The following is a 72,089-nucleotide window of genomic DNA, read 5'->3' on the forward strand; positions in this document are numbered from 1 at the left end:
CTATGGAGAGTGATTGATAGTGAGTACAAAGTTTCTTTTAAGGGTGAAAAAATGTTCTAAAATTTATTTTAATGTGTTGCATAGCTCTGTGAGCATTCTAAAAAATTACTGAATTACATATTTTGAGTGGCTAAATTTTACAATGGTAACCTGTATCTCAAAGTCATTAGGTTCAAAATATTTATTGGGTTAAAGATGAAAGAGAACTGAGATACCTTGGAATTAATGTGGCTATGATACTTGATACTAAACAAAAGTTCTAATTTTAATGTATAATTATTTGTAAATAATACAAGAAAAACATATAAACAGTATACATATTATACATGATATATATGATGTCTATAACATATCTTTGTCACAAAATCTACTCAGATTCAAGGTGAAGGAGTTAGGTTAGTCTCTTGATGGGAACAGATGGAAAGTTACACTGTAAAGGGGATGAAGAAGAAGAGGAACAGATAATTGTGACCATTTTTTTGAAATATAATTGATGGGAACAAGAGAAAGAAAATACCAATAATGACACTCCTTGGTTTCTTGCCTAAGAAATTATGCTATTTACAGAAATGGATCCAGAAGGGCACCTCACTGGTTTTCCCAAGAAATAAATTAAGATATTTGTGCCAGTGGTCCAAAAGATAAATCTAAACAAATAACACAACAATAACAACTGCAGCGGGAGAATATTCAATGTAAGACTCAATTTAACAAAAAGTTATTGAAAACTGTATACTGAATGATATGACAGCAGAAGGTACTGAAAGTTTATAGCAAACACTGACAGATGTGTGAAAATAAGCCATGATTTCCTTTGAGGTCTGAAGCCATATAAAGTCCACTCACATCTGTCAAATCAACCATCTTGTGGGAATTCACTGAAATAAAACCATTGTCAGGAATGCTGTATAAATAGGCTTTATATTCATACTGATCTCTGCTATGTTTAAATAAAATTAAAGGCCATCTAGAAAATAGGAAAACTTGATATGGACTATTACAGAAGTGTGGGTATGAGAGAGAATATCTTTGGTGTGGGTATGAGAGAGAATATCTTTGGGATAAGGGCATTGTCACAAACAAGGACACACTACAGATAACAGAAAGGAAATCAAAGTAGGTGTCACAATTCAATACGCATTGTTTACTTAGCGCACAAATGATTATTGGACAATCAACTGGTATCGCAAACGAGGTACATTTTTTAAATTTAATGTGCTTCTAATTTCTAACTCTTACGTTAATACAATTTTCCACGAGCAAATGAAATAAACTCAATTCTTTCTCCCTGAAATTTAATGTTTTTACCCAATTTTTACCAACTCAAGTCTTGATCCATATTTTTAAATCCTCTCTCAATTTAGTTAATGTTATTGTCCACGTTATGTCCACAAACGTACCCTGTCCTCCTTTGTTTCTCGGCCCTCGTGTAGTTCTTTGCTTTTTGTTTTGCTGCTTTCTTATTATTTTGATTCATCCAAAATTTTAGTTTGTCCTTCAAAATGCAACTCTACTACCAATGGATTCCAGCAGAGTTTAGTGAATTTTCTATTTCCTGAACTTGAACTCTACCTCACTCTTGTCACTTATCCACTGTTTATTCTACTAAAGGTTTTATTTGTTTCCAGGGACAGAGGAACAGAGAGTGGAAAAAGTAGGAGAACATGGTCAAAGAGTAGAACTTCCAGTTTTAAGATGAGTAAGTTCTGGTATGTAACGTTGAACAGAGTGAGTGTCTGTAGATAAAGAATTCTGTGTTGTGTTTTTGAAGTTGCTCAGGAAATAGATTTTAAAAGTTCTCTCTACAAGAAAAAAATATTGTAACTATGTGAGGTGATGAATTAACGAAGCTTATTGTGGTAATCAGTTTGCCATATATATATATATATATATAAAGTTACATCTTTTTTTAAATAAATTTTATTTTTATATTCCCCATACAATTGCAACCCCCTTATTTTGACCCCAATCCCTCCCCTCCCTGCCCCTCATCCCCCATAGAGTATCTCCGGTTCATAGTTGTTTGTTGATTTTGATTTTGATTTTCTTATAGTTATTCATTTTCCTGGTCCCTTATTTAAGTTTTCTAGATTCCTGCTATGAGTGAGACCATCCGGTATTTTTCTTTTTCTTTCTGGCTTATTTCGCTGAGCATGATCCCTTCCAGCGCCATCCATGTTGCTGCAAATTGCATGTGCTTATCTGTTTTGAATGCTGAGTAATATTCCATGGTGTATATGTACCACATCTTCTTGATCCAGTCATCTATTTTTGGGCATTTGGGTTGTTTCCAAAGCTTAGCTATTGTAAACAGTGCTGCTATACACATAGGGGTGCAGGTGCTCGTTGGAATTGATGTTTCTGTGTCCTTTGGGTAAATACCTAGGAGTGGAATTGCTGGATCATTTGGAAGCTCTATGTTTAGTAGGTCCAGAAATCTCCACACAGCTCTCCATAGTGGTTGGACCAGTTTGCACTCCCACCAACAGTGCAGGAGAGTTCCTTTTTCTCCACAACCTTGCCAACATTTGTTGTTGCTAGTTTTTTTAATATGTGCCATTCTCACTGGTGTAAGATGGTATCTCATGGTAGTTTTGATTTGCATTTCCCTGATTACAAGTGATGCTGAACATTTTTTCATATGCCTGTTGGCCATTTGCATTTCTATTCAGAGAAGTTTCTTTGTAGCTCTTCTGCCCATTTTTTGACAGGATTATTTTCTTTGTTGTTGTTGAGTCTCATCAGCTCTGTAGATTTTTGTGATCAGTCCTTTATCATTAGTGTTGTGTGCAAAAATGTTCTCCCAGTTGGTGGGGTTTCTCTTTGTTTTGTTATTGTCTCTTTTGCTGTGCAGAAGCTCTTTAATTTGATGTAGTCCCAGCTGTTTGTCTTTGCCTTCACTATCACTGCTTTGGGTGATGTGTCTGTAAAGATGTCTTTGATGTGCATAACACGTAGTGTTTCGCCTATATTTCCTTCTATGTATTTTATGGTTTCAGGTCTTATGTCTAGTTCTTTAATCCATTTGGAGTTGATTTTTGTGTATGGTGTGAGGTAGTGGTCAAGCTTCATTCTTTTGCATGTAGCGACCCAGTTTTCCCAGCACCATTTATTGAACAAACTTTCTTTGCTCCAATGCATAGTCTTTGCTCCTTTGTCAAAGATTAGTTGACCATAAATCTGTGGATTTATTTCTGGATTTTCTATTTGATTCCATTGGTCTGTGTGTCTGTTCTTGTTCCAATACCATGCAGTTTTGATGATTATGGCTTTGTAGTATAGTTTGAAGTCTGGGAGTGTGATGCCTCCATTCCCTTTTTTTTTTTTTTTTTTTTTTTTTCAGGAGCGCTTTGGCTACTCAGGGTTTTTTGTGATTCCATATGAATTTCATCAATAGTTGTTCTATTTCTTTGAAGAATGACATTGAAATTTTTATTGGAATAGCATTGAATCTGTAGATTGCTTTTGGTAGGATGGCCATTTTAATAATGTTTATCCTTCCAATCCATGAGCAGGGGATGTCTTTCCATTTCTTTGTGTCTTCTTCTATTTCTTTTAACAGTGCTTTATAGTTTTCTTTGTATAGGTCCTTTACCTCTTTTGTTAGATTTATTCCCAAGTATTTGATTTTTTTTTTGTTTCAATAATAAAAGGGATGGTTTTTTGATTTCTTCTTCTTCAGATTTATTGCTTGTGTATAGGAAGGCTACTGACTTTTGCATGTTGATTTTGTATCCTGCCACTTTACTGAACTGATTGATGAGTTGAATTAGTTTTTCTGTGGAGTGTTTGGGGTTCTCTATGTATATTATCATATCATCTGCAAATAGTGATAGATTGACTTCTTCTTTTCCTATTTGGATTCCTTGTATGTCTTTCTCTTGTCTTATTGCTCTGGCTAGGACTTCCAGTATTATATTGAAAAGCAGTGGTGAGAGTGGACATCCTTGTCTTTTCCCGATCTTAATGGAAATGCTTTCAGCTTTTCACCATTGAGAATGATACTGGCTGTTGGCTTGTCATAGATGGCCTTTATGATGTTGAGGTATGTTCCTTGTATCCCAAGAATTTCAAGGGCTTTTATCATGAATGGGTGTTGCACTTTGTCAGTTACATCTTGACTTACACAATGTTATATTCAATTATATCTCACTTAATATAAATTTTTTGATAAAAAATAAAATTTTCATTTTTTTTATCTCTACTTCCTTGTACAATTCCTAATGGCTCCTGAATTCTTTTTTTTTTTTTTTTTTTTTAGGGAAAAGGACAAGGACTGATATTAGTTTTCTCTTTGCCAAAAAAAAGTTCTATTTTCATGTGTTTACATAATGTCCTATAGCCTTCCATGAAAGGCATCATTTGAAGAAAAAGCTCTGTAGGCTTTTTGTTTGTTTAATTTTACATCCTTTGCTATTCCAAACACAATCACTTTCACCTGGTGGTGGTTAATAATAAATACGAGCTGAAATTAGAATAATGAATAAGCTTGCCCTCTATCCTCCAGAAAGCAGCCATAAAAGGAACTGAAGTATGAGAAAATTCATATTCAATCATCTAACATATATTACTGACAGTCAGAAAGTCATTTGCTAAAACAATGGAAGCGGCAGGTGGGCAGAAAAATAAGTCACAGTAACTGAGGTTAATTGCTAGTGATGGACTCAAAAATGGATCAAATAGCCATAGAAAGGCATAATTAGAACTTCTTAAAGAGACCAAAACTTAAAATAGAGAACTGAGATGAGATGTGAAATAGTATTAAACTATAATGTATATTCATACCTCACTCCTGACCTAAACAAACGCCATAACTATACTATCTTACACCATCGTAGGCCTCTATCTTTGCTATATCTACTACGGTAGGTGAAATAACATACCTCCAAAGATCCACACAGCCCCATCCCTGGGATATACAGATGGCAAGAGAAAATTACAGATGCATATAAAATTAAAGTGGCTTATCAGATGGATTTTCCAGGTTGACTCAACTGAATCATAAACACCCTAAATGAGCAAGAGGGAAGCAGTAGAGTCAGAACATGTAATATAGCATTATTAGAAAGACTAATGGTTTTGAAGACTGAAAGAGATCATGAGCCAAGGAATCTAGGAAACTATTTGCTAGAAATAAAAAATAAAATGGATTCTGTCTTGGAACCTCCATGAAGGAGTACAGCTCTGCCAACACCTTGATTTTAGCCCAATGGGACCCATTTCAGACATCTGAGTCCTAGAATCATAAAATAATAAATTTGCATAATTTTAAGCTAATTTGTGCTAACTTTTTACAGCAGCAATAATATACCCACAAAAATTGTTCCAATCTTCCCCCAGATGCCCAGAAACTGCTCTCTCCTTATCAAATAGCTGTCCTATTTCAATCACCTGTCATTACTCCCAAACTATCTTTATTTGTAAGATGGTAATTATAATTTGCTAAGATAGTGATGTTTTCTATAAATTGCTTTGTCAAAACAATTACTAGGAAAGATATTACCAAAGATTTAATGAATATTTAAGTGATGATTATACAGCTATTTTAATTAATGTCATTTCAGATACCAATTTAGAAGCAAAATCTATTTTTAAATTCTCAAATAGTGCATAATAACTTTTATGAGCTATTTTATTTTTGAGAAGATGACCTTGCTATTTGTGTTATGAGCTGATCTCTTCTTTAAGAACAGACTATTTACAAAAATTAGGTATTGTTTGATTGACCATCCAGTAATAGGTATATAAATGAAGTATAAGAGAATAAAGAAAATACAGGGCCCCCCTGGTGGTGCAAGTCTCAGCACTATGAAGCTATCAGCAGCCACTGCAGCAGGAATTTGATCCCCAGACAGGGAGATAACCCACATGATACAGCAGACCCCTCCTGTCTCACCAGCTGCTCCCTCAGCAGTGTATTTCAGTCAATCTGCCTGTTCTGCTCCCCACTCTATCTCCATTGAATCTTCTCACTTCCCACACCTCTGGCCTACATCCCAGCTCTTGTATGCACAAATAAATAAAATAAATCTTAAAAAAAAAAGAAAATACTGGTGATCTCTCATGTCTAATACAAGATATTGAAACTGTTTAAATGCCTGCAAAGGTCAAACACAACTGGGAATTGGAGAAATCAAATTAACATTTATTGGTATATAGATTGCTTCTGTTTCAAAAGTGCTTTTATTCTGTAACCTTTTAGAAAATATTAGACTCTTTTCATCTAAATAACAACAAAAAATCACCACCAGATTAAGATATGGCAATATATTGTGAATACCTCTGAACCTCATTTTTTTTAATCTATAAAAGAGTGACTTTTATCCTCTTTTCCACATGGTTTTATTTTGAGGATCTAATGACATAATGTATTTAGAGCCACTTGTAACTACTGAAGCCTCTTTATTTTTCTCTGTTCCTACCGTAGGCACAAACAAGCTAGGCACACAAACAAGAATTAGGTAACAACTCACAATGTGCAATATATGACACAGAAAGCTATAAATCACACTACTAACACAAATTAGAAAGAGGGGGGTGGCAAACCATTTCCACTCAGAAACCATTTCCAATCAGAGTGCCTACTGTGTGCCAGTCACAATGCATATTAAGTATTTTAGGCACATTACATTACTTAACCTTCATAATAATTTATTATTATTAGATAGTGCTACATGTTTTTTTTTCTATTTTGCTGATAAAAAAGACCATCTTAGGTTAACTGTTTGTTCAAGGCCTAAGAAAAACAAGGGGCAAAGCCAAGCTTCATTCATGCTTCCATTCATTTAATAAATGATTATTGAGCACCAACTGTGTGTGAGGCATTGCTCCAGATGGTGGCACTACCATAGTGAAGATGACAGATAAGTTACTTACTATCAAGAAACTTATATTCTAGAAGGGGAAATAGAAAAAGATAAAAAGTAAAAACATACAAAGAGTATGCTAGCTAATGATGAATGCCCACAAAAATAAATGAAACACAAAAGGGAAATAGAAATGGTTAGAGAGCGAAATTTTAAATAAGGTCAGGATAATGATTAAAGACCAAGACTGCAACAGACAAGCTTCCTTGTTTTGCTCCCAAAGGACAATTTAACAGTTAAGTAGAGAGACACTACACCCAGAGAGTTCCCTGGCTTGGGGTATAACTGGAACACCTCTTGGATGTTGGGGAGCAACACAATGAGACAGAAGACACAGAGAAGAGAGTTATGCTTCACTGAACAGGAGATGAGTGGAGAGAAATGCCTAAAGACTGTGGTTTGGGGTAGAGGGATACAGGTTACAGGTCTGCCAGCTGAGTCAGGGGCTGTGTGGAAGGGAGAGCTAAATACTGTAGGGGAAAAAACTGAGTGGCTATTTCCCACTCTGTCACTGTTGAATTCTCTCATCCCCAGCACCTCTAGCCCGTGGCCCAGTTCTTGTATTCATAAATAAATAAATCTTTTAAAAAAAAAAGAAAATGGGGATTTTATATTCTAGGATTTAAAATTTTAATAGGATCACTTTGACTGTTGAGAGCAACCTGAGGGAAAAATGCAGGGAGACTTGTTAGAACACATCTTCACTAATCAAGATAAAAGAATGTCATACCTTGTACAAGTGAGATATCAGTAAAGGAAAGGTAAGTTGTACATTTGCCAATATATTTGAAAGTAGATATACGGATGGATTGAAAAAAGGATATACAGATGGATTGAACATGGGGTATATGAGTGAGAAAAGTGGAAAAGTGTCAGCAAGGTCTGAAGCCTGAGTAACAAGAGAGATAAATTGCCATTAGTCTTTGCAGGGGAAGTACTGCGAGTTTAGCTTTGGACACAGTAGGTTTAATATTCTCATTAGCTATTCAAGTGTACTTGTCAGGTAAGAAGTTGGATATATCAGACTGGAGTTTAAAGAGTCTGGGCTGGAGAGATAGATTTGGAAGCCATTAACATATAAATTTAATTCTAGTTCTGTTTTATTCCCAAACCTACCTCTTAACTGTTGGGAGAAATTCTCCATTGCGTTTCCACATGTCTCAGATTACATTTTCAGATGTGCAAACATCCTTGAAAACTAGAAAGAATGTCTCCATTCCGGCTGAAGGGCAGATTTGTTCCCTATAAAATAATAAAGGTATTGTCTCTCTTAGAAGCAATGATTGAACAGACTGTTTTGCAGTTTGCAACCCCCTTATAAGGCTTATTTTCTAAGCAAAGGGGACAAAGAGGGGAAGACGGCAATCATAAAGCTCATGCTGCCTGAGGTCCCATGAGTAATAAATAAGCAAATTCCATATTAGCTCATTGTTTCCTTACGGGACCAAATTTATGGAAACATGGGAAGTAAGGTGATATAGGAGCTGAAGTATTAATTGCTGCTCAGGAACCATTTGGCCACTTCACAATAACTACTCCTTAAGAGAAAACATTAAACATTTTGTTAACAAGGGCCGTTTGAAATTAAAGTCAGTCCATATCAGAGAGAAAGTTGGACTGAGGAAGCTGTCATAGTAGAAGCAGATAAACTTACAGTCAGGCTATTGTTGCAATAATCCATGCAAGAAATGGCAAAGGTCTAAACAAAGGTATTAACAAAGAGGATTGAAAGGACACAGATCCAAGAGATGGGAATTAAAATCAAATGGCGTGGCATTTTATCACTTTCAATGAGAATTTCAACTGCACTTAAAGGAATAAGTTGGGGTAATTTTCTAATACAAAAATGGAGAAAGGCATAGCTGCTACATTCCTATAAGAACTATGTTTGACTTCTCCGTGCCTGTGCCATTCATGGTCTCAAGCAGTAGCCTTGAGCTTCACATTTTCAAGCAGCAATGTTCATAATAGGAAGGAAATGCAAAGGAAAAGCCCATTGCACAAACATCTCTGTTTCTCAGTAGATTTTTCTCAGAAACCTTTAATATTCTCAGATATTTGTAGAACCAGCCACTTCCTAAGAGTCCAGGAATTTTAAGTAAAGCTCTCTCTCCCAGCATATAAAACATTGGGACCACTTCCCTAATTTCACCGTTTACCATTATTTTCTACTATGAATAATACATTTTATTAAGGTTAATTCTGTTACACTAATTTGTTTCAATTCACTACTCAGAAAATTGGGGGTAGGGAGGAGGAGGTGTTAAATGTTAAGGAATGTGCTATACAAATTAAAATAGTTCCTGTGGGAGAGATCTGAGAGAAAGTCCCAGTTCATGTGTAAGCTACTATCAAAGGGAAAAAAATCCTAAAATTTTACATCACTTTTTATTTTTTATCCAGTTATTTGATAAATCTATTCTTTCTGATACATATTTTAAATATTATAAATAACACTGAATAGGAAGTTTTGTATTGTGGTAAATTTCAATTTGATAGCTTCTTAAATAGACTATATTGTTTGTTACTACTAGTCTATACTTCAGCCAGAGTAACATACTACCATAAAGAACTGCAAAAGCCAAAACCCTCAGTGTTTAGGAAAATGAAAATATTATCAGCACAACCTGTCCTATATCAGATTCAATCATGCCCTCTTGTGTATAAGTATAGCATAGCAGCTCTCATTTTAAAATGAAATAAAATAGGTGCTGAGGATACAGTTGTGGACAAGACCTACAATATCTCCAGAGATTATTTAGGATTTACTTTTATTATTATAGAAAGTTAAATCTTATTTGAAAATCTCCATTTGAAGATTAAGCAATTCATTATATGGTAAAAAAAATAGTTTTATGGGTTAAAGAAGAAACACTAGAAATCATTTCTTTAGTCTATAATCAAATTACTGATTCAGTTTGCCCCTCAAACTGTCTCCTTAACAGTCGGTGGTAAAAAAAAAAAAAACATATATAATACACTGATTTACTTCTATAGCATTACTTACAAAGAAATATTCTTCAATACAATGTATTGTGATGTTTCCTTGTAAAGCTCATATTTACTCTTAATGTGCTAGTTGTCATTGAAAAACCTCTGAGACTGTAATTTTATAGTTTATGATCACAGGAATACTTTCTTCATTAAATTACAGACAAGAGATAGAGTTTTTGTCTATGTTATTAAAATTGAAATTCCCTAAATCTCATTATATATTCTTACCATCTGCATTTTTATGATTCCTATCTAAAGAAATCTTCTAAAAATCTCAGAGCTGATATAAATTCCTCAGATTTTACTGTCTGGTTTTTGTGGCTTTCAAAAACAAAAGGTTTTTTTTTTTTTAATTTAAAGGGACAGTGATTTAATTGTGATAAGTGCATTTAAAAGACATATTTTGTTGCCTAGAATGAACCTTCCTATAATGAATGTAATTATAATATGATGTAAACCACATTGGACAGATCTGGAAGAACTTGATTTTAATAAAACACTTAAATCAATAATCATCCATTCTAGCTTTTTATTACCCAAAAACTGATATTGCAACATTGCATCCTTAACAGTAAAACCATCCTATTTATGTCAGGAGATTATTCCCTCATTCCTAAGTGTGAAGACCACTGTACATTTCTCACTTAATGAATTGCCCAATGGTTCCTACTCTTACTCTTAGTAAGAGTATATTCATATTCTACCTCAGTGTGTGGCAGGAGAGGGGTATTTGGTTATGGTTAAGGATAGTCCTATATCAGTGATAAGGACCCCCCAAAAAACAGCAATAATAACATTGAAATCCTTGTCCTTATTTTGTCCAGCTCAGAACTCTAATCTAGTGCTAAAGTCACTTCCAGGAAAAGGTGTATTTGTCAAAAACTTTACAAATGTTTAGTTGCCTTTGGCTGAAAGACATAACTGTGTCCGAGGAAAACTATGACCACATCAGGTACACTTTAGCAATTGAAGGTGTTTTTAATGTTTAAAATTCACCTGCATTTCACCAATGGGCTAAAATAGAAAACAATACCATCCATCATTTCAATAGATGGAGGGTAAGTGTTTGGTAAAATCTAATATCCATTCTTAATTACAAATGAAACAAATTAAGCCATAAGTGCAATAACTGGGGCTGGGACAAGATGAGCCTAGTCTTCCTGTGTCTGTATTTTTCCTGCCATAATACTATCTCCCCTCATTCTAATTCCTAAAACAAATTCTATTAGCCTCTATTGCTTTCACAAAATGTCATTGGTTCCCTAATGTCTACAATATAAAGTGCAACATCTATGCATAACATACAAGGTACTTTATTTCACCTCAACCTCTCTTTCCAGATTCAATTTTTGTGAGTTTTTGTAATACCGTTTCCCCTGCTAGCTGAAAATAGGGCATTCCTATTTGGTATGATTTCATAGATTATTTCTGAGGTTTGGGAATGCTCAAAAATTATCCATATAAATTAATGTAACAGGGTTTTCAGACACCCCAAACAATGTATTAAATCATACCAAATAGAAACTCTAATGATAGATAGTGGGAAAAACTCTTAGCTACACAGCAGTCGGTCAGAATTCCATGTGTATGCCTTTTAATTTTCTGCCTGCACACATTTGTGCAAGCTATTTTCTGCTTAGAGGGAGTTCCTCAGTATTCTCTTCTTTGAAAAATCCAGTTTACCCGGATCAACCCTTGACCCATTTACAATCTATTTTTTACAGGCACACAGGATGATTTTTGTTTAACATGTACACACTGCTAGAACATCTGGAAGCACATGGGAATTTCAGAAGTCATAAATTCCAATGTACCATTTGTTATTTTCCTGTAATATATCCATATGATATACAATTTTATCATAACTTTCACATAAATTTTTCCCTCCAGGTTTATTCTGTGAAAGCAAGAAACTTAAATCAATCATTTTTCATGTTCATGGTTTAGTGTTTTCTTAGTCATTTCAAGCATTAATTTAGTCATTTCTGGGTATCATTTTTGGCCCTACCTTTGACTCAGTGTGGCATCTAAGGTGGGGAGCTCACTATGGTGTCTACATCAGTAGAGGCATCTGATCTGGAGTTGATTTCTTTTCTCTGATACTTGAGTGCAACAGATAGGTATCTATTCTTGTATGGTTTTAGTCTTCAGCATATATCCCCATTGTTATCTGTTGCTGAAACATTTTTTGTCTACTGGCTGTCATGTGCATGATACATGCTGACTGAAACACTATTTCAGGTTCTATGTCAACTGTCAACTATTCAGGATCACAGGGTATGATTACTGTTTGATGCTTCTCTCTATGAAATATAGTAGACCAGGGCTATCATATTCCTGTCACCAGATAGCTCCCTGTACCTTACTGCCCCATATACTAATGTAAATCTGTTACTTCCTCTGGCAGACAGCCTGTTAAAACTTTTCTACAAAGCTCTTCAAGATTCAGGGAAACTTGCTGTTAACCTTGCCATTTCTTGAGGATTTATTTGAAGAGCAAGATGCTCAGGTCATCCCCAAACACAAAGAAGTATCTCAGAGTCTCATGTCTAGGACTACTTTACAGTATTAGGATGATGTGGGTGATTCCCATAAAACTTGTAGTTTACTAAAGGTAAGGACAGTGTGTTTTACTCATGGTTGTGCCTCATTCATTATGGTCAGGTAAATATTTATTGATTATCCAGAACCTTGTCAAAAACAATTTTTCTTAGTATTAAATATTTTGCTTTTGATGGCGACTTCTTCCTGTAACCTTGTTACAAAGAGTGTGTCATATGGGTTATAAGAAGTAGGAAGCACCAACTTAAGAGAAATGTAAAGTAAGTCATGAAATAGTACAAACAAAGCAAAATGAACCATAGTACTTACAGCATGAGCAAAAATGTTTTCAATGCCAGAAACACAGAAGGAGGCCGCAAGCCCACTTTTAAGTGCTTTCTTACCAATAACTCCCCCAGTCGTGTTTCCTTCCTCCCCTTGTCTGACCAAAACTCTGTGATACCCAGTTCAAAACCGAATCTTTTACTTACAGTCCTTTTCAGCCCAAGTCCACATCCCATTAAAATTTCCTTCTTACTCTAAAATTTCCCATGCATTACAGTTTGTGTTTTTGCAGCACGTAACAAACTTAACTTAATGAGCTTATTAAAAAAAAAAATCTTAGGGGTCATTACTACACGTGTAAAGAGCATTCAATAACTCGGGATGGAGAGAGGGATGTCTATACCCATGACGACGACTAACGTAATGCTCTAAGTAAGAGCAAGCACCCATAGTCCTAAAACCAAATCTCATTAATGACAAAAAAAAAAAAAAAAAAAAAAAAACTACCGCAATTCAATCTTCCAGAAGAAAAAAAAAAGTAGCAGGCAAGGCAATGGGCCGGGAAATGGAGACTCGCAGGAGAAGATTTCGGTTTAACCCTCCTGGAACTCTGACGTCCCCTCTACGTAGCTCATCCCTAGAGAGTGCGAGGAACGCGCATGCGCAGCGCCTCCAGGCCGCGCCGTAGTCCTTTCCACGCCCGAGTTGCATCCGGGTCCTTAGGCTTCGCGTACCGGCTGGGGTCGCACCGAGGTTGCCGGGAGTCGGTGGTTCCGTCGGCTTCAGTGCCGGAAGAGCAGGTGAGTCGGAAGATGAGTTTAGTGTGGGTGAGCCAAGAAGGGCAACTGAGTGGGGGTGACCGGCGGATCTTTGCATCCTCGGGTGGGCTTTGTGCCGAGACAAGCACACGGGGCCCAGAGCTCATTGGGGTCCCGGGATCCTTGAGGCGGGGGGGGGGGGGTGCGCGGCGTCTCTCATCTAGCGTTCCCTCCCTCAAACCTGCCCCCCCCCCCCCCCCCCGCCATCTAAGGATTCGGGCCTCCCGCGGGGGAGGCTTTCCTGTTCTCTCCTCTCTTGACGGCTCCCTCCTGACACTTGATAAAAATTCTCTTTTGCACTGGCTTTAGCTTGCAGAGTGTCGGGATCCAGTGGCCACGCAGTTGAGGTGCACTTGCACCCCTCCCTTGCTAGCAATAGCACAAGTCTCAGCTGGTCCTCACCCCTCGTGGGTTTGGGGCACCCCTGTTCTGTGCTCCTCGTTTCTGACCTGGGCTTCGGAGACCTTTTCAGGACAAGTGTAATGTGGTGTAGGGGAAAGCTCAGTGCAGAGATTCTGAAGGTCTGCACTCCAAATTTTGCATTAGTTTGTATCCTAAGTTGTGTAGAAGTTCCCATCCTGCTCTGAAGTTCTAAGATTTGTGTTTGGCAGCCCATTCTCCAAGAGATGCACATCCAAAATGAATCAGCACCAGGGGAAGAAGAGGGAAGTGGTGATGCTGTGTGCTTTTTTTGAGTACTGTCTGGTCTGGATGCCAGAGAATTAATTGTCCAGAGCTCTACATGTTTGGATCTCTGAGAACTACCAAAAGCTGGTGCAAAACAACAACAACAACAACAAAAATCTGTTCAGAGTAAATGTGCCCCAGGCATTCTGCTTTCCTCTGAGTTTTTTGATTTCATTTGAATAAACTTGGAGCACTGCAAAGCGTTTCCAAAAAACTTGCTTGTATTTTCTGGGCTAAGATACAATTTGAGCTTTCCTCTTTGAGATGAATCAGTCTCTGTATGGTGTTCTTTTCAAAATATAACCTGATTTTCAGAATTGTCTGTGATATTTGTAAAAGTGTAGATTATTTGACACTATTTCACCATTTCTGTTGAAACACTATGTCCAGTGAAATGAACCTAGGAATTTGTATTTTTAACAAGACTCCTAAGAGGTTCTGCTGATAAAGACAGCTTTGGAGCAAGGATCTTTCAGTCAACTTCTCTACCACTTAATAAACTTCATAACATTGGTAATAAACTGGGTTGTAGTTTCTGTATCTGAAAAGTGATCATTTCTACCTCAGAGACTGTTGAGTGATTCTAAACCTTCTAGTGCTTAAGTGCTTAATCATTTTTGTGTCTACAGAACCTAGCTTAGTGGTTGGCATTTGATAAACCCTCATGAATATGTTGAATTGAGGAACGAGATATAAAGATCAGAACACAGCATACACTTAGAAAGCTCCAATGTCATACCTCCTCTTTGACTTACAGTTTTTTTTCCTTCTTTAATAATAATCAGCTACTGAATATTCTTATTGGAAGTAAGTATATTTTTTGATGGTCATAACAACCCGCAAATATTTCTGTTTCTTTGGCTTAACTTTTAAATTATTTCTAGTATGAGATCATTAATGAGTTTATATGGAGACCAGGTCCATTTGTTGTACTAAATTTATAACTTACTATGTAAATTATTATCCATAAATGCTATGTATCTCCTGTTATTGTGCCAGGATTCTTGATCATGATGATTATAGGATTTTAATGGTTGTTCTGCCAGAATACTAAATCATTGTGTTATTAAAGACATCTTTTTAAATTCCATATATTTGTTGTACTAATATATACTCATTTAAAGAACTTGACATATTACTGTATATAAAGAGTATGGGTACAGAATTCAGAATGGTTGATGTCATTATAAAAAAGGATTGGTGTGGGTGATGGATCCATTAAAATATAAAATAGGAATTAAATATAAGTAAATAAAGTTAAAACTGTAAGAATTAAAATGTGAGAATTGTGGTTCTAGAACATAATGTACATGTTATAAATCTTGACAATATAAAAATAATATATCTTAAATTAGAAGGTGTGATGAAGTGTAAGAATGTAATTTTCACATCTTTCATGGTAGTGGGTAGATCCATATTTTCCAAAATGGAATTATAGTTTTCAAATGACTCTGATTACTTAATATTTGCATAATATTTTTTCTTAGACTTTCAAAAACTTAAATTTCTTTTTGTAGAGAAAATTTTTCCCCATGATACCAGCAGTTACTTTAGTGCACTTTGTTTTCCTTCTGTTGAATCAAGAAGAATTAAACATTATGCTTATCTACTATGATACCAATGCTAAAAATTATTTGTGTGCCTTCTATGTACATGTGTACATTAAGTAGATATCTGGAATGTTGTATACCTAAGAATAATGAGAATTATTTAAGTGGTAGGATTTGGGTCAGTTTCTTTTCACTTCCTGTATCTTTTTATATTGATTGAATTTTTTTAAAGTACAGATGGCATTTTATATAAAAACATTATTTAACAGAATTTTGTTTTTAAATTATTTATAGGGAGAGTTCTAAATTTTAGTACCTAACTCAAATATTGCTGAGTAATTGTTACTGCTCAGGAATTGAGCACTTTTTTTTCTCTTAAGTTTTGTTTTATGTCCCTTTATGTCGTGTCTCTGTAGAGACAGTGTAGTGCTATGTCTTACAGATAGTTTACCATGATATGAATTCTGGCTTTGTTGCTTAGCGATTGTTAACTGAGTATGACCACAGTCTAATTGTGAATCCCTCCACTCAGGTAAAATCTGGTGTTATAATTATTTCAGAAGAGTGTCACAAATACACACACACACACACACTTTAGTGATCCATCCTACTACCTGGGAACAGGGTCTATTCAAAAGAGAAAAGCTGTTGTTATTACTATTTTAAAAGTCCGGATTCTATTTGTATATGTGTATGTTTTTATTAAGTTAATGTATTTTTTTGAAGGGTTGAGTGTATTACACTTCTGTTTGTCTGTAAATTACCTAAAGTACTCTACAGTGGACTTTTCTCAGATTTGAACTTTTTATCCTAGAAATTGTGCATCACCATGAGGCTCGTTATTCTTGATAACTACGACCTGGCTAGTGAATGGGCTGCCAAATATATCTGTAACCGTATCATTCAGTTTAAACCTGGACAAGACAGATATTTTACACTGGGTTTACCAACAGGTAATACACTTTTTTTTTTTTTCATTTTCAATCCTCAAGTTTATGGAATTGAAGCGTTTCTTTTAATAAAGTAGTCTTCCTGTTATTTGTTACTGATAATGCATCACTGATAAAGTATGTTAGTATATACACATAGATCTAGTGTCTACATTTCATTACTGTTTTCTAGTTCTCCTACTGTTCCAAAATGCAAAAAGCAATATCCTGACTTGAAAGATGGCCATAGTGTGTTTTGTATCTACTTCTGGCACTTCTGTTTATTTGTAGGGATGTCACTTTTGCTATTCACATAATTTCTTAGTAATTTAGTCTTCCTGTTAATCATTAGAGGTACCCAAAATATATGCTGTTTTTGCTTTTTAATTTTATTTCACCCACCTTATATTATTGTATTAACCCTTTACTATTTTTATGTTTCTTTTGATCTATTATTGAAGTATTGTAAGTGAAAAATGTGAAAACTAGTATATCTCCTTAACAGAATAAACACAAGCATTAATTTTTGGGGGGTGAGGTTAGAGAGTTCTTATTTTTTGGGGGGATGTGGTTAGAGAGTTCTTATTTTTTTAAATTTTTTTGTTTTATATATATTTTTACATCATTTTTCATTTTTGTACAATGTGTGCCAAAATAGATGACTGGATCAAGAAGATGCGGTACATATACACCATGGAATATTACTCAGCAATCAAAAAAGATAAACTCATGCAATTTGCAGCAACATGGATGGAGTAGCTAAAAGACTGACTCTCATTTGAGATGACAGAATATAATATATTAGTGGCTCATGTTAAAAAATAATGCCAAAAATTAATGTTCTTCACTCGATCCTTGCCAATTTCAAGAGTTTATCTGAAAGTAGGGGCACTAAATTAAGCTCTGGTTTCTCTTTTAATTTCATTAAATGGTCAACACTTATCCTATTTTTGTATTATTTATGCTATAAATCTCTAACTGGCAAAGATTTTTCTCAAAATCTAGAAGTTTCTAAACTTGAAATGTACAACATTAATTACAGGTATCCAACAACTCAGGAATAATTTTCCAAACTATGATTTTTCTTGATAGATTTCCAGCTTTATTCATTAAATTCCCATTTACTAAAACGTCAAAGTACATTGTAAAGAGACTAATTTAGCAATATTTGTTAATTGAATATGTATTTAAATTAATAATTATTTAATAAATTAGAAATTTTGAATGTCTTATTTAAGAGAATAAAATTAATGTAAGTTTATCTTTAAAAATAGATTTCAAGTTATATTAGAAAATGGAATCTTTATCTGTTTTAGGGAGTACACCTTTAGGATGTTATAAAAAGCTAATAGAATATCACAAGAATGGAGACCTTTCTTTTAAATATGTAAAGACCTTTAACATGGATGAATATGTAGGTAAGCCTTATTATTTGGATTTGTTATATGTTTTAAATAGAAGACTATATTTTGAGAATATTAATATACTATTTGAATTTATGAGTATATTTCTAGAGCATAATATATTGACTGCCTTGTGATGATGTTGGGAATTTATATCAAAAATATTTTTGTGGTAGCACAATATAGAGGAAAGAATATGAAAGAAATCAGAAGATCTGTATTTGTCTTGGGTTCGACCACTTACCACTTATGTAACTGAGCCAGTCTGTTTACATTTCTTGTTCTTTCTCTTTCCCCTCTCTCTTTCTGCAAAATTAAAACCAGTGTTTTGATGATAAATTAAGAAATATGTATGCAAAATTAGTCAAATATAAGGCTGTTTATATTTGTAGCTGTGAAGTTATCATTGATTGGCAACTTTATTTAGTGGAAAGGTTTATGATACATATGAACTGTGTTAAAATTTAAATAGAGGAATACATTTTTAGTGGCAGCCTAAGTACCATTGTAGTTCATTATATTTTGCATGCATATAGGAAGAATAGAAGACATACATGAGCCAACATTTTAGTTGAATAGCTAATAAATTTATGTTCAGCTTATCATTTCAGTAATACTGCCTAAAATTTTGTGTGTTTGAGATGTGGAATGTAGTGCTTAAATACCCCTTGTGAGCTATGTGAATTTAGGAAAGTTACTTAACTTTTTTGTGCTTCTGTTCTTCTATAAAAGGGAATGATAATAACATTTCCATAGATGTTGTACAAATTGTCTTAATACATACACATACAGTGGTTAAATAATGTCTGGGTATATAAGCATATAATCCACATAAAAATTCTTTGAATATGGTATAAAAAGGTTGTATATTTTAAGTAGCATTTGTGGCTTAATCAGAAAAGTAAAATATAGATTTATTTCTGGAAATAGTTACATTTTTATTAACATTATATTTAGGTCTTCCCAGAAACCATCCTGAGAGCTACCATTCTTACATGTGGAATAACTTTTTTAAGCATATTGATATAGATCCTAATAATGCTCATATCCTTGATGGGAATGCTACAGATTTACAAGCAGAATGTGATGAATTTGAAAAGAAAATAAAAGAAGCTGGAGGAATTGATCTTTTTGTTGGAGGTATGTAAAATTTTTGTTACTGTTTGTTAATATTTGAATTAGGAGCTTCAAATTTAAAAGAAATTATCATTTTATAATGTAAAGAATACCTGTGACTCCGTAATACCCATTTATTCAGTTAATAATTTCTCTTTTGCTTTATTTCATAAAAAAATAAGATCACGGGTTTTTGGCTTTTTTTTCAAATTATGTCTGAGAAATAGACCCCAATCCCTGCTAAATTCTTCTAAATACCTTTCTAGAATTGACAGCTTACTACATATTATAAAAACAGTGATATATATGTCTTTTTGTAAGTGTTATTCTTATCCTTTTATTATTTCATTAAAACTCCAGCACAGCTTTCTTTTCAAATTACAGGGTTAAATTTCTGCGGGTTTGTATGTGGACAGATGGACTTTAGTATATCTCTACTGATGACTTAAATTGCTTTATCTCCTTAGGAAATGTATTGAGAATGATACAAGATGCCATTAGCCTTGTATTAATATGAATTTTAAACTATATATTGTCTTAAACTCCAAAGTGAATAAATGTTTGTTAAATTCCACATTAAGTTTATATATATCCATATATAATTATGTATATCCTTGACTCTGTGTGTGTATAATCTACCATTGAATATATAAGGGGGACGTTTATAATAACAGTTTTATTAGCATGAAACATCTGAGACAGCTAATTCATACTATCTGAATAGAATAACACCAACTAAACTGAAATCAAAATAGTTTTGCCAGATACTTTAGTATTCAACTAAACATACTAAACCTGTAAATTCACATTAAGTTCTCTTATAGTTAGAAGACTACTCAGACTTACATGATTTAGATCTTTAGTAGAGCTATACTGAGGCTAATGTATGTTTGAGGTGACCAAGTATGGTTAAACTAGTTGGTTGCCATTGGGGGAAATTGTTTTATAGTCAAACATTAATTCATATTCTATTTTGGCCACTTTCTCTATGACCTTGGAATTTCAGTATAATTAAGTCATTTTTAAAATGGTTAATATTACCCATTTCAAATTTTTGAGAATTAACTGTATTACAGCTTTTATAAATATTTTGTACAGTGGTTGCCATGTAGATGGCACTCTATTAGTGGTACTTTAGTCTTCTCTTTGTCTCTGAACTGTAGATCCTGGAATAATTGTTCTTTAATTCATTGAATTTCCTGTGTTTTTTTTTTGTGAATTAACTCTGAGGGTGTCCAGCAAGATTGAGATATCTCTTTGAGGAAATTTTATCTCTTCCCTAGAAGAACCAATATCATTATCTTGAAGATGTGAGGTTTATTTTTCTTGGAAAGAATACAAGTTAGATTACTTTGCTTTTCAAAATAAAGTATTCTATAGTTTAGATAAAATTTCCTAATACTACTTTTTTATATCTTGTAAACACTTGCACTCCAGTTTTGGCTGTATGACTCAATTATGAAATAATTACCATTTCTACCTACCAATATCAAGGCTAAGGTAATAGATATTAGAGAACTTTTAAGGCATGCACTACCCATGTATTTTTCAGATTTTCAAAATCAAGTAGAATTACTGAAATGTATTATTATATACCTTAACTGTTTATCTTAGTTTTATCAAGAAGTATTTTGCCTCCTTTACCATTACACAAATAAAACATGGTAGTTATGAGAGGCTTATGATTTAAAATGGTTGCATAAATAATACCTCTTTTAACTTACTAACTTGAGGACTTTTTTCCTATTTATTTATCTTATATCAGGATTCATGTCACAAATACCTTGGTGATTCAATACAGAAAATAGAATTGACAGGGGGAAACTGATAAGACCTCTTTAACTACACTTTGCCCTTTTGCCTATTTTCCAGTAAGCATTTATAGTTTACTGTGATTTCTAATGCTATAACTTCCTTATCTAGAAATCCTAGTAGAACTTTCTTCATTTCACACAGTTTTAAATCAATTTTTCATTTTTAGCAAAAGATTTTTGGTACATTTCTTCACTAGACTCTGCCACTCAGTTCTCCCATTGAAACGAATGGAACATAAGTATAACTATGTTTATTATGCACTTACTATCCAAAGAATTTTACTTTGTTTTCTAACCAATTTTGTCTTAAGCTTCTTGTAATTTGTTCTGCCCTTCTTGTGATTGTTCTATTCTCACTCATGTGCGCGCACACACACACACACGAAATGTGAGTATTTCCTTGCCTCTTACATTAACATCTTCATTATCTTCACATGATAACTCAGGGTCTGACATATTTATCATCCAAAGGACATGATAACCTTTTCTATAGGGAGAAAGGGCTATTAGCTTATTGCATTTTCTTTGAACTTTTTCCTATTTGGGATATCTTGTTATTGGATGTGTTCTCACAGGAGAATCTTACTTGACTCTGGTTTGTTGATCTAGGTTTGTTATCATTGGATTTTCAAGATGAGGCTTGGTGTCTGGGTCTTACTACTTACCCTTCTTTTGTTCCAGGGTTTGGTTAATAAAAACACTAAGAACTGAGCCAAATGGGATCAAAATATCAGCTTTATTAAAGGTAAAGTTGAATTAGAGATTGCAGATTGGGTTTGAGGCCAGAATGGAATTTCCTGTTCATCCCCACTAAATTGGAAATAGTAGGAAGTGAAGACCTCAAAAATATTAATCCACCATTGTTCACTACTGGCAAATGGAGCAGGAGTTCCCTCCCGTCAGTAGAAAAGAGAAAGTAGGAAATATATACTCTTAAAAGTTCTCATTTTTCCTCTAGTAGCAGAAGTATTGAGAGAAAGAATAAAGAGTATCATGCAATCCCTGACCCACCTCCAGCAATAATTTTATAATTGGACTGTAAAGGCATTATTCACTTTAAAATGATTTTAAGACTTTTTTAAAAGCAAAAATAAGACAATTGTAAAAACGTTAACCTTATCCTTTGGTAACATGATTAGAGTCTTTGGTTTGTAAGGAACAATAATCTAATAGTAGTATCAGAAGTGAATTAATTTGTATGATTCTGGGGTAACTCACAAAATTTACAGAAGCTTTAAAACAACCAAATCTCTGGTAGCACAAGAACATAGAGGAACTCACATCTCCAAATTAGGAACTCATCAACTCTTCTACAAAGTATCAATAAATGCCTCAGCCCTACGTGATCGATTTTTCTGTATCTGTGGTCTATAGAAAGTACATAAATTTTTAAAAAAGTGAAAAATGTTCTGTCTTCTGGAACAACACTCATCAACTTCAACAAACTTGCCAATCAGAAATGAAAGTTCTGTGTTGCAAACAAAAGAAAAGGAAAGAACTTACGTAAATTCTTCAGTTTAGGATACATATTTATCCTAGACCACAATTACTCTGCCTCAGAGAGATAAGGAGTTTTATGAGTGTTCTGTCCTCTGTTGTAAAGGGAGGCAGAGCAGGATAAAAGGAGAAACTACACTGAACATACCAAAGAACAGCAACCACCTGTTTATTCACCCGTTATTTATTGAGGTCTTTTATGTGTAATTTAAATAAGAATAGAGTAATGAAGAAGACAGAATCTTCACTCTCATGAAGTTCATATTCTACCCACAGAATTTTAGGAACACAGGAAAGACAAATAATACAAACTTATATTTTTAGAGACGAGTCATAAAAGTGCTGAGTCCTTACTTTAAAGGCTGAATAAAAATTGGCCATGATTTTTACATTTCCTGGTTATTTTAAGACTGTTTTGTAAACCTTTTTGAAACATTCTGAACATTTAAAAAACATTCATCAGAAAGCTCAATTTTAGATAGTTACTTGTGGTCAATAAGGGAACCTATTGACTCTTCTCTGACATGAATCATTGCTGGTAATTTCAGCTTGCTTATGCACTTTATATTTCCCAAACCACCAGTGAAACCACTAGTGAGATGACCAGTGTTGATCTTTTTACTTTTTTCTTCTTCTGGAACTTGTATTTTTCTAGTTCTATCATTTCCTCTTTGTACATACATAAAGAGATAAACATAAAATTTTTGACAGAGTATACTTACAACAGGAAGCAGAAGAGTTTACAAATCTTGAGAGAGATATATATCTATACTTTAAGATATACATTTATAAGCAGATTCATACTTAATAGTGCAAATGGTCCTGGCGTATGATCCATATGTAGGTCTGATTTTATGTGTCCACATTAAAAATGTCTAGATTGTTATGCTTTGGTAGTTTATACTACTTCCCGAGAAACTCTGCATATTTTACCTTGCTGTAGCCTGGGAAAATTTTTGTTAGAACTGCATGTTAAGTAAAATATACATATTTTATCATTAAATATGCTGAATATAAATGTAACAAATATTTTAAGATTATTTTAGCTGTGCTTGTCAGAATCTGACCATCTAGGAGGGTACATGTATATAAAATGTGATTTATTTATCTCATAGAAAGATTTTTCATTTTATAAAAAAGATATAGCTGCACTTTGCTTCACTAAGGGATGTCATACTTTTATCTGTATTTCACAGGTAATCCTAGAGTGACAGAGCTGACAGTAGGTCTTCTTAAAGCATTGTTTTCAAATTGTAGCTGTCACCCATGAAATCATGAAATAAATATATTCTGTCATATCTAGCATTTCCTTTTGTATGTTCTGTTAATGAAATGGAGTATAATTGAAAGTAACCTGCATGTTCCTAGTAAGGATAAATAAATATTGCTATATGTAGTTCTTTTATTGTATTTATTTGTGGATATGTATACTAAATTGCATTGCCAAAACCTGCTTATTACAGGTTGTAGTTTAAAAAAAGTTTGAAGAAAACACTCCCATATTTTTCTAATCTATACATTTTTTTGTAAGTGAGAAAACTTGCAAAAGATGGGTCCACTAGTTAACTAACCTATCTAGACTAACCAGCTAGACTAACCTATCTAGACTAGAATCAAGCAAGTTAAAGTGTATGAGTATAAAGACCACTGGGTTAGAAATCAGAAGATTTAGAAATCTTGACTCAGTATTTACTAAATTATTTAGACAAATCACATTATCCTTGAATATCAAGTTTCCTTTTAAACTTTAAAAAAAGTGGGGTTGATGAAAACAGATATGCCTGGTGTATCTTAGGAGATTGTTAAATTATCGCCATTGACAAGATACTTATGAAGATAGTTTATATATGGCAACATTTTACTGCTGTTAGAATCATGTGCTTAGCTCAATGCTAAACATATAGGAAACATTGAAATACTTGCTGAATCAAGTACAGGAACAAATACTTTATAAATTCACTGATCAAATAAAACAAGGTAAGTGTTTTGTCACCATTCCTCATGTTAAACTCTGAGAAACCTTATTTCTTGATTTCTTTTATGTGAAAAACTGTATTTATATTATGTTTATGTGTGTGTGTGTGTGTATATTTCTTTTGAAAGGAATTGGTCCAGATGGTCATATTGCTTTCAATGAGCCAGGATCCAGTTTAGTATCAAGGACAAGATTAAAGACTCTGGCAATGGACACCATTTTGGCAAACGCTAAATATTTTGACGGTGACTTATTGAAAGTGCCAACTATGGCTCTAACAGTTGGTGTGGGGACTGTGATGGATGCCAGAGAAGTAAGAATGACATATTCTTTGAGGTTTTCTCTTCAATGTCTGTAGATTTTGGAAGAATTATTGGCACTGAATAAGTGATGTTTTGGTAGCACTGTACTCAAAATAATAGCTTGCTTTTTGCCAGTCCCATGATGTGCTTAGGGCTCAATTACATTAAATCTTTTAGATCTGTGAACTCAGAATTAGGCACCTTTTGAATTACAGCTTCACTTACCTATTCCTGGTTCCTAAAATCATGATACTCAGATAATCTGTTTTTAGGTGAAATAGTCTTGTTAAAGTCTGTTGGTACAAGATGCAATGCCAGTTAACACTGAACGGTATTAGGAGCCTCCGAATAATTTAAAGTACAACTTGACCATGAAAGGATAGCTCAGTTGTTTTTTACAAGAAATGGAACCCATGGAGGACTACATCTGTTATAAAATTGGTCTACTTAACAAGGCAAGAATTCTGAACAGCAGACCTTGCCTAATCATTGAATTTTGAATTAGGCTGTCACTTCCTTCCCTAAAAATAAAAAAGCAAAATATAGTCAGTTTGTGATTCTAAGTGCTTAAATTATATGGAAACCTGTGGAATTCCATTCCATTCTGGCAGCAGGATCAGACAAGTTCAGAGGAAAGAATACAAACAAGGTAAGGTAAGTAATAGATCTTGACATATCTAGACTTGAACATACAAATAGAACTGTCATTCTATATGTAGAATTTTTTAATCTAAAAACCACAAAGACATCAAAAAGACCTTTCAAGGACTGAAATTTCAGAGTAAATAGGAAAAAAAAAACATTTTAGAGCAATCTGATTTCTAAAATAGTAAACTGAAAGTTATACAAATAGATTTATCACATTTATAAGATTTGTTACAATGTAACAAGACTAATTCTTATAAAGAACTATTCAGATAGATTGTTTTTGGTCAAGTTTTCCAAAAAAAATATATGATAACATTAACCTCACAGCATTTATTCCCAACATAATTATAAAGAAAATCATTATGGCAAAACTATTCTAGAGTTTTATTATGCATTATGGTATATTCAATAATACCCCATAATAATACCCCATTTTACTTTGTTAACCATAAAAAGGGATACACTTTGTGTATATTCTTAAGAAACTAGAAATAAATATCAAACTGAAGAAGTACAGTGATATTTATTTTTATTTTCCCCTCCAGACATTATTGGTGTGGTGCTAAAGTCCTTGTTTAAGTTTTTTTTTAAAGTGTTTAGTCAGTTGGAGCATGTTTTAATTATTAACAAATTATGTTCATGATATTTCAGGTAATGATCCTCATTACAGGAGCACACAAAGCATTTGCTCTGTACAAAGCAATAGAAGAAGGAGTCAATCACATGTGGACTGTTTCAGCCTTCCAACAGCATCCCCGAACTATTTTTGTGTGTGATGAAGATGCTACTTTAGAATTAAGAGTTAAAACTGTGAAATACTTTAAAGGTGAGCATTGAAATTTCACAGCAGACTATGAGAATATTTCATTGTAAATGATAATTAAAACTTACTATAACTGTGAAGTAACCTCCTACACTGTGGCCTGTTGAAAAACTGGCATTCTGCTCACGTTAGCCAGTTCTTTCAAGGAATAGAAATGTCCCACCTCTGTAGCTTTTCAGAGTAAGTTCCTAATTTTTTTTTTCATGAAGAGAATCTCTTTAGTATTTTCAGTAAAGAATCTCTTTTAGATTTTCTTGAAATCTAAAATTTAGTATTTTACTTTCATATTGAAAATATAAGATTAAATAACCCAATAGGAAATATATATTTATGTTCTTTCTGATGTTCTTTTCATTATTTACCTGTCCTAGTCCACTCCCCAATTTATGTTTAGGGTTTCCTACAATGTCACTTTAATCATCATAATTTGAAACAAATTTTCATATATTAAATTTATTATTGCTAAAGATGAAATAGTATGGGATAAACTCTGCAACTAAGCAGGAGCTTAATTGCCCAGGCTTCTACATTTGTATTTTCCTTTGCTTCTTCCTCTGGTCTAGTTCAATAATTCTTAAACTTTGCTGTCCCAGATGAGGGTGTATATATAAAACCACATATGCTTGCTTGGAAATTTTCAAGAAAAATCTTGACTATACTCAATCTAGAATCCATTCCCCACATAAGAGTCAACTCCACATATATATACACACAAAAGCTGTATGAGTAGGTACTATTTATAAACACCTTTATTTATATAGCTGATATCAAAACATTCTTTAATGGTCATATACATATAGATCAGGAATTCAAGAGATATAGTATATCTCCTGATATTACAGGAATGAATTTATTTTTAATCTTTTACTTTAGTGACTAGGTGTTTATTTGACACGTTAGAAAAAATATACTGAACCAAACAAACTTATATTTTATGTGTATCATTATCACAAGATGAAAGAAGTTAACGTTTTTTACCTCTAAGACACTTTTTTTTTTAGATTAATCTTGTCTGAAACTGTGATTTGTTTAAAATTGATACAGCTTTTTCTTAGTGGTACATAAAATAACAATGTGTCTTATAGTCTGTTGCTTCTTACCTTCATGAAATACAGTATTTAAATGTAAAGCTTATAAGTCAATTTAGAATGAATAAGTCATAATTTTGCAAATACAAGTATGGCAAAAATCTTGAATATGATATACAAGTGATTGAAATTTGGCACAGTGGAAATAGTTAATTTTAAAAACAAAATTTTGATTAATGTATAGTTTTATATTTGCACTTATCTATTATGAGCATTTTCCTGCTTTACAAACATTCTTCAAAAGCATTTTTATGGTTGTATAATAGCCAAGTAGAAATATTATAATTTCCTTAGACATGTCATTATTGTTAAAAACTTAGATTATTTCCAGTCATTTATATTTCTATCAGTGAAATTACCAGGATTACCTTTAACCAAGTCATAATATATCAAACTGAAAAATTGTTAGCTTCTTAATTTGACAGCTAAAAGCAGGGAAAATCTCAGATGTGAGGTTGTAAGACAGAGCTTTTGGAAACATGTAGTCTTTTAGATTTCATACTAGATCCATTAAAAAAGAAAAAATTCTACCACTTACTTTAATGCCAGTTTTAAGGAGTTTCATTTAACATAGCAATTTTCTAGTTCCAGGAAGCCTCAGATAAACCCTTGTACACATTTGTCAATTGGATTTTATCGAATTTTTTTTACATTTTAGTGAAGTATAACAGTTAATAGCCAATACTTACGATTATGTGCTATTCAAAACTCATTATACATATTGATTTACCTGTCACAATTCTGTGATGTAAGTACTATTATAATCCTTTTTATATATAAGTTGACAGTTTTAATAGAGATTTTCAAGTCACTTACCTGATGTCATACAGCTGGCTTCTCAAAGCCAGGCTTATCTAGAGTATGGGCTTTTTCTTGTTCATTCTTGATACTACCTCTCAGGAGTAAGCTCTGGCTATGATGTGATACCAGTCATATTTCTGTTGTTTCTTCACACAATCATTGTATTCAAAAGTCACTGACATATATTAAAGACAGTTTAAACCAAGGGAAGTATATGGTTATATGTATTTAGTTCTTTTCATCTATCCAGACTCTCAACTCTTCTTAAACATTTTGCAGTATAGACTTTTCATGAGAGAATTGCTGTTTTCTCTTAGGGAACACTGTATTTTCTACTTAGTAGGTGTATATATTTTTGAAGAGGTGCAGGATATTAGCCTCTGTCAATATGCCCCTCCTTCAACATGGAAAAAAATGTAATTGAGTATTGTTCTAGTCTATATAGAGACCATTTTACTTGTATTTTGATATAGGGTAGAAATAAATATTTGTTAATTTATACATAATAAATCTTTTTATATGTTTGCCATCTTCATTTCAAAATGGAGGGTATGGATCCTCTAATTATCATCAGTAATTGCTCAAATTACATTCACAAAAGTTCCCTTATGTTATCACTAAGAAGTGACAACCAAAATCTTAAGAGGTCTAATTATTTAGATTCCAAAGAAAACCTAGGCAGTGTACTCCAAAACAATAAGAAGTCAATGAAAGTTTATTTCAAAATATACCTTTGAAAGACATAATTACAGGAAAATATAGTTTATTATTATTCTAGTTTTTGATTTTGCTTAAATAAAACATGTTTTATGCCCTTGAGAAAACACATTTTCAGTAAATCATCATCTTGGTAAACATATTTTTGTTTCATCCTTTTAAGGCCCTATCCCAGTAGCTTGACATAGGTTAAATGAGTTCAGATTGAGTCAGAACCATCAATACACATTTATAATCCACTGTGCTTAACTTTTCTTCTTCTGGCAACAGGTACTGTGTGCATTTTTATCAGTACTCTTAAGAATTTACTTATTTCTGCTGATGATTTAAGCAATATTTGTATTTATCAAGTTCTTTCATAAGAAGTTGCCAATTTTTACAACTTAGAATCTAATAAAGTCTTGAATTGTTCAAAAAAACTATAGAATTTTCAAAGTAACTTCTAGTTTGGAAGTAGTTTTATGTGTAAAAGCTAGTAACCACTGTTTGATTTTTAAAAAACTTTATGAAGTTGAATTTTTGTATTGTTTATCCTAGTACTTTCTTTAATTCTAATGTATTCTTTCCATGATCAAAGGTGTTACAAAATGACACATAATTGTATCAAGTAGAATGAGCCACTAAAATCTGACTTTGGCAATATATTTTCTAAACCACATGGCTGAAATTACCTTTATCTTCAGTGTTCTCCTTGTTGGATCTTTCCAGTCTTCGTTTTACTGCCCTTCACATACTGGTTATTAAAAATGGATTTTTGAATTAAATTGTTTTATGTAAGATTGATTCTGTTTGGAAAGATCCTCAGGTAAATCTTTAGCAAGTATTTCTTTTGCACCATTAAAACTTACTTACACTTCAATATGGCATTTGATAAATGGAAATTTTCCAGTTAGTGTCTTCAGTCAAGAAATATGTTTTTTAAGTGCCTTTAATCACAGTGTTTCACATTGGTGTGAGTCAAAAGAAGTGTAAGAAGTATTCCTGTCTCATAGATATATTCTTCATAAAAAGTTGGTTGTTATCACTAAGTGATTTGAGAAAATATAATGTTTAGCATTAAAATAAAAAGTTCTCAAAGGTAGGGACTTTAGTTTTGTTCACTGCATTATTTTAGCATTGAGAGGTGTGCTTGGTACATTGGTGGTACTTGACAAATTATGGGTGGATAGATGGGTAGGTAGGTGGAATAGCGGATCACTTCAGTTTAAGTGTTAAATTATATAAATCAGACTATGCAGTCCAAAGACTATTAAATAATGGAAAGATAATAATTGAAGTTTAGTTGAGAAAACTTTATGCTGATAGGATTGAGAACCCTGAAAGGTGGGTGGTAGTAGCAGAAAGAGTTCTTGTTAATACAGTAAATTGCATTGATAAAATAGGGCTAAATTCTTATCTTTTGAAAATACATTCCCTTTTGAAAAGGGAATCTATAGATTAAGAACAAAAAGAGAAACCAAGTTTGTCAGTGACTTTTTTTTTTTTTTTTAATGTCAGTGACTTTTCACCTTTTGTGGGTCATGGATCACTTTGAGAATCCAGCAAAAAAAGCCTCTCAGAAAAAGTGGATGTGCATATATGTGTTTGCCTACACAAACACACATATTTGTGCATATATAAACTTGTATATTAAATTGGGGACTTTAAAGTTTTATAGTTATATCAAATCCTTAGGCTCCAGGTTGAGTAAATGCTGCATTGGATTTCTAATAACTATACAGCTTCTAATTGACACCACTCTTAAGTCAGAGATGGTTTCGGTACAACTTGCTCTACTTTTTTTTACAGCATTCTAAGTCTTATGTTTAAATACAGGTTACTGTTTAACTTTTTTAATCATGGTGATATTGTGGGTATTAACCCTTGAAAATCCTAATTTTAGAATTAGGCCAAAGGCAAATGGGCTAGTGTACTTTTAGACTAGGCTCCAGAAAGGCTCTGGAATGCGTCTGTCAGAACCCTTGCCTTTGAACATCTAAGATCTTATTTTTTCCCCTTTGAGGGTGTAAAGTTAACTGCAGCACCAAATGGGTGTATGGGGTAGGAGTCTTTGTTAGCCGAGAAAAATATTCTTACAAAATGACTTTTTTTCTGAGGAAGAACAAATGCTAACATGTTGGTACGTTTCACATCTGTCCTGAGAGACAGCTTTGCATAAAAATGTATGAAATACTCAGGTTTACCCATATATTCATGGATTTTATAAGCTTTTTGTCTTCAAAGCACTGGTAAGCATGTATGGAGGGGGTTATATATTAATAATTTTATAGGAACTATCATTATAGAATCAAGTATTAGAGATTACATCATCCAAACCATATATTAGATACTGTTATAAAACTGAAAACTGCTATACAATATGTTGAGACATTGCTTTCTGTTTTGAGTTTTTGAGCTGAGATTACTCCATTATATAAATAAAGTCAAATAGCAGTCAAGTGGCTGCCAGTTACCTAACACAGAGGCAGACCTAATCAAGTGCCTTTATCCTTAGTTTGATATTTTTTATACCAAAATCATTGTATTTCCTGGGTTGTTGCTCCAAGGTTTGCTGTTTGCAAACTTCACACTACTCAGTTTATGCTTTTGACTCTTTCCCTCCAACTGCATGGAAGGCTTAAAATTTCTCCCTCCAAAATCCTATGTCCATGACTTTAAAGTCAACCTAATTCTCAAGTATACTTTTATTTTCTGTTCTAGCCATTTTTTTAAAAAAAAGATTTATTTATCTATCTATTTATACAAGCACTGGGCACAGTCAGAAGCGCGGGAGGGTGAGAGAACCCACCAGAGCCAGAGCGGGTTACAGAACAGGCAGGCCGACGAAACACACCGCTGAGGGGAGCAGCGGTCTGCAGGAGAGGTCTGCGCGCCATATGGGACTCTTGCCCGGCGAGCGGGGATCGAACCGGCGCTGCAGAGGCTGTGAGCAGCCTCGCAACCCAGTGCTCAACCGCCACGCCACCGTGGAGGCCCTGCTCTAGCCATTTTTGCCTGCTCTTAATTCTTTTGTCTAAGGACCTTGAACTACAGAATCTTGCTTTCCTGTCTCTTCACCCTTTTTTTAATCCTGCCTCTTTTTAATCACTATGTTCAAGGTACATTTTTAAAAAGAAAAAGCTTCTGGAGCCACTGTCTGAACCTTCAGACTTCCCAAATGTTTACTGAGCTCTCACAATGAACCTTTACAGAAACAGGACTTGAACAGGGAGCGTAAGGCCCTGTACCTCACTTTCTAGTTGGATACATGGTAGAAAAACATTTTTTAATAATGAAAATTGCTGAAAAGAAAGTGAAATAGTAATTTATTTTAAGGTGACATTTGGACTGAGACCTAATAAGCAAAAAAGAAAGAGTCATGCTTTGCCCAGGGAAAAGAGCATTCCAGGCCGAATGAAACATTAAGTATGAAGACCCTACACTGGAGCCAACTAGCCTTTTTGAGGTAAAAGCAACAACCCCAGCGTGGAGTACACAGAGGCAGAGAATGACAGGATATAATAGCATAACTATAAATGAAAACATTAGCATAAAATCCAAATTATTGTAAGTGACCAGAAGCAACTGGAGGATTTAAGTAGGGAAATGGCATAATCAGTTTTAGGTTTTAAAAATAATAAGTTGCCTGTATACCAAATTGTTTTATAGAATGGGTAAATAAAGTAGGGTGCTTATCTGGCAGTAGCCAGATTAGAAATAAAAGTGGCTTGGACTAGGGTGGTTATCCATGAAGAAAAATAAAGTGTGAATTTTAGTTTTTTGGCTTTCACAATTGATTGAAGCATAACACAATATACCAGGATTAACAAAGAAATGGTTTGGAAGGGAAAAGTGGATCTGAACTTGCTAAGTTTGAAGTGCCAATTAGACACCAGGGGTAGGCTATTGCAGTTTGCATTCTCTTGCTTTCAGTTGAACCAATGTATGTATGTTTCTCTTCCTTCAAGACTTATAGTTTTTGGCCTACCATATGAACATTTCTCAGTGTTCTTTGTACAGTCCATCCTTTGCTCATTTCTAAAAATTGGTCCCACTTTCTTCAGTTTGGATTTTAGAGTGCTTTTTGCTGCCTTCTGGAAAAACATCCACTTTGCACACAAGTACCATTCTCTCATTCCAATAATTCCATTACCTGAGACCACCATACTGAGTTCCTTTCCACGGTTCCTTACCATATTTTAATCTGAAAAATTTAACTGATTTCTTTATCCAGATTATTAGTTGGGATATTTTATCGCCCCCCTCCCCAAAATACAGTGTGTATGTATTGACTTATAAGTAACTAGAAGACAATTTTGTTCTCAAGCTTTAATATACAGCGTTCAAGCATACCAATTATAAAACTTAAATTTACTTGGAAATATTTAATATAGGCTGAATTATTTTAGTAAACCACCTTCAGTACGGCCTATAAGCAACCTCTGTTGTAAATATATAGGTCAAAATAGTGGAAAATAATTTGCCAGATGAATGGAAAAAGGTAACTTTGAAGAACTATAGGTCATACTAGTGTAACAGCAGTTTAGACCCTTGCTAAAATCTGGCGAAAGAACTGCCTGAGAATCAAAAATCAACATAAGATTTTTAGATTTAATTGAATAGAATAACCAAGTCAATAGTCAAATTTGTTATTGTCATACTGAAGCACCTACTCCAACTCTGGCTGCCCCCGAAGAACCTATATACACATATTCTAGATCTGTATTTTCATAAATACCAGTAAATTGTATCTACTAGGTAGATAAAACATTCCAAAATACTCTAAACCTTTTTTAAGTAAACTATATCAAATGGGAAGCATTATACTTATAAAATCTTTTGTTTTCTAAAATAAATAACTCAAGATTAATACAATCAGAACTGTGCTTTTTTTTTTTTTTAAGGTTTAATGCATGTGCACAATAAACTTGTGGATCCACTATACAGTATGAAAGAAGGAAACTGAAGGAGATTGACGCCAAATTCTGCTTGAATGAACAGGACACTTTCATTAGATGAATTCTCAGCTATGCAATATGATAAAATGGGATTTTTTAAGATTGTCATATTGAAGTCCAGTACCTATGTGTTAAACATTCCATATTTAGAATGTCCATTTTATACTATGGTTTAGAAGTAGTAATTAGCTCTCCATTGATTAGTTTATTATCATGATGAAGTACTGATGCCTGAGCCACCCTTTGCAACAGCACAGAGATGAAATATCCGCCTATTTAAAAATTTTAAGTCATTTTAAAGGTAACAGTTTTGTACAAGTACCATTAATTATTTCCATGGCATTCTTAGATTTTTATTTTTTAATCACATGAAGTCACTCCTTGAGCCTTTCAGGTATCAAACAACTATCATAGCAAGTCTTTACTTTGGGACATTATGCTTTATATTACACACAGCTTTCTGCACGTGGTTGCCTTAGTTTATTGTCCTGTAGTAGCATTTGGACATCAAATGTCCTGCTTCATATCATTGGTACAGAAAACTAGGAGTTGACAGTGCCTAAAAGTACAGTTTACGTCTTTTTGGAAAGTATGTATAAGTGCATGTTTTTGGTGCACCTTCTTCTACAGCACTTTTTTACAAATGTGCTTATTTTTATTTAATGACTTGGGTTCCTGCTCTTAATATAAATATTTTGGCAATTATGAGCTTTATACCTAGCAACATACTTAAGAAAATTCTTTTGAAGAAAATTTTCCAATTGTTAAATTTCATAATGATTAGATTTATTCCCTATATATAAATGTGTCTAAAAGGATAAAATGATTTAGTTTATATAAAATTCCTGTAAACTATTTTAAATTGCTATAACTTGCATCATTAAATTGCAAATACGTTTATTGCTTATCTTTAACTCAAATAAAGCTTATGAATAAACAAATGTTATCTAAAATTTATTTCCAGAAAAGAACATATGCATCCAAGAGATTCCACCAAACAATTAGTAGCTGAGCCTTCTTTTTGTCTGTTGCAATCATACAATTAGTTTCTAGCTAAAAGATTTTTTCTGCCTAGAATTCCTTAGTCATGCTCCATGAGGAGTGAAAAATACTCCCTTTTCTTCTGCATATTTGGCATTTTATAAACCTACCTGACCTGAGTTGTGACGACCTCAAATGTTTGATAAATAATATAATCTCAATTTTACTACGAGGGTAGACAGGGTAAGTAAATTTTGCCAGAATCACCTTGATAAGTGGTAGAACAGAAATTTGAAACCAGGCAATATGGCTTTAGAATTCAAGCTCTTTGGCCTCCCTCATGGCTCAGGGTTAAAGTCTCAGTGCTGTCAAGCTATCACCAGCCACTGAAGCATGAGTTCAATACAGGTCAGGGAGCTAACCCACATGGCCCAGCAGGCCTCTCCTGCCTCACTGGCTGCTCCCCTCAGCAGTGAATTTCAGTACCTCTGCCGTTTCTGCTCCCCACTCTCTCTGGTGAATCCTCTCATCCCCCACACCTCTGGCCTACATCCCAGTTCTTGTACTAATAAATAAATAAATATTTAAAAAGAAAATGGAATTCAAGCTCTTACCCACCTATTACGCCCTTCAAAGGTAAACAGGTTATTTATACCTGAAGTCTCTGGAAGTACCAAGCAAATGCTGTAATTTTTATTCCTTTGTCAACATAATATAAACTGCTAAAATAAAAAAGCAAAACAATTTTTAATTGATAGCAATTTCTTCTATTTTCCCAACAATTATTTATCAGATTGTGTTTTTAGAACTTTTATAAAGGCATCTTTTGGAACTTCAACATTGCCAACTTTCCTCAATTTTTTCTTTCCTTCTGCTTGTCTCTTCAAAAGTTTCATTTTTCGAGTAATATCACCACCATACTGAAAAATATTTTAAAAGTTGGAAATTCAAATCACTCCGTAGAAAAATCATGTAATTACAAAGACACAATATAGTTACAACCATCTTGTAATTACCCATAAGAAAGACATCTACAAAGTTCTCTGTCTAATCCCCTTTCAAACAGATCCTAATTTTCCTTAAAGAATGGGAAAGGTCTTTATTTTTGAATGGAGATGATGATCCCTAAGGATACTCTGTATACTACATTATGCATGTCAGGAGTAATTCTCAATCTTCTTCCTAATACAATGGTTGAAATTTTGGAATATATAGCTATAATCGAATACAGACAGTCACATGTGCATAAATGTGCCTCTCTGCTAAGGATTTAGAGAAAATACTTAATTTTCATAGTAACTGAGTTAAGAATTATTTTTCTAAATAGATAAGGAAGCTCATCAAAGCAATGCAGGAGAGGTGAATTTCCCATGCTTCCCACTGCAATACAGGTAACCATTGTCTTCAAAATCTTATAAAAAATTAAGATTTCCCCATCATAATTGTTGTAAAATACTTTCTTAGTACTATTATGAAAAATTTTATAAATGAGATAATATTTAGGAATGTGATCAAAATATGAAATTTACAGCAAACAAATGAAATAAAGGGTATTATAAAAACCAACAAGGAAATTCAATATATGTACATATGCCCTTTGCCTTAAAAACATAAAATATATTATTATAAGATAGAATACAGTAGATACATACACATTTTGCCAAAACATTTTTCCTATAGGCTTTCACACTGCAAAAGAGGAAAAATTATGTAAGTAGATTCATACTATTTAAAAGGAAATTTGTAAGACAATCTGCCCTTTACTAAAGATTCTAATGTTTGTGTTATACCTGTATAAAATAATTAAATAGCCATAAGCAAATAATTAGGTAGCTGAAATGTTCTTGTTTTTATTTTCATATAATGGGGCTAATACAGAAAATAAATTCAATATGAAAGCAACATAATTTTTATTTAGGAAAAAAGTGAAGGCTTGTAGGTGGTAGGCCAAATACAGGCACGGTGGTGTGTGTGACCTTGATTATAATTATTATATAAAGTCATCTTTGGCTCACCTGAAAATACTACTATCACTACCACTTCCAAAAAAATTAAAAATGGTTATTATCCTTATTAACTCCACTGAATGTGGTAAAGAGTGATTAGGAATAAAATGAGCTCTACACTGCTTCTATAAAACCCACCATGGGGTAAAATGAATTTTAAGTTAGCCATCCAAGAAGATACAAAGTAATCTGTAATGTTTCCGAGAAATTTGAAAATAGATTCACTTCTGTATATTCCATAAGAAGATACATAAGTCATTTATTTTCTTTGAGATATTGTCTACTTCAACACTGAAGTTAGAATGATTACTTACTATCTTAAATTGCACTTCCCAAAATGATCCCTGGTTATCAATTCCACTCTACCTAACCTCTTAGTATTCATTAACCACAAATAACTTACTGAAAAAAATGGTGTGCTAGGAAATGAAATTTATTACAAATACATGCATAAAATTTATTCCATAACTATATAAAAAAATAATTGTATTTCACTACTACTTATATGTTAGAATTGGGTTAAGCTAGAACTGAATGGCAATTTGAGATACTTTAGATTTCCCAAAGGCCTTAAGACCATTAAGGAAAGTTAATAGGAAACCGTGTAAGATACTTCCTGTACCTTATTCAAGTCCTGACTTATACATATTTTGTTTCATGAAAAAGACCAGTTTTCTACACAAATCAGCGTATCTTCCATTACTATCACATCATTTGTGAAGTCCCTAATCTAGAATGTAAAATCTAACATTAGCATTCCCCTCTCACCTTTCTGACTGCAATCTGACTAGATGAGCAACTGAGCTAAATGCTTCAAGTGAACCACAGTTTATTAGCTTATATTTTACCTGAAAGGATTAAAACCATAAAAACTGACAAAAACGCCTTATCCAGGAAATTCAGTACAGTCAAATAAGTGGAAAATAAAGCAATTATTTAAACCCATTAATTTGCATTTATTAATAATGGCAAATAACATCACCCAAAAGTATTAGAAAATTAAATCAAAGTTAAGTCATCATTTAAATGAGAAGAATTACTTTAATATTTCTACAAACAGGAATAAAGCTTAGGTCAATGTTAAGTTTTTCTTTTATTTCCAAGGTATATCATTTCTAAAACAAAACCTGGAACAAAAACAATTTCAACTCACGTTTCTCTTGCAATGATTTTACTTCCAATGGCAGCTTGAATTGCAATCTCAAATAGCTGCCTAGGCAGAGAATCCTTCAGACGTTCACATATGATTTTGCCAACAGAATGCGCTTTGTCTCTTGAGACAGAAAACAATGACAACCAATAATTACAAAAGACTTGTCAAAATTATTACATTCATATTCCATGATGAAGTTTTTTTCAACTTACTTGTGTACAACAGTTACTAGCTCTTCAACAATATTTCCATTCAATAGAATATCCATTTTCACAAGTTCTGCAGTCTGGTAGCCTGCATCTTCATAATCAAAACTAACAAGAAAAATATCCAAATGATAAACATTTATACTTCCAAAGATATGACAATTTTTTATTCAAAACATTCATTTTCTATTCCCTCCCACCCAAAAAAATATTTCCAGCAAAATATTGCATACACATTTTAGAATAAGTGGTTCTGAATAGCCATAATCAGGAACACAATTCCTCATCTTTTTGTATTTATGAAAAGAGGGGTAGAAACCAGGGGGGAACATCTCTATGAGGGGAGGAAAAAGAAACTGGATCCCTATTAGCAAATGGCACCTTCTTCCCAATGTTCCAATGTTTTTATAGACTAAGTATGGCTTTTTTTTTTTTTAATGGATACAGATGTTCCTAGGACTACATAACAAATATATTTTAGAAGTTCCACTCAGCTCTCAGTAGCTTTTTAAAATTATGTACAATTCTTAATTAATAAGTAGAAGAACATGACTTTTCATGAAGGGGGTAGTAATTTTTTTTTCATTAAAGGACAGTAATAGGGACTCCCTGGTGGCACAGGGGTTAACGTCTCAGTGCTATCAAGCTATAGCCAGCCACTGCAGCATGAGTTCAATCCCCAGCCAGGGAGCTGACCCACATGGCGCAGCAGATCTCTCTTGAGTCACCCACTGCTATCTCGCCCACTGCTCCCCTCAGAAATGCATTTCATTAAATCCGCCTGTTATGCTCCCCACTCTCTCTGGTGAATCCTCTTATACCCCGCACCTCTGGCTTATGCCCCAGTTTATGTATGCATAAATAAATAAAATAAGTCTTAAAAAAAAAAAGGTAACAGTTTAGTCAATCAAAGGAACTTATTCTCCCAGAAGCAACATACAAGTATTCTTTAACACCTATAAGGTTGCTCCAAGCCTTTCTAACCTTAGAATGTAATTCTCAACTATCTTCAAGAGATTAATAAATAAGTGACATTTTAGTATACTCATATTGGTCAATATTTTTTAAAAAAATTGTTCAGGATCTAAATTTCCCCTTATATATTTACCTAGCATAGCCAGAAGATAGGGATTTCAAAGAATCATAAAAGTCCACCACAATTTCATTTAAAGGGAAGAGATATTTCAGCATAACTCTATTTTGATCAATAAATACCATATTCTTCTGAACTGCTCTTCGAGCCTAAAACAAAAGAATGATAACCTATTCAAATAATGATTACTGACGAATGTCAATTACTAACTTAAAATTTTCTTTACAAATCCTAATACAGAGAGGGCAAAAATGAAGGAATAGTTCTTTAATGGTTGAGCAAAAATATGCAAGCAGTATATCTAATACAGGAGGAATCAGTTTATAACTCAATTATACTATATTTGTTACCAGAGCTTTTAATCCTTTTTATCAATTTTATCTTTTTTGATTATATAGTATTTCACTTAACAATAAAATCAAAGTTCTTGTTTCCTATTCTTATTCATATTGGAGTGTTTCAAATAAGCATTTTTTTAGGATGATTATATCCAATTTAGGCATTACAGTGTGGCACAAAAATGAAAGCAAAATGGGAAATGGGAATATTTTTTAATCAAAGGTCTCTGAAGTATTATAATTATCTTTCAAACTATATTCAATGTCAAGTACTTAAGATGGCAAAAAGAGTGATTATTTTGGCTACTGAAGATAAATAAGAATCAAATTTCTTCCCTTTGGGCTAAAATATCAATTCAGTAATTAACACAGATGGTCAAAAATTTTGGCTCTATTTTTATTTAAAATCAAAATAATTTTAGAAGCACATGTAGGTATATATATGGATCTTTTTGAAAATTTCCTAAACCCATGGTAGGCAGAGATGAATCTTTCAAAACCTGAGCTGGGAACCAGCAATGGAGAAGACTAAAACTTATTTCTGTATTAAATTGTATAGTATTGGGCCTCCCCTGGTGGCACAGCGGTTGAGCGCTGGGCTGCAAAGGTGCCCAAAGCCTCTGCAGCGCCGGTTCAATCCCTGGCCGCCAGTGAGGGTCCCACATGGTGCAAAAGACCTCTCTTGCCGTGCCCGCTGCTCCCCTCAGCAGTGTATTTCATCAGTCTGCCTGTTCTGTTCCCTGCTCTGGCTCTGGTGAATTCTCTCACCCTCCCACACGTCTGACTGTACCCAGTGCTTATATAAATAAATAAATAAATAAATCCTCATAAATAAATAAATAAATAAAATTGTATAGTATTTATACCTGGCAAAGCATCATTATTTTTCCAGTATATTCATCTGGCGTGATAATGGTGCCCAAAACAACTGGCTCCAAATATTCTATCACTTTTGATTTATCAGGGAATTGTGCAGGATTGATGATTGTAATTTCCTTTTCTCTGTATTCCTAAAAGAAGTATCACCAAGCATTAAAAAGAAATCTTAACATATGTCAAGTTATAAAATTTGCTTCTATATAGTATGTCACTGAACCTGATGAAATAAATAAAAACAATCATTAGAATATTATCTTAATAGGCTTTGGGTTTAAAAATCCCTCTAACTAAAATCATTTAATATTAATAAGAATTTACTACAGTAGCATATTCTGGTTACTAACATCTACTAAACACATTTGATACACAATTTTAAAAGAGTTTGATACAAGAATACATTTCAGGGCCTCCCTGGTGGCAAAGGAGTGAAAAACAGCGCTATCATGCTATCGCCAGCCACTGCAGCACGAGTTTGATCCCGGCCAGCCAGGGAACTAACCTACATGGTACAACAGACCTCTCCTGCCTTACCCACTGCTCCCCTCAGCAGTGTATTTCAGTACATCTGCCTCATCTGCTCCCCATTCTTTCTGGTGTGTCCTCTCATCCCCCAAACCTCTGGCCTACATCACCCCAGTTCTTGTACACTTAAATAAATCTTTAAAAAAAATTCATTTTAATCTGCCAAATGGCCAACAGGCATATGAAAAGATGTTCAACATCCCTTATCATCAGGGAAATGCAAATCAAAACCACACTGAGATACCACCTTACACCAGTGAGAATGGCACATATCAAAAAAACAAGCAACAAATGTTGGCGAGGATGCAGTAAAAAAGGAACACTCCTACATGGCTGGTGGGAATGCAAACTGGTCCAACCACTGTGGAAAGCTGTCCGGAGGTTCCTCAATCTACTAAAAATGGAACTACCATACGATCTGCCAATTCCACTACTAGGGATCTACCCAAAGGACACAAAAACAGTGATTCAAAAGAGCACCTGTGCACTTTTTTTTTTGCAGCACTATTTACAATAGGTACAACCTGGAAACAACCCAAATGTCCAAAAATAGATGACTGAATCAAGAAGATGTGGTGTATATACACAATGGAATATTATTCAGCAATCAAAAAAGACAAACTCATGCATTCGCGGCAACGTGGATGGAGCCGGAAGGAATTATGCTCATTAAAATAAGCCAGAAGGAAAAAGAAAAATATTGGATGGTTTCCCTTATAACAGGAATCTAGGGGAACCAAATAAGACATCAGTGTAAAAAAATAATAGTAACAGTACAAACCACAACAAAGCAAAAACAGACAATTATAAACCAGAGACATCCTATGGGAGAGGAGGAGGGAGAGGGGGGAGGGGGAGGGAGGGAGGAGCACAGGGGACTGAGGTGATGGTGCACGGGTGCCTTGGGAAGGAAATTCTATGGGGACTCAATCTGAGAGGGTGAGAGAAGCAAATATTGTCTAAAAAAAAGTAAAAAAATTGATAAATGTTAAAATAAAAAAATTAATAAATAAAAATTCAGACACTGAAAAAAAAATAATAATCTGCCCCTTAAAAGGCATTATAATTAGTTGCCTTGGTTTTGCCAAAAATTTTTATAGATGCCAAAGTCAGTATTTGTTTAAAATGAAAAGAGTGCCTTCAAGATAGAATACAATATTGTCTCTATCACTAACTTGAAATCCAAAATTTCCTGTATACATGTAGGAATGAATAACCCAGTTTTCAAAGATAACTTAATGATCAACAAAACTCTATTCTTCCATCTTTGTGTGCTGAATTTTGAATAATATTTTCATCATTCTACTTTTTATCTTCAGTAAAAGTCTAGTTATTAATAATGTGATAATCCTATCATATTAAGGAAAAATAACACATAATTTATTTCTCTAAGGACTGTCTCCATCATTATTCTTAAGGTTATACAACTTTTATTGCTATTATTCAAGAAATTTTAGTTTTAATACTAGTCAGCAACTGGTGTATTAAGTTTTTCTTGCATTCTACATACATACATACACATGCACATTTATTTAGTTCTCCCTTTTATACTGGTTCACAACAGTACCTCAGTACCTTTATCAATTTTGCTGACGAAAGAACAGCTTTGTATGGAACAGTAGGGGTTGTCAAAATAACAGAAGTATTATATTCTTGCTCTAGTCGCTGGTTGAAAACTTCCATATGCAAAAGTCCAAGAAATCCCAACCTGAGAGAGAAAAAAACAAACTACAAAATTTTTATGTCCCATGGGTCTATTTTCTTTGGTAAATTACTGTGTGGAGTAGGGATGGAATCAAGAGTCACTTAAGCAATTCACATTGTAATAAGACAGCAACATAATATTATTAAATCTGGGTCAAATCTTTCATGGATAAAATCACTATAAAACTTATCCACAAAATGTAACTCCACAGTGTGAAATAGGCAGACAGAAATGTGTTAGTTCACTTTATGTTCAGAAACATTCAAGAGCAACAAGTCATTTAAATTTTATTTTCCACTAAAAATGGGACCCTACAATGTAATACAATCTTACCTCCAGCCAGCACCTAGGGCAAGGCTACAATCCCGATGAACTGTCACACTGGAATCATTTAAAGTCAGTTTTTCCACTGCACTCTTCAGGTTATTATATTCAGATTGATCTATAGGGTACATTCCTGGAGACACAGTAATTCCTAGTTATCACATGTGAAAACTTGCTTAGAGAATTAAGTTAAACATGACAATCATTTAGCTTTTAAATATTTCACAGATTAAAATATTGCTTTGCTAAAAATCTGAATATTGTTACAATAACTTCAGTGTATCTTGCAAGTTTCAACTGGATTCACATCTCAAAGGATGTTTTTATGCTTTTGCAATAATACAGGGAACACAAAAAAGAATAATGGGAATTAGGGTTATCAGGAAACTATATTGTATACACTTCAAGAAATAAAAGTACAAGCTAATCTAATACCACAAATGAAACTCCATTCTTAGATTAAAAAACAGGAGTAGAAATGAAAACTACTCTGTACTTTTTAATTCACTAGGATTATTAAAATCAAAGATAGGTTTGCTTTTTTCAATTCACTGACAAAAATTGTCTGATTCATATTCTCTTAATTCTGACACCTCAAATCCTCACCTCTAGCCCTCCAAAATCCAAATGACTGACTCTGCCTAAATGTCAGAAGAAATAATGTTCTTAAATTCCCACTGAGAGATATTAAAACTAAATGGAGAAAAACAAAGGCTGAATACTCAGCACAGAATAACCTGACCTACAATCAGGTCTTTCTTTTTCAAATGTCTATTATCACACAGCAGTAAAAGGTTCTGAGGTCATCCATCCCTGAGATGACACTATTCTCTGTCATGTCCATACCAGTAAAACAGTAAAGGTGAGTTAAAAAGAAAACACTCAGTAAGTGTCCACTGACAATTACTAATAAAGACATCGTAATTAGAAAAAAATTTAAATATAATGACTAACTCCATAGGGAAACAAAAAGGGCATTCATATTACTGCTATGTATCAGAGAGTGTGTTTCTTAGGAGCCTATTTCTTAAAAAGTACTGAAAAAATTTAGGAATGATTCTCACATAAAGTTTCACCATACATATGAAATGGTTAATATGCAAACAGTACACAATGAAAATAAATAGAATGCCCTAGAGTTATTTAAAGTATTTCCAGTAATTTGTCCTTCAATTCACAAACATATTTTTAAAGTAATAAGTCCCTCATCCTTTGGATTTGTGAGCTTCTCACCTGCAAATACCATTGGTTTCGCTGACTTAAACCCAGGCAAGGGTTCCACTGGTTGTTTATGTAAATATAATGTATCTCCTATTTGTGCTTCAGTGACATCTTTCATCCCAGCAATCAGATAGCCCACCTGTCCTGCATATCTAAATAAAATTATTATATGGATATATTTACTGCTTTAATGTTGCAAAGTGCATACTCACAATTAGCTTTACCTCCCCAGGAAATAGTCATACTTTCCAAACAAAATTTAATCAAACTGAAAGTGCAACCTAGTAATTCTCAACTCTGATGATTGTCAGCAAAACAACATACCATGACTTACAATCCCTTACCAAGAACCTCTGCACCACAATAAGTTTAAGAACTTCATGAATTTCCCCACCATTGCATATTAAGCCGCTTGTAAACTATTTTGTAAACACAGTGAAACTGGCAAAAACAACATACTCCTTGTAACTGCTGTTTCATTAGTGAATTGTGTTACAAATGTGTTTTAAGGAAAAAAGAGAAGAAAAATGAATTCTCAACAATTCTCACATCTATCTTATGTTTCTCTTTGAAGAAAAGGGCAAATACCCAGATTTCAAAATTTTACCTTATTTTTTTAAAGCTAGAATAGCAAATTGCCAACATGAAATGATCAGATTTACGTTTAGAATGCAGCATACAAACAAGAATGCTAACTAAAGATATGATAATACTAGGTCAATGTATGGCAGACTACAGACAGACTTTAAAAATATTTGAGTTAAGACTCTCAAATAGGGCCTCCCCAGTGGCACAGCGGTTGAGCGCTGGGTTGCAAAGCTGCCCGCAGCCTCTGCAGCGCCAGTTCGATCCACGGCTGCTCCCTGGCCACCAGGGGAGGGTCCCACATGGCGCGCAGACCTCTCCTGCCGCCCGCTGCTCCCCTCAGCAGTGTACTTCGGTCCTTCTGCCTGCTCTGGCTCTGGTCAATTCTCTCACCCTCCCGCGCTTCTGACTGCACCCAGTGCTTATATAAATAAATAAATAAATCTTGAAAAAAAAAAAAAAGACTCTCAAATAAAAAATGTAGTGAGCAAAATGCTAGTTTTGTCTAAAACTTCAAGTAAGTGTGACTATAGAGTCATCTGGACAATATCTTAATTTTTAGATGAGGAAACCAAGACTGAGAAAGCTTCAACTATGTGCCCAAAGTGAACCATCTTATCAGTACCTAGAGTACTGATGGAGGAAGCACTCTGCAAATATAGTTCTAAGTCAACTTAGAACTCAGTATTTCTAATGCACCTTATCTTACTAACCCCATATACCATAAGTTCTAGTTAATCTAGGTTTCTCCATGATCGCCACTACATAAGATTTATCAAATTTTCTACACTACTTTTATGGTTGAAGACTTTAATTGTAAAAGTAAATATCAAAATATCCAGTATAGATACAAATGAGTAAATAAACTATCTTTCACTGTCTCATCAAATATTTCTGCATCAAACCCAGTCTTCACCATATCATAAAAGTAGTTATGGCTAACCAAAAGGAATAAAAAAACATCAAATTTCTACTGCCCTTCACACATGAGATATCTTTCAAAAGAACGTTCACTTTATATTTGAATTGAATAATCCAGATTGTTTCTTTTTTTAAGTTACCAAACTAGTCATGCTAACTATACCATATTGAGAAAGGCAAAAATAGAAACACATAAGTATATTTTAATTACTAATGCAGAGTACTTACAGTTTATCAGTTGGCTGTTCATTAGGATTGAGAATTCCTATTTCATTAACTTCATATGTCTTTTGAGCATGTGCAGATACAATTTTATCTCCTTTGGAAACCATTCCATCAAATAAAGCTACATTGGCTATCACACCCCTATACTGGTCAAAGGTGGAATCAAATACCAAAGCTCTCAGAGGATTTTTGCGATGCACTTTAGGACTATTAAAAACAATTAGAAATGTAAAAATTAATATAACAAAATCTAATAAAATTCCTATTTTAAAATTAAATATTATGCTTAATTTAGCCTGGTATTTGAGAAAGGTTGATTATGGAACACCAAAATAAAAGGACTTCTCTATAAGGTATGATGCTTATATCTACAGTAGTTTAATTCAACTTTGAGCTTTAAATAAATAGCCTTTTATAAATTATGAAATTGACAAAATGTATTTATTCAGTATTAAAAATAGCCGCCAATTTTCAAATCTCTATTTTAATGATTGTTAAGAAGAGAACCCTATTATATTTGCTTTCTTCTATTTTACATTAATGAACCTGCCTTCTAAATATTACTAAAAACTGAAAGTTTTCCTCACTACAAGAGTATATCAGCCATAATTACGAAGCTAAAACAACAGATCAAATTGATTGTCTTTATACTTTTAAAGACATACAAAAGGTACAGAAATAGAAAAGTACTTACTGGGGTATTCTTTCAATGACTGCCTGAAGAACACGTTCAACATTTGTTCCAAATTTAGCAGAAATCTACAAATATATATGTGAAACAAATAAACATTTACAGTTGAGATGCTACTTTTCTGGTGACTATGCTTGACCATAAAAATATAAAAGAATCATAAATCATTTCGTTGAAAGAATACAGTAAAAAGAAGCACAAAGCCTATGTTGATAAAATGGCCTTCAATTACAATTAGCAATGGATCTTGGATTAAATTATAAGAATACTCTGATTATGTTGCTGAAAAAACAATGGACTAAGTTAAAAAATTCAGGATAACAAACATGACTGTGCATGAGACGTACTGCCTTAACCAATACATAGTTCTCTGAATTTCAAATTCCTTAGCAGATATATGATTATTCACATTTTACCTAAACCTCAAAACTTTCTATGGACACAATAAACAATACATGTAGATGGCACAGAGGTAACTGTGAGACATGTTACTACTATTTTGCTCTCACAGTGAGAAAGCCAAATACTCCATAACCCATGCACATATCTAAACTTTTTTATCACTAGTAATTAGACTGTCTCTGAACCATAATTTAAAAACCCATTCCTGAATATCACCTCTTACGCTTCACTCACTCTAGGTGAGAGTTCTCAACTTGGCACTAGCGACATCTTGGGCTGGATGATCCTTTGTTTTGGAGGCTAACCTGTGCATTGGAGGGTATTTACTCACATCCACTCACAGGATTCCAGTGGCACTTACCCCCTATATGTGACAAAAAAACATCTCCAGACATTTCCAAATGTCACCTGCAGAGCAAAAAACTATTCCCTAATAAGAACCATTGCTCAGGATTCCAGTATAATCTTTGCAATAATTCTTTAAATCACAACCTCAAATCCATTAACATTCCTTTCTTACATTATCTGTTATCCTCCTGCCCTGCCCCTTTCCCTTAATATGTTCCTTTTCCATCCTTATACTCTGAGCAGCTTAACATTACTGGGGAAAAACCAAGAACCTGGTATGCTTGGATTCTTGTGACCACTTCTCATGACTACAGATCTCAATTGTGCAATTAACAAATTCTGCAGTTCCAGGACCCATCCATAATAAATTCACATTACCACTCAGTAAGACTATTTCATACCACCTTCCTTTTCAATCCATATTTTCCTTTCTGGTCAACTCACTTTCATTGATGACTTTGCCTTTTATTTCATCAAAGGATACAGAACACATCAAAAATTCCTTTCTGTAGGGCCTCCCTGGTGGTGCAGGGGTTAAAGAAAGCACTATGAAGCTATTGCCATCCACTGAAGCACAAGTTCAATCCCCCACCAGGAAGAAACCCACATGGCACAGCAGACCTCTCCTGCCTCGCCCGCTGCTCCCCTCAGCAGTATGTTTCAATACATCTGCCTGTTTTGCAACCCACTCTCTCTGGTGAATCCTCTTATCCCTCTCACCTCTGGCCTGTACCCCAGTGCTTGTATGCATAAATAAATAAATCTTTTTAAAAAAGTTGCCTCTCTAAATACACAAATTAATCTGCACTTATACTCACAACCTCGATTTTACTTGTTACAACCTGAGAATGTGTCCCACTTCTCTAAAAAGTCAATCCTTCAAAGTTTCTATTCTGAATCCTACTCTCTAATCCTTCTCAACTTTGTACTCAACACCCAATAATGTAGTCTGACTTCTAGGCCACTTCTCTGCCTACTCTTTCTCCCTAGGAAATTGCATCCATTCCATGCCCTTAATATCACATAGGTGCTGATTCCTAAGTATCTATCCACTGTCCCAAACCTTTCCACAAATGCCAGAATTGCAGATTTACAAAATATCTCTACTTTGACACCTATATTTTCCTTTCATATCTGTTCCTACACAGGTCACCTCCATATTAATAAGTACTAGTATTCAACCAGTAGCTCAAATCCAAGTTCTCTTGACTCTTTTCTTTTACTTCCTTACACATAACCATCAGCAAATCTGTTGTGCCTACAAAATTCCTACCTACTGCTATAAAGCCATCTCATTCAATTTACCTCCTTTCTCTTCTTTAAAGCATGCTAAACCTTGCCAAACACCTCAAGCCTTTTACTCCTGCTTTTTTTCTTCTTGGAATGCATTCTTCTTAAGTCTTCATTTTCTCATGTCTCAGTTCATCAAACAGATTTTCCCTAAGCTACTCTGCCTGATAGCATCTGAGAGGAAAAAAAAAAATAAAAAGATTTCTCCATTGTTAAAAATGGTATTCCATCTGGAAGACTGCAATTTGTTGAATGAATATATTTGCCAATATATGTCTCATTCAATAATTACTATCCCACGTTACCAGGATTCCAGGATGGCCTTAAAATGAGGTCCTATTCATAAAAAAAACCATTACATTCTCTGTGTGTGTATGTATCCAAAAAGGAAAATTACTACTTCTTCAGTTATTATCAAGTTATTTGTAACCATCATTGTGTTAAGGTTAAACAAAAAGAACAATTTACCACCTGAAGCTTGCTTTTTCAAAAATCAAATGATAATGAAAGTAGACACTAAATATTGTACTGCCACAAAGACATCATACCACACAAGTAAGTAAAAATGACATTGTAAAACTACAAAAACATTAAACAATTAAGAGCTAGCTATGAACTTTTTTTATTTAGGACAATTATCTGAAAATTTTAAAGTATAAACATCTCTTCAAAAAAATAGTATTTTACCTTAATACATTCATCACTTGGAATATCAAATAGTTTTTCAATTTGTTTTTCAACACTTTCAGGATCAGCATTCTTCAGATCTATCTTAAAAAAAGACATTATCACTTACTATAATGATAAATGTATTATGCGTTAACAGTATTTGGACATGAAAGTATAACTGCTTTTAACCTAACTTATCACACAATGATTTTTTTTCTAAAGTATTTATATATTCTAAATCTAGAAAATACAATTTTAATAAGGAAGGCAATTGAACAATAGAGGGCAGCAGAAAATTTAACAGTTACTCAATTGTTCAATAACAATTATAAATTATTATCATGTAAACTGACTTTAATATTAAGTTAGAGATAACTTATGACAGCATACCAGCACAAATGGGCAAGTCTGCTTCTCTTAAAACTTAACTTCAATATAAAAAATATAAATGGATACAATGTAGATTTTTAAATTGATTCTTTATTAATTTAAAAATATATAAAAGTTGAGGTTACTCAGTTTAGCACTTACCTATTATAGTTCAGGCTATATATTGTTTCCTGCTAGGTGATATGCTCCTTTTCATTTCCTATATAGTGTAACACATATTTTGGCTGCCCTACATTCCTTCCCTACAAAAAAAGCTGTCCATCACTTTATATAAATTCAAGGAGAATATCTTTTCAACTACATAAAAATGCACAGGTGTTTGAATTGCAATTCTACCCATGAAACCAAAGAAATAAATCCCACCCAACAACATATTAATAAACGTTGAAGATCCTTCATATAAAGAGTGGATTTATGTGATACTGTGATTTATAGTAAGAAATATGTTTGTTCTTAGCCCCCTTTCTGGCACACAGTTCCCAAAACCCTTAAAATATAAGTGGCAAGACAACTTTTATTATGTTTATGATGACTGCAGGACCTCATCTACATAACGTGGTTGACTTCCAGTGGAGCCAAACATAAGATTAGATGGTTGGAACTTTCAGTTCCACTGACCTCTGGGGAGAGCAGAAAGGGGCTAGAGATTGAGTTGACCACTCATTTAATCAATCATGCCTCTGAGCCTAACCAGTCTAGCTCCACAGTCTCTATCCTTAACTTGTTCATTCAACTCCATAAAAATCAAAAGGAAAGGTTTCAAAGAGTTCCAGATTGGAGATTTGGGGAGAATAGTGCACTCAAAAAGGGCATGGAAGGTCCCTTCCCACATACATTACCCTATACATCTAAACATATATTTAGTTGTTCTTGAATTATATTCTTTTATTAAAAATCAGTAATCTAGCAAGTAATCTAGCAAAATACTTATCTGAGTTCTGTGAGCTGCTCTAGCAAATTAATTGAACCCAAAGAAGAGTTTGTTGGAACCTCTGACTTAAAGCCAGTCAGTCAGAAATACTGGTAACACCCCTGACTGTTGACTAGTGTCCTATGTCCAAGGAAGAGATCATGGGAACCTCCAATTTATAGCTGGTCATCAGACGTCCAGGGAACAACCTGGCTTGCGACTGGAATAGAGAATTAGGGGGTGAGAACAGCAGCAAGGGGGCACTCTTATAGAATCTGTAAAATCAGATTCTAACTCCAGATACTATCAGGATTGAGTTGAATTATTGGACAGTGAGCTGGTGTCCAAGCACTGCCTATTGATGGTATGGGAAAAATGAAACCTCTCACATTAGAAATTGGATCACAACAAAACATTTTACTTGATATTTAAACGCTAAATATACTTTTAGAAAGTAAAATCATAAATAGCATTGTTTTTTCATTATAATTACCTTGTTTATAACTGGAATTACTGATAGTTGTGCTTCAAAAGCAAGAAAGAAGTTTGCTACAGTTTGGGCTTGAATACCCTGGAAAAGTCAAAACATAAGATACTGAGATTTTCTACCATCTCTCCAAAATTTCTAAATCAAGACCACCTGATACACCTTTATCAAAAGCAGAGACACACAACAAACAATGGTATCTATACTATTATGCATCCGTTCCCTGTGAAAATGCCTTTCAGTTTGAAAGCATTTATTGGGGGCTCTATGCTAGGGCACTACACACAAAGGTCAAACATGAAGGTCATCAAAATAGAGGTCACAGTCATGTGACGCAGTTTATAAAATGAAGTATTGTGTGTGTGTGTGCGCGCGTGCATATTAACTTTCCCCGAAAGAATCAGGCATGATTTCACATAAATTAAAAAAAAAACTGGGGAGACTCTGAATAGACTTCATAAGAAATTGAAATATATCAAAAGCTTAATTTAAAAAATAATATATCATAACTCTGGTATGCTCATCAAATAAGAACTGAATATGTCTCTTAGAGTTATGTCTATGCCACAAAAGAACTCAGTAACATTATACATGTGTCCTTTAAACCTAACTATTCCCCAAGAACCAGAATGGTAGATTACCAAAAAGGTCCGGTAGGTTCACTAACAAGAACCAGGGGGAAAAGGAAAAAAAAGGAAAAAGAAAGAAACCTAACAATTCCCAAATTAATACTTGACAATAACCAAAATGAACTGAAAATTTAAGACTTATTTTCAAGTTTTGCTAAAAATTGATGTGAAAACATCTACTAACAATATCGTAAATCAATAAAAAGTACAATTTCATGTACAATTCCTGTATCAGTTTAAAAAATCTAGAAGATTCACTAGTCAGTTTCACAGAATGCTTCAGTATAATAAAACTTAAATTAAGAGGGATAAAGCACATGATTTTTATTAATAAATCTTATTTTTTTCAAACACGAAAATGCTCCCTGTAATACTTTTTAAGTATAATCTCTTGAGATAACCAAACAGCCAAATCATGTTATACAAAATGAAAAGTACCTACCTCATTTGCATCCACCACAAGTAAAACACCCTGGCAAGCAGAGAGTGACCTGGATACTTCATAACTAAAATCAACATGGCCCTGAGAAAGAAAAAATAGTCATACCCCTAATGTTAGCTGTAGTATTTTTCAGGATTATCACAAATCCTTTAACTCCATTTAATAGAAACTTACTAAGTCTAAGTTTCTTCTTTTTTTTTTTTTTTAAGAGGCACATATTTTATTTATTTATTTATTTGTTTGTTTGTTTGTTTATACATGCACTGGGTACAGTCAGAAGCATGGGAGGGTGAGAGAATTCACCAGAGCCAGAGCGGGGAGCAGAACAGGCAGAAGGACCGAAGTACACTGCTGAGGGGAGCAGCGGGCAGCAGGAGAGGTCTACGTGCCATGTGGGACCCTCGCCCTGTGGCCGGGGATCGAACCGGCGCTGCATAGGCTGCAGGCAGCTTCGCAACCCAGAGCTCAACCGCTGCGCCACCGGGGAGGCCCTAAGTTTCTTCTTTTAAGCGTAAGCTTGTAAAACAATTTACACTAAGACTGAGCAAATAAAAAAAATGCTAAATATTTAGTATTCAGTTTAGAAACTAAACAAGGATTTGTTTACACTAATGGTACAAGGCTGTCTTTAACAAGAGACAAAATTAACATTAAACTTACTGGTGTATCAATAAGATTTAAAAGGTACTGCTTTCCTTCCCAAGCATAGAACAGAGATGCTGTCTGTGCTTTAACAGTGATTCCTCTTTCTCGCTCCACTTGCAATTTATCAAGAACTTGCTTATTATCCTTTGTTTTATCAATTGTCCCTATAAACAGACACAGTTATTGACATTTCTTTGGGCTTTTAAGAAGAGACAATACAACATCTAAAATTAAGAACCAAAAATTTTTAAAGCAGGATTAAAGTAATTACCAACTACTCATTGTCATCAATTATTAAAATAGCATTAAGTGAGGATACCTGTTAGTTCTAGAAGTCTGTCGGCTAAAGTACTTTTGCCATGGTCCACATGTGCAATGATACTGAAATTCCTAGTGTTTTCAACAGGGAATCTAGACATGTCAATTTTTTCCTACAAAAGAAAGAGAAACATATTTATGAGTATTAATTTTTCATAAGATTTCTAAGCCAAAGAATATTATTTTAGTCTTCTTTGAATAATTTTATTTCTAACATATGTAATGTTTATTCCTCTGACAATAAAGTTAAATTCATATTACAAGCAGTGTATCATATTTGATGTCTCATCAAATATATCTGTTTCACTGCTGACGGTGACCATACAGCTAAATAAAAGTTGCTGATAGTATTTCCACTACTTAGAGGACCAATTAGGAAGAGAATTTATTTTCATGAGTGAAGAAAACAAGATACCCATAACTATTAAACAACCTTAGAGTGACTTATCTAATAAAACCTTTTTAAGGCAAAAAGCTGGAGGGTTGAGGGAGGAAGGAAACTCTTTATCCCTATTACACATTTTATCAGCAGAATCAAATCTATTTAAAAATTTGTGCTCCTAAAAAAGGCTTCAAAAGTTTAATTTAGATACACTTCTGTTACTCAGCAACTTCTCTGGGCATAGATAAAATGAACACCTTAACCCAAAAAAAAGGCCTCATTAAACTTCAAAAATATTTAAAAATGAAACTACTGATTTTTAGTGCATACTTCTTTTTAATATTGTACTGCAACTCATTACAAACTATTAAAAATTACCATACAAGTAAAATGCCAGGTATTTTGTACTTTGAACACTTTTTTTCAATCAAATCTATATTTCAAAATAAGCAAAAAATATATGTGGAATTACAATGACATGTATAAAGTTGTCATGAGCTTTAAATTTCTATTTTATAAGTTCTCCAATATAAAACAAGAACAATGCAACTGTATCTGAAAGACATTCTGCAAAAAAAAAAAGGAACCTGCAAAAAAAGGGACCTGATTTGTTGTCCTTTGAATTCTCTCTCCCATGCTCCCACCCCAATCAGTTCAAAGATAACGAGGCCCATATCATTTTTAAGAACTATGAATTGCCACACTAACCAATTTTAAATTCCACAGGCGTTTTCAAAAAAAGGAAAACTGATACTCAAAGTGTTTTCTCCAATTACTCCTAACTTTGCATTCAATTGCTTCACAAGTCTGCCTAACGTTTATCTCTTGATAAAAGTTAAATATACTCTAACTTTTAATTTTTAGATTTGGCGTCTGAACTACCCAACCTTGCTTTAGCTAAGGTTAACATAAAACAAACTGAAGGTGAGGGCCCACCCAGCACTTCTAATAGTCTAGGAACCGGCCTGAACGTTCCATGCCACCCATTAGCTTTTGCCGCCACCACTTAGGAAACTCAGGCAGTGACCTGTCCAAGGTCACCCCGGCGCGCGATGGAGGGTCAGAAAATCGAGCGGAGCCCGCGCTCGCCGCAGCCTGCTTTAACGGGCGGCACCTGCTCACCGGCAGGAGCCTCAGAAGTCCTTAACCTTCCCTGGGTTTTAAAACTGGCTAAAACCCGGTCACCTTGCGATCGGCTGAGCTGTAGCGCCTGTCCCGGGCCCTGGACCCCAGAGCAGTCCCGCGGGTGCGCCCCGGCAGCTCCGGCCGCGCGACCCCGGGGCCCCACAGCGCCAGAGCACGCCCGCACCGGCCGCCGCGGCTCGCCAAGGGCCACATTCCCCCCCGGAGGGACGCCTCAGGAGACGGTCCCGTGACACGACGGCGTCATCGCCCGCCGCGGGGCTTTCTCCCGGATGCCCCCTTGGGACTGGCGGGAGGTGTCCACGAGGCCCGCGGAACCAAAGGGCACACGGCGCGGCGGGCAGCAGAGCCCACCTCCGCGGGACACCAGGAACGCAGAGCTGTAAATCGACGTCCTCACGTTGCACGACGTCGTGACGTCAGCGGAGTGCGCCGGGCCGTGTGGAAGTCACGTGAAGAAGGGGTCTCGTTGCCTCGTTCTTAAAGCTGGATGTTTGGTAATAACAAGCATTAGTGGACCTCGCTGGTGGCGCAAGGGGTTAAGCACCGCGCTGTGGAGCAATCGCAGCCTCATGCAGCACTAGTTCGATCCCCGGCCTGCCAGGGAGCAACCACAAGGCGCAGCAGGCCTCTCCTGACTCGCCCGCTGCTCCCCTCAGCAGTGTACTTCAGTCAGTCTGCCTGTTCTGTTCCCCGCTCTGTCGGTGGATCCTCTCGTTCCCCCTCTCTCTGGCCTGTACCCCAGTTCTTGTTTGCATAAGTAAATATTAAAAAAAAAAAAAAAGCATTAGTTATACCTGCTACAGTTCCAGGTCCTTTGCCTAATGTCCCTTCTTTCTACGGCCCTGGTGTGGGGATCCCTCAGCCACCTTAGGAGCACCAAGCCCAGAGGTGGCCAGCGGTGAGCTCAGCGAGTCTCAATTCTAAATCCTGCTTGGGCTCTTCTCTTCGCTGTTCTTCACGGAGATCGGAGTGAGGACTGAGGTCTAAGACATTAAACATAAAGATGCTGCTAGCGCAACTTTCTAAGAACTCTTACCACATGGTAAAATAATATTGCAACCTTTGTAAAATGTGGAAGTGGAAATATTCCCCTGTTAGTGATACCACTCATGCTGATCATGTCTGAAACAGTTGGTAAAATTGATTGCAACAATGTGTCCTAGGAAAGTATCTTAAAAGAAAAAGCAATAAGTTACACCCTGAATGCCATAATGTCTCCATCTTTAAATCAGAATGTCAACCTAATGTTTACCTTGCAAAGGGTAGAACTCTGCCCAGGCAGTGTAGGAGATACTGATAAGAGAGAATGAGATCTGGATTTCACTTTCAGTGCCTGTCTCCCTCTAATGCAGTTTTCTTATGATTGTTTCTGTTGTACAGATATCTGAGAAAAATGTAGTCTAGGCCTTTTTAAAGTAACTACCCAGAGTCATACAGTTCTTGATGAAATGGACTGTGAGCCCAGGCAGTCTAGCTCCAGAGTCTCCACCCTTAATTACTCCATTAAACTCTGTTGACCAAGAGTAAATGAAGAAAAAATGGATGACCACCCTTAATTACTCCATTAAACTCTGTTGACCAAGAGTAAATGAAGAAAAAATGGATGAGATATTGAGTTAGTGGTCAATAGGGGAAAATGGCCAAAATTTGGGACAGTGGCATTTTACTTGAGACAAAAATGTCTGAAGAGTTCACATAATTAAAAATTAACATAAATCAAGACTCATTTCCCTAGGAATAAATGTGTTATAGGGGGATTGTAGTCTTAGGTAGTATTTAGGTTTTTTTTTTATTTTTTTAAAGATTTATTTATGTATAAAGAACTGGGGTACAGGCCAGAGGTGTGGGGGGTGAGAGGATTCACCAGAGACAGAGTTGGGAACAGAACAGGCAGATTGACTGAAATACACTGGTGAGGGGAGCAGTGGGCAAGACAGGAGAGGTCTGCTGTGCTATGTGGGTTACTTCCTGGCAGGCCAGGGATCGAACTCGTTCTGCAATGGTTGCGGATAGCTTCATAGGTTGCATCTTAACCCCTTGTGCTACCAGGGAGGACCCAGTATTTATATTTTTAAACTTCTTTAAAAGGTCTACTGGTTTGTTTGGGTTGCAATAATAAAGTGCCATAGACGTGATGGCTCAAACCACAGAAATTTATTTTCTCACAGTTCTGGAGACTAGAGGTTTGAGATCAAGGAGTTAATGGCCTCCTTGTCTTTCAGATGGCCATCTTCTCTCTGTATCTTAACATGGTCTTCCTTCTCTGTACCTGTCTGTGTCCAATCTCTTTCGTACAAGAATACTGGTCATATTGGATTTGGGCTCAACCCAACAACCTCATTCTAACTTAATTGCCTCTTTAAATTATCTTCAACTCTAGTCATGATTGAAAGTGTACAGGAGTTAGGACTTAAATGTATGAACTTGAAGGGAACACAATTCAGCCCCTAATAAAGGAAATAATAAAAGCATAAATAAAAAATCCAGTTCTAAAGATATTGATATTGTGGTGCATTTGTAACACTGTCAATGCCATTAATAAATGTTTTAAATAACATCACAATAGTCATCACAGGCACAGACACAAATTTCTGGCATATTCACTCAGTGTTAATAGGGTGTCTGGTTTTGCTGAGAGGCTGCTAGTGGTGCCACCAGGTGTCTACAGTATAAAGTACAGCCTAGAACTCATTTTTCAGATGAGTTTTAGAATCTCCTGTTTTTTGTTTTGTGGTTGTTGTTGTTGTTTTCAAAAAATAGACATACATTATGGCTTTATAAATATTTTGCTTTGCAAAATAGAAGGTGCTTGGGGAAAGGAGAAGAAAATTGACAACTGTTTGATATATAGAATAGACAATTTCAGCCAAGTTTGTGAAGGACTTTTTGGATCAGGTCTTACATATTAGCGTTTTGATATTATCCTATGAAGAACCCATTGTTCAACAAGTCACTTCAATCAGTGCATATTCAATGTGAAGGCAATTAGATCCCCAATTCTCACTAAGAGCAGTGTTAAAGAACTTGCAAATATCCTTAATATACCTTGAATTGCAAAGTGTTTATTTGCAGATGTGTATCATGATTTATTTAACTACTCATCTAACAGTAGACTTTTAGGCTGGAATGAGATTTGATTTGTAATATTTTGAAAAAAAAGTCTTAATAATGTTACAATTGCAAAGGTATAGTGATGGTAGAGCATTGGAGAGGATTTTGCTTTTGTTGCTGGAAGACCGGCAACACATGCTTGCATCTTTACTGATTCCTAAAGGTGTCTAATCAAGTAATAAGAGGTATCTTGGCAACAAATTCTTTCTTAGTCTTTCTATCATTAGAAATTAAATTTGGGCCTCCCCGGTGGCGCAGCGGTTGAGCGCTGGGTTGCGAAGCTGCCCGCAGCCTCTGCAGCACCGGTTCGATCCCCGGCTGCTCCCCGGCCACCGGAGGAGGGTCCCACATGGCATGCAGACCTCTCCTGCCGCCCGCTGCTCCCCTCAGCAGTGTATTTCATCGGTCTGCCTGTTCTGTTCCTCGCTCTGGCTCTGGTGAATTCTCTCACCCTCCCGCACTTCTGGCTGTACCCAGTGCTTGTATAAATAAATAAATAAAATAAATCTTAAAAAAAAAAAGAAATTAAATTTATTTATTAAAAATTGAGAAATGAATTCTGAAGAAACAATGTCCAATTATAATCTGCCACAGCATTTGCAAATTCTCTTTCTCTCACTACAACTTTTTTTTGGTAAAACAGCTTTTTCTATTTTCATGTAGACTTATATAATGCTAAAGTAGAGTTCACTAAAAAAAATCTGTGCATTTAGTGACTGTAAATAATGGACACAGTGTGAAAACAAACACCTTCTATTGATCCAAGTCTGTTTCTACCTAGAAGCATAATTGTAACACATAATATTTGTTGAGTATTTACCACTTGCCCTCAATGTTAATTGCTATTATAATAAAATCCTGTCCTCAAATTTTATACACAAATGTAAGCACACATATATGCTTATATAACTCATATATGTATTGATTAATAATTTAGGTACATTATGAATCATTTAAAAATAAATTTAAATTGAGGTCATAAATAGTACCTAAGAGGGAGGAAAAAATTTATTCTAATAAACTGAATATAGATTTGAATAACTTGTGAAGAAATTCATAAAATCCTAGGAAAGATTTTTCTATAAAATACAGTTATATAGGTCTACTAAATATATATGAATTTGATTCATTAGTGTATTTTAAAATGATTAATATGAGTATGGTTATGCATGAATATGAATATGGTTACAAAGAATCTACAACTCAACCACTACTCATATCAACTTTCATAATTTCAGGCATGCATTATAGTTTTGCTAGCATTTAGATATTTCCATGCTAAAAGCTTCACAAAATGTTCAGTAGTAATTCTTCTAGCTTCCACTTTTAAAAGCTAACAAGAAATAGCCAAATTAAAAGTCAAAGATAATTACAATGGTATTAATGAAGGAAAACCCTGTAATTTTGTTTCCCTCTTTGCCATAGAATACATTGATCTCTTTAAATTTCATTCAATGAAACAGAATTTTATGCCTGTTTTCATGTGACTGTGTAATATTCAAGTCTGCAGTTTCAGGCTTATAAAATAGAAGCAGCATGGTTTTTAAAGGGCAGATAGTCAGAAACAAATCTTATGTGGTATTAACAAAAGGAGCATATAGAGAATACTGACCAAAATGTATTTTTTTAAATACTGACCAAAATTACTTTTTAAAGTAATGGAAAGCAGAATATATTTTTTTCTGTATTAATGAGAGTAGTAATTCATAGGTTTAATGGAATCAATACACATTAAAGTCTAGTACAGACTGCCCAAAAAAAAGTAATTGAGAAAACGGCAGCAAAAACCCCATTTCTCTGTCGGGAGAGTCAGAACATGACATATTTTTCTCTTGGCTCATTAGCAGCTATGTTCAGCTGAATAGTATTTTTTGGAAATTGTGAATAAATAACATTTTTAGTATTTCCAACAGGTAAACTCAAAACAGCAGTATTTCGGAGAGCCCATAGCCTTTGGGGAGAAAAAAGGTGCAAGTAATGAAAGAAATTGAGCTGAGTGAGAGGATAGATGTTCTAGACCAGATTCTGTGGCATATCAGGTGTGTGAACATTGCACACATCACAGAACCTCCATTTTTACATCAAAGGATTGTAGTAATGGATGTTATAATCTTAAATAACTCCTAGATTGATATACAACAATTGAAATACTGAGTTCTGAGTAGGGGATATTAATAGCAGCGATTCTTCATCCATCCATCCAAGCTATCATTCATCCTTTAATGTACATATGTACGCATAATTGTGAGGTATAGGGCAATTGTTTCAGATATAACTGTTCATCATCTCACAATCTCTTCAACGTTTTTTAAATCACCAGAGAGAAATTAAGAAACTACAAATGGAGTTTTTCTCCTTATTCCCACTATTAACTGTAATCAACAAGCACAGAAGAAACTTTTCCCTGTTTTTTGGTAAGTCATTGTCATTAAAGATAAAATTTTTACAGTCTTTGTAATATAAACTTTATTACCACTTTGTAAGTCTGTATTTCAAAAGTAATGTTATGCTTTATTGAAAATTAGTTTATGTGGGAGAGTGTAGTAAGCTTAAACCAAGCTGATAGAATGGAGATGCAGCTAATTGATTAGCGGTATATCTATTTTAGAGATAGAATTGATAGAAGTCATTGACAGATTAGAAGATTTCTGATTTGAGTAAGTGAGTAATTTCCTGAACTGGAGAATAAAGCATTGGGTTGGGGAGAGTAGAGATTTAAAAAAAAATTGGTTTGGATTATGGTTTGAAATATCTATCAATATGAGATACCAAATAGACTAGAGCTGAGAAGAAAAATGAAGTATTCATATGTGACCTCAGAAACTGTATGTATGTGATATATAAAGCCAAGGGAGTTGATGAGATTACCTTAGGAGAGTTTAGGGAGAGAACAGAGGCAAAGGAGTGAAGAATTGAGAGAAGGAAAAAGGGAAAAAAGAAAAGGAAAGAAAGTGTTTGTGAGTAGAAAATGATGCTCTTTATAGCAAATGAAAATATTTATTTATAACATATTTATATAATCATAAATACAGAAACTAAAATAATCAAATGATGAAACTGGCTATTGCTGATATTACTTTAAATTCTGTCCATCATACACTGTAACAGATAATTCACTAGTGGAACAAAGTATTTAAATGTATATTTTATACACATACAGTGTTGCATGTATAAAAGTAGCTTCCATGTATTCTGGCATATGTATTTATGGTCTATTTATGCTTTTGTCATGAGAATGAAATCATTTGGTCTTTAGTGTTTCATGCTTTATAAATCCCTTGAGGCTTAGATTAATTGTATTTTTATATGCTAGTATTTATGCAGGAAAACTTAAGTTAAAAAGTACAAAGTCATGAAATAAGTTTAAATTTCAATTAAATATACCAAGATTGAAAATATTTTTTTTGATAAACTTTTCTTTGGATTTTATTGTCAGAAGGAAAAATGTGGGACCTCCCTGGTGGTCTAGGGGTTAAGTCTCAGTGCTATCACCGCTACTTATGGCCTGAGTTCCATCCCTGGCCAGGGAGCTAACCCACATATGGTACAGCAGACCTCTCCTGTCTCGCCTGCTGCTCCTGGAGCAATGTATTTCAGTAAATCTGCCTGTTTTGCTCCCCATTCTGTCCCCACCCCCCACACCTCTGGCCTATACACCAGCTCTTCTATCAAAAAAAAAAAAAAAAAAAAGATGAAGAAGAAGAAAAAAGAATGCACCCTTACCCTTAGTCAGGAAGGGATGAAAGGATAAGCCTATGTTTTCACATAAAGAACTTTGAAAAGGGGCCTCCCGGTGGTGCGGCGCTTGAGCGCTGGGTTGCGAAGCTGCCCGCGGCCTCTGCGGTGCCGGTTCGATCCCCGGCTGCTCCCCGGCCACCGGAGGAGGGTCCTACATGGCGCGCAGACCTCTCCTGCCTCCCGCTGCTCCCCTCAGCAGTGTACTTCGGTCCTTCTGCCTGCTCTGCTCCCCGCTCTGGCTCTGGTGAATTCTCTCACCCTCCCACGCTTCTGACTGTACCCAGTGCTTGTATAAATAAATAAATAAATCTAAAAAAAAAAAAAAAAGAAAAAAGAAAGAGAAGAGAGACTAGATATTTAAAAAAAAAAAGAACTTTGAAAAGAAGAAATAGAAAGTATGGTGATCTAAATTTAGCTATTATATAACAATTTGACCTTTTCTTATCTTCTTCCTCCATCTAATGAAACTGAACCTTATAAGACATTTCCATATCTTTTTTTCCTGTTCACCCTTTTGTCGTCAGTGGACCTTCTCCAATTAGACAATTATTTCCCTGGAATGAACTTTTATTTCTACGCCTACTCCTGTCTCAGCACCTTCAATTCATCCTTCTCTCAATTGCCATGACTTTTCTACCAGTTCGCTCACTTACCAAAAAACGGTCATATTCCATTGCAATGGCATCTCATTTTGATTATAAGATTGAGAGTGCCTAGCATGGCCTTTAGGATCTAGCTTCTGCCTGTGTCTCTGACCTCTTCTTTTCTTTACAACCTTTCCCGATTCAAGATTACTAGCCATGTGGATGTTTATTTACTGCTTCATAGTGTAAGAATATATTCAACCTAGATAAGATTTCCTGATAATGTGCATTGAAAATCATGAAAGTCATATGGCTTTATTTCTAAACCACAAACCACAAAACTCCTTGATATCTCAAAGCATTTTCTTTAAGTCTTCTTTATGTAGTCTTTCAAGTGACTTTTTATACAGTTCCTTCTCATTAATCAGGTCTCAAGTCAGATGGACTTAAGAGACCTTCACTTTATATTTATATTTTCTGTCTTAATAGTATATGCTAACTTCATGATAGAATTTGGTTATTACTAAAATTATCTTGGATAATAATGTGGGCTCTAGACTCAGTCTACCAGATTGCAAACATTGGACTCCCCACCTACTTGCTGGTGGGAAAATTATGCTCCCCACCTGGAAAAATTATGCTCTCTCTTCTTTTTTTTCTGTAAATGGGATAAAACTTCAAAAGGTAGTTGCAAAAGTTAAGTGGCTTAAACCTAAAGTTCATAGACCCATGCCTAGCTAGTCATTATTTATTGTAGATACAATAGAATCAACACTAATTTATAGCTCTTGAAATGCAAATTTGTTTAGTGTGTCTACTTTTGTAACTACAACTTCTAGAATACAGTCTGGTACCTGTCAGTAGTATTAGCTGATTAATGTCCTGGAAATGACACCCCTGATTAAAGAAATTCAAATTCCAATTTTTTTTTAATGAGAAAAGAATTATTTTACCATTCTGCCTTTGACTCTTTTTGAAAGTTCTTAAATGTCAAATAATCTACCCTTGAACTGCAGGCTTCAGTTAACTGAGATCTGAATACATTGGAAGTTTCAAGTCCTAAAAAGAAGAATTGTCATGAAGCAGATCACAGGGAATCTTCACCTCGAGCCATGGAGATGCTTTTAGGGGCAAATGCACCAGATTTAGATAGGAATTGGGTCTATTTGCCAGATTACCTGGGTGATAAACTAAGGAGAAGTCCTGTGGAAGTGACCCAAAGATGTAGGAGGAGCTTACTCAGGTAGATTCCTAGGTTGGAAATGACTGATGCCTTCCAGTGCTTAGGCATTACTGGAAAATTAGACAGAATTTGCCCTGCTTGTAAGAAGCACTAGATCACATTAATATATTCATCTTGTTCTCTGGTGGAGAAATAAAAAATGGGAAAAAGTCAAAGTTTGCCTATTTCTTAAATATTGTTTATGTAAATTGAATAGTTCAGAATTGGATACAATTGACAGCACCCCATTTTCAGATTGTTGCTAAAATTGTCATTAGAAGACCATTTATCGTATTTATTAATTTTCACTCATAAGGGGCCTCCCCGGTGGCACAGCGGTTGAGCGCTGGGTTGCGAAGCTGCCTGCAGCTTCTGCAGTGCCAGTTCCATCCCCTGCTGCCAGCGAGGGTCCCAAATGGTGTACAGACCTCTCCTGCTGCCCACTGCTCCCCTCAGCAGTGTATTTCGTCAGTCTGCCTGTTCTGCTACCCGCTCTGGCTCTGGTGAATTCTCTCACCCTCCTGCACTTCTGACTGTACCCAGTGCTTGTATAAATAAATAAATAAAATTTAAAAATATATGTTTTCACGCATTAGAAAATCTTTTCTAAGTTGAATATATTCTTTTTTAAAATATTTATTTATTTATTTATACAAGAGCTGAGGTACAGGCCAGATGCGCAGGAGGTGAGAGGGTTCACCAGAGACAGAGTGAGGAACAGAACAGGCAGACTGCTGAGGGGAGCAACAGGCAAGACAGGAGAGGTCTGCCCCACCATGTGGGATCCTCCCTGTGGGCTGGGATTGAACCAGCTCTGCAGAAGCTGCAGATAGCTTCACAGTATGGTGCTCAACTGCCTGCACCACCAGGGGGGGCCCTAAATTGAGTATATTCTTATAGATTATGAAGCAGCTGGGACTTTTAAGACCTCTTACTTTCTATTGCTTGCCTCAAATAAATGGTCTTAAATCAGAGTTTCATGATACATGCACACAAAGAAACTAAATCTACTATTCCACTTTATGAAACTGTATGTTCACTATGCTTGTACACTTTAACAAGTGTCATAAGTAATATGTTTGGCTTTTAGCAGCCCCACCCCATTTCAGCTGTGGCATCTGTTTAGAGTGTCAGAGTATAAATTTAGACACACATATATAGACCCAGGTCATCTTTCCACCAACTGATTTGTTACAAATTTCTCAGCCAAAGATATGCTTGTTGGAAGATCTTTCAACACAAAATAATATAGAGGTATGTATCTGATTCTTCTGTAAATTTTGGCATCTAAATAAAATGTGAAGCAACTGGGTTATGTAAGGACTACAATATTAATAGTCATATTACATAAAGTTTTTTGAGTTATGAAAGCTTAGAGCATTATGAAATGAAATTACTCTATGTTTTATAATAACATTTTCTTCAACTGAGAAAGTTATATTATTAAATTTTAAGTTCTTTAAATTATAAATTGTTAAAAAATTGAACACTGGCCTGCTCCTGATATTAGTTTACATAATTCATAGCTAATTTTATACATACCAGTAATGAAAAATCTTGATTTATTAAATCAGATGTATAAATTGTTGGATCTAATTTTAGAAAGCTTTCTGTATTTTTACTGAACTGAAATAATTTGATGTATTTGACAATTTTTGTTTGAATGTTTCTGATTAAGGAGGCTCTTAGAACTAAGGCTGTGTGATTTTATTTGAAATTTATTACAAGAATTATTCAATAAGCTATTGTAATTATATGGATTACTCCTAGTGATTCTTAAATTCACTCTTTGGAAATAAAAATTTTTCAAACTAAAAGATTAGAATGTTGAGCTGAATAATCATATTTCTTCAATTGAAAAGATTCCCTACTCCATTTTCTAATCTTTATCTGAAGAATTACTATTAGCTAGCTACCACCTTCTTCTCCCACTTTTTTCTCCAATCAAATTTTCTTCTTCCCTCTGGTGTTTTAGCCATTAGCTCTAAATCAAGATCATGTACTTTTCTTCCAGGAGTAAGCAGAAAATACGTAGAGCGTGTATAGAAAGAAAGATTCTGTCCCACTGGCAGAATTAAGCCTTTCTTCCTAGGACTGAGCCAGAAGCCCAGGTACAGCAGGCAGAGCAAGAGAAAAAGAAATGTTCCAAAAACTCTTTTTTTTTTTTTTTAAAGATTTATCTATTTATCCACACAAGCATTGGGTACAGTCAGAAGTGCGGGAAGGTGAGAGAACCCACCAGAGCCAAAGCAGGGAACAGAAAAACAGAAAACAGAAAAAAGAAAAACAGACTGACAAAATACACTGCTGAGGGAAGCAGTGAGCACAGCAGGAGAGGTCTGTGCGCCATGTGGGACCCGGTGCTGCAGAGGCTGCCGGGCTGCTCAACCCTCGCGCCACCAGGGGAGGCCCCCAAATACTTTTTAAGAATTGGAAATTAGAACAGGAAAGTGGTGCGTATGGTGTTTTTGTTTGTTTAATATCATCAGAAGCCTTCTGATTTCTGGCTTTGCAACAAGAGTATACACTGGCTTTGCACATACTCAGTGCTTAAAGTGAGGAACTAATACTGTTCAAAGGAAAACCTTCAGTATGTATACTGAAAATTTTTCAACTTTACCTCTTAAATTGCTGAGAATAAGGTATTTGAAGAAGAATGTTAAAATCAACTTAGTAAAAGTCATAAGCCCTCCTGAGTGAAAACTTCCAAAAAGTTCATTGATGATAGACTTTTTTCCCCCCCGTGGTGCAAGGGGCTAAGACGCAACCAAGGGGCTGTCCACAGCCACTGCAGCGCAGATTTTATCCTCAGCCAGGGAGATGGCCGCGTGGCGCAGCGGACCTCTCCTGTCTGGACGCTGTTCACCTCAGCAGCGTATTTAAGTTGATCTGCCTGTTCTGCTCCCCATTCTGTCTCTGGAGGATCCTCTCGCTTCCCACACCTCTGGCCTGTACCCCAGTTCTTGTACGGGTAAATAGATAAATCTTAAAAAAAAAAAAAAAAAGATGATGCACATTTTTAAAAAGTGACTTTCTGGCATATATTTGCATACACTCCCCTAGTATTTACCTCAACCAAAGAACATCTCATTCTCGGGTAGGAATCCATATACAATCACATATTAAATTTGTAAATATCACAATTCAATTCAAATTTGTAAATATCACAAAAGAAGTTCTTTAAAAAAAAAAAAAAAAAAACTCTTGGGCCTCCCCAGTGGCGCAGCGGTTGAGCCCTGGGCTGCGAAGCTGCCTGCAGCCTCTGCAGCGCCGGTTCAATCCCCTGCCCACAGCAAGGGTCCCACATGGCACGCAGACCTCTCCTGCCGCACCTGCTGCTCCCCTCAGCAGTGTATTTACTTGGTCTGCCTGTTCTGCTCCCGGCTCTGGCTTTGGTGAATCCTCTCACCCTCCCGTGCTTCTGACTGTACCCCAGTTCTTGTATAAATAAATAAATCTTAAAACAAACAAACACTCTTGTTTTTCAGGATGTCAAACTTGGGACAATATGACTCTGATTTTTACCAATCTAATTACACCATTGATAATCAGGAGCAGAGCCATAATGATCCTAATGTCTATGGAAGTCTTCATGGATGCAGAATGTAAGTACTTTACATTGAGAAAATGTGTTATAGTTTAAGAAAGCATAATATTATGTCAAGGGGTTTCGAGTGGAGAAATTTCCTTAGGGGAAACCAAAGCTCCCCAGAACATGTCTCAGTAAAGTACCCAAGGAAAAATCTCAGAAAAGAGCTGAGGAATTATTTCAGTTTTATCAATTCACACCCACATAAAGGTGAATATTCTCCTCTCTTCAAAAGATCACTTACAGTAGCCTAAATTCAGACAGAAAGCATTTTTTACCTGATATTTTCTAAGACACTGCCCTAGAAACAGATTTTATTTAATTTAGTAAACATTTATTGATTGCTTGTTGTGTGTCAGGAATTAAGAAGGACCCTCAAACCCCAGATAAAGGAAATATCCATACTCTTTTTAGTCCAAAATTTAAGAGTTTATGTTAGAGAGATGGGCAATTAATTATGCAATTATAACACAGAGTGATAACTCCTAAATGAAATGAAGACAAGCATATTTCACAAATGTTTGAAGTTTACTTTTAAAGCACAGATAAGTACCTTAAAAGCCCCAGATGGAAGTAGACAAAGACAAATAAATACCACAGGCAGTGGGTCCTTTGTTCCAGTTGTTCCGAGGGCAATTTGGACACTGTTGTCACTGGCTGATCAGACTGACAGTGACAGGAAGACAGATGCTGCTTTCACAAGCTGCCCTCTAGCTTGTATTGCTGAGCCACTGCTCCAAGGAGGTAGGGAAATGTGTTGGTAAGTTTTTAAAGCTAATAAAGTTAAATACCTGGAATCTTATTTCATTCATGCACTTATTCTATGTTGTTCAGTATCAATCAGCCATAAGAATTTATGAAAAACAATCTATACCTATACCTTTCTTTATCTATTGTCTGTCTACCTACCTACCTACCTACCTGCCTATGTATTTATTAATCAATCATCTATCAAATGTTATCACTAGGCAAATAGAAGTGATTTTAAAAATAAAAGAAAGGGCCTCCCTGGTGGCACAAGGGGCTGAGCACCACACTATGAAGCAATCCTCAGCCTCTGCAGCACGAGTTCAATCCCCGGCCGTCCAGGGAGCTACCTACATGGCGCAGCAGGCCTCTCCTGTCTCACCCACTGCTCCCCTCAGCAATGTATTTCAGTCAGTCTGCCTGTTCTGTTCCCCACTCTGTCTCTGGTGAATCCTCTCATCCCCCACATCTCTGGCCTGTACCGCAGCTCTTGTATGCATAAATAAATAAATCTTTAAAAAATTTAAAAAAATGATGGGAAAAGATAAAACTGTGAAATTGGCTTATCACTGCAGACAAGAAACAGGTTTAAGTGACTGGTTCCCTTCAGTTATATAGGTGAACAGCTGAAAATCCTGTTAGATAGCTCTCATTGTGGACTATATATTTTGTATTACTGTTCAACAATATCTTTAATGATCAAGCTACTACCTCAAACACTTTTTTTTGTTGTTTGCACTTGACCTTCCAAAGTGAAATTGGATTGTATCAGTTGATGGCCTAGCCTGCTTCAGACATTTAGTATTTAAATGTAATTCCTAATTTAGATGTGGTAACATTTAAATTTCAACCCATACCACAAGTCTCAGGAATTAGAAGAGGATATATTAGCTGTGATAGTTTTATGAGGTGCTGTTGACATCTAGTGTGTCCTGGACCTGGGACATAACGGTGAGGGAAATCAGACATGGGGGACTGTCATGTCCAGCATGCAGTGAATCTTTATTGTCTTAGTGCTCATTATATACTTTCTCTGAGTGCATTAGGCATAACATCAAAGTGCACCATACAGTGACAGCTTAAATGATTAACTGTTTTACTTTGCTACTGATATCTGCCTACTCCCAACTTCTGGGTGCCAGGTGGTCAGCTCCTATATGTAATCTCATTGCTCATTAGCTAGAGCACGTAATCTAATCATCCACTAGCAAGAGCAGAGAAGTTTTGTTCTTGATTGGTTTTTGGCTGTGGAGATACTGAGGCATTACTCTTCACAGGTCACTTTCTGGGCACTCAACACCAGGTCTGGTCACTCAGAGGTTTTCCTCCGAGATGCATGTGTTTTTGCATGCCTTAGAGACTCAGGTCAAGGCCCTTCTGCTCACTACGTGGGGTCTCTCCCAACAAGGCACATGAAACAAAGTCAGGTCAATGATTTACTAGTATAGATCAGACAAACTCCAGATATTTGATCTTTTATTCATACAGTGAATACTCAATTAAAATATACACCAAGTCAAAATGAGATGCTGGTCATCCTGGTAAAAGACATGTGAATTAGAGAATAGTTCTAATCATTTACTCTCCTTCTGCCTCTATCCCATCTCCAAATAGATGGGAATGCATGGAAACCTGTTTTAAAAGCTTGCTTAGCTCAATGGCATACTGACATGAAACTTGGTTGACTATACTTAGTAAGAAAATAAAGATATTTATGTTTAAAGAATAAGTTTTTTACTTTAAAATGAATAAGAAGGGGCATTCTCATCCTAATATCTCAAAAAGTTCCCAAAACCTTAATAATCCAGACTTTCAGATAGGAATTATTTCTAATCACTGATAGTCAGTTAACTAGTCTATATTTTCCCACTATTTGTTTCTGGCTTTTGAAATGAGAAATCTGTAAATTGTTGGGGGCAAGAAACAGATATTTTTGTAGAAAGGTGATAACTGGAAAACTCCCCTTGAATGTAGAGAGTAATATTTTATATTATTTTCTAGATTTTTTTAAATGGAGGTAGCATTAGTTTTTAACACTGTGTATCATTCAGAGGTATGTTTTAGTAAGCTTTAATATTTATTTATTTATTTATACAAGAGCTGGGGTATAGGCCGGAAGTGCAAGGGGTGGTGAGAGGATTCACCAGAGACAGAGTAGGGAGCAGAACAGGCAGATTGACTGAAATACACTGCTCAGGGGAGCAGCTGATGAGACAGGAGACGTCTGCTGTGCCATGTGGGTTAGCTCACTGGCTGGGATTGAACTCCTGCTGCAGTGGCTGCTGCAGACTTAACCCCTCGTGCCACCTGAGTGTCCCTCACCCATTTTTCTTCCTTTCTTTCTCTGGCTCAATTTATTTATTTATTTATTTATTTTTACAAAGATTGTGACTCTTCATCTTTCTCACACATATCATAAAATAAAAATCAAACAAAAGCATGGTCAAAGAAGTATTGAAACGCCATGTTTCCACAACAGTACATTGCATATTTCCAAGGATGCATGCTAGAGCTAATGACAGACTACGTTTTGTTAGGTAAGGCAATCAAAGACAATTCTATTGATAATAATTGTCTGGGGATGATCAGAATTGGAAAGTCTATTTGATCACCAATCAGCTTATGTATTAATTTTTTTTTAAGAGGCATGTTTTTATTTATTTATTTGTTTGTTTGTTTGTTTGTTTATACATGCACTGGGAACAGTCAGAAGCGCGGGAGGGTGAGAGAATTCACCAGAGCCAGAGCGGGGAGCAGAGCAGGCAGAAGGACCGAAGTACACTGCTGAGGGGAGCAGCGGGCGGCAGGAGAGGTCTGCTCGCCATGTGGGACCCTCCTCCAGTGGCCGCGGATCGAACCGCGCCGCAGAGGTCGTGGGCAGCCTCACAACCCAGCGCTCAACCGCTGCGCCACCGGGGAGGCCCTATGTATTTATTTTTTTCCTATGAATGGACTATACTGTTAAAATGTCTTTGAGGCCCTTAGGTTGTGTCCATATCTTGGCTATTGTAAATAGTGCTGCTATGAACATGGAAGTACAGGTTTCCTTTTGAATTAATATTTTTGTATTTTGTGGGTAGATACTTAAGAGTGGGGTTGCTGGAACATATAGAAGGTACATTTTTAGTCTATATGTTCTGGAACATATAGAAGGTATATTTTTAGTTTGCAGCTGTGCAAACTGTGTGTAGGGGCTTGACCAGTCTACATTCCCAACAATTGTGTAACAGGGTTTCTTTCTCTACACCTTCTCCAGCACTTGTTGTTTCTCATCTTTTTGATATGGGCCACTCTCACTGATATGAGTGACATCTCACTGTGGTTTTGATTGGTGTTTCCCTGATGACAAGTGATGAGAAACATTTTTTTTCATGTGCCTGTTGGACATTTGTGTATATTCTCTGGATAAGTGACTGTTTAACTCTTCTGCCCGTTTTTAACTGGGTTATTTTTTTTTTTTTCTAGTGAGTTGTAGAAGCTCTTTATAGATCTTCAATGTCAGTCACTTGTCAGATTTATGGTATAAAAATCTTTTCTCCCATTCAGTGTCTTCAAAGAGACATCGTACTGTCTCTTTCACTAGGAAGAACATTTTAATTGAATGTAAAACCTAAGCGCCCAAAAAATAGGCAAGTGGATCGAGAAGATGTAATATATGTTCACAATGGAGTACTACTCAGCAATCAAAAAAGATAAACTCATGCTATTTTCAGCAACAGTGATAGCAGTGAAAAGGCTTATACTAAGTGAAGTAAGCCAAAAGGAGAAAGATAAATACTGAATGATCTCACTTGTATGTAGAATGTAGAGAAACCAAGCAAGGATTCGACAAATACAAACTTTAAAACCAACTCTTGAAAACTGATCAAAGAGGGGAAGGAGAAGGGAAAAAGTAGGGGTGAGAATGGTGGGGGGAGGAACTTTAAGAGGGGGAAGAACAAAATGGACTGTGGAGGAGAACTATGGGTGTTTCGGTGGTAGTCATAGTAACTGCTCCTGAGGGGAGAAATCCTACGCTGTCAAAATATTAACAAAGATGTGAAACAATAACAAAAACATCGCCTCTGAATGAGAAAAATAAATAACAGTGTATTTTGAACTTTAAAGATAAATAAGTTGAGGGAATTTGACCTGAAATAAAACGCAAGTATTTAAAAAACTTAAATAAATATAAAATTGTAGTCTGCATGTGCTGCTTCCACAGATTTGTAGAGACTGTCCTGTTTTGTGATTTTTCCATGAAAATCAGTGATAAAGCAGCATCTGTGCAGGGCGCAGGGCTCTGGAGAGACAACTTCTGTTCCCAGTGCAACACCAAAAGCGTTTTATGCTGCTGGCCAGACATTCTGTTTCCATGCTTCTTTATTTCTCCTTCTGTAAAATAGAATTAAAAGCTACA

General features: G+C 35.0%; 3 protein-coding genes across 4 annotated transcripts in view; 2 read left to right on the plus strand and 1 right to left on the minus strand.

Annotated features, from left to right (window-relative positions):
• Window positions 1-16,469: 16,469 nt before the first annotated feature.
• GNPDA2 (glucosamine-6-phosphate deaminase 2) lies at window positions 16,470-33,799 on the plus strand (the record flags this gene model as incomplete). Of its 2 annotated transcripts, XM_084233193.1 has the most annotated exons (6): window positions 16,470-16,694; window positions 17,987-18,088; window positions 19,031-19,213; window positions 24,604-24,788; window positions 26,077-26,251; window positions 33,738-33,799. In XM_084233193.1, the coding sequence occupies exons 1-6, from the start codon at window positions 16,571-16,573 to the stop codon at window positions 33,797-33,799; spliced, it is 831 nt and encodes a 276-aa protein (XP_084089319.1). In that variant the 5' UTR covers window positions 16,470-16,570. The 2 variants fall into 2 exon arrangements, with proteins under 2 accessions (XP_084089319.1, XP_084089320.1); XM_084233194.1 differs by lacking the exon at window positions 17,987-18,088.
• A 1,755-nt stretch (window positions 33,800-35,554) lies between these two features.
• Window positions 35,555-53,272, minus strand: GUF1 (GTP binding elongation factor GUF1; the record flags this gene model as incomplete). The annotated part of the gene is made up of 16 exons (XM_084234036.1): window positions 35,555-35,692; window positions 36,425-36,461; window positions 37,932-38,051; window positions 38,144-38,245; window positions 39,246-39,379; window positions 40,435-40,578; window positions 42,545-42,677; window positions 43,008-43,131; window positions 44,232-44,371; window positions 45,954-46,157; window positions 46,645-46,709; window positions 49,369-49,452; window positions 51,144-51,221; window positions 52,209-52,289; window positions 52,869-53,017; window positions 53,173-53,272. The coding sequence occupies 16 exons, from the start codon at window positions 53,270-53,272 to the stop codon at window positions 35,555-35,557; spliced, it is 1,833 nt and encodes a 610-aa protein (XP_084090162.1).
• Window positions 53,273-66,760: 13,488 nt separating this feature from the next.
• YIPF7 (Yip1 domain family member 7) overlaps window positions 66,761-72,089 on the plus strand; it is a gene marked incomplete at its 3' end in the record, with an annotated part of 20,054 nt that continues 14,725 nt past the window's right edge. The window contains exon 1 of the mRNA XM_084233124.1: window positions 66,761-66,959. Within this exon, the coding sequence (XP_084089250.1) occupies window positions 66,844-66,959 (116 nt within the window). The 5' untranslated portion in view covers window positions 66,761-66,843. The remainder of the gene's footprint in view (window positions 66,960-72,089) is intronic.

The sequence above is a fragment of the Talpa europaea genome, assembly GCF_964194135.1.
Source record: "Talpa europaea genome assembly, chromosome: 5".
Lineage (NCBI taxonomy): Eukaryota > Metazoa > Chordata > Mammalia > Eulipotyphla > Talpidae > Talpa > Talpa europaea.